The sequence below is a fragment of the Scatophagus argus genome, chromosome 20, assembly GCF_020382885.2.
Source record: "Scatophagus argus isolate fScaArg1 chromosome 20, fScaArg1.pri, whole genome shotgun sequence".
Lineage (NCBI taxonomy): Eukaryota > Metazoa > Chordata > Actinopteri > Scatophagidae > Scatophagus > Scatophagus argus.
Window position 1 is genome coordinate 19331776 of NC_058512.1, and position 62761 is coordinate 19394536.

The following is a 62761-nucleotide window of genomic DNA, read 5'->3' on the forward strand; positions in this document are numbered from 1 at the left end:
CACAAACTCAGGACGTCATGGACCCACAGTTTCTAGATGCTGCCTGTACAACATCCATTGCACGTCTGCCCGTCCTGGGTGAGGGATCCCTCCTCTGTTGCTCACCCTGAGGTTTCTTCCATTTTTTCCTGTTAAAGGTTTTTCTGGGAGTTTTTCCTTAGTCGATGTGAGGGTCGAAGGGCAGAGGATGTTGCTGATGTTATGTAAAGCCCTTTGAGACAAACTGCTTGTAAAAATGGGCTATACAAATAAAGTTGACTTGACTTGACTTGACTATTTTGACTCTACTGCATTTGTTGCACATTCACCTGTAGAAACCTAAGGCACATGCCAACATTTTATTTATTGACTTTTCATCTGCTTTTAACACTATCCAACCCTGTATTTTAGCAGATAGATCAGCTCCAACATTCTTATTAGAAACTGATCTGATTCTTTGAGATGTGTTTTACTCCCCTTAGTGTTGATTTTATATAACTTGTTGTTGTTCTGCGCACTTTCCCAAACAGGCATTTCATTAAGCAGGCTGACAATACAGCATTGGTGCGCCTCCTACAAGATGGGGCGGACAGACGTGGGCCAGTTTTGGACTTCTGTCTGAATTGGTGTGAGAGGTTGCCTTCTTCTAAACATCTCAAATCTTTTTAAAGAGATTAATGTCTTTTAATGTTAATACCAATGTGTTCACAATGTTTTAATGTGCTTTTGTCACAAGTATTTAAACATTCAGTATAATCTGCTGGTTTGACAATGCTACTGAACCACAGAAAAAGACCCTCAGGAGATCCTCAAGACCATAACAGTAAATTGATAGGAAGTAAATTCACAAGTATGGAAAGCATTTACAGAAGAGAACAACGAAAAAGGCTCATAGCATGTGTGCGTGTCCACAGGCATGCCAGCCACAGTTTCTCAGTGACACAGTTGTTGGGCTCTGCTCATGCAGCCTGTGTGGCCCTGGCATCGCTCTAAGCTGGTGGTAAGATGAAATATTGGTTTCAAACGAAAGTTGGCTGGTTGAAAACTAAATGTACATCATCGTGGCCTAGAGGTTGGAGAAGCGACTTGTGACCGGAGGGTCGCCGATTCGATTCAGCAATATGGTAAACGCTGATTAACACTGGTATTATCTATTTATCTATCTATCTATCTATTAGCCATCCAAAATTCCACAGACCTACTTCATTTAGTATACACACTGAACTGATAGTGGCATAATGCAGTTAGGACAAGCATGCATAATAGTAGCATGAATGCTCTAAGGAAGGCAGATACTCATATTTGAAAAGGCAGTAGCAAGATGATAGGCTAACAATGTATGTGTGTCGTTGTGCTATGTGATAGATACAACCAGCAGATAAGAACAAGTGATATCTCAGTTGACAGTCCCAGACAATGACAGCAGGAGAGAGCATGTGTGAGAGAATGACAAGGTGGTATGAGATATTACCTACAAGTCTATGCGTGCAAAAGAATAGTCTGCCTGACTGAACTTTCACTGGAGATTCATTTTGTAAAATGTCAGATCGGTGCCGATTAATCATCCAAACTGATAAATGATATGATATGATAAAACTGATGTTATCAACTGTTAAAAACTGTAAAACTCCAAACTACAAATTCTAGAAGAAATGTGCTTACTGTTCACACCTGTAAATAGTACATCATTACAAAGCAGACAGTCATTAACTACAGCAGGTAAAAAGACAGGATATAAAGAGCTTGTATATACTGCTGGACTAATGCATTAATGCACAACATCCGTTCAGGCAGTTGAGTGAATCAGAATATTAACTCACAGTGTCAAAAAATGTATCACCATGAAGCTGCTCTTGAACAGCTAGTAAACAAAAGAGATAAAACTGTACCTAGAGGAGAACTGAACAGTTACATTACTCCATTACATGCATGTTGGTAATTTTATGAATAAATGGTATTTGTTTTCTAATCACCCACCCTTTCATAAGATTATAGATAGAAAAGAATCTCAAAAATCATTTTACACTTTACAAGCTTTACAAAAACTAGTTAAAAATCAAATGCAAAATATTAATACTCATTCAGGTTGTGATGTGTACATTTGTAAAATTTGTGAATCTGTGAAATGTTGTGTTTGAAGTGTTTTGTTTGGTAACATATTGGGTTTTGAACCTCAGGGCCATTGTACCTTGGCCTCTGAATCACCTGTGAAATGTTTGCCAGTAACATTGAGACCAAACGTTGTTAGGCGGCAGGTTTCATCGTGCAGAAAGACACTGACATCTGTCTCGCTCCGTTTCTTCCACCTGACTGAACTCAAACCATGAGCTGTCTTTGTGCTGCTGCGTATATACAACACTTTTTTATGATCAATTGTTTGGCAAAGAGGTGGCTGTTTGTCTTTCATCCAGCAGCTTGACAGGGCGGAACAAAGTTATTCCACTCATGTTCACTCACAGCTCATACAAAGAGGAGGAAGGGATTTGTTGCATGATGGGTAAATATTATTGCCGTCTGTCAGTCATGAAACCAAGGGGAGAGGTGGACTACATGCACTGTTAGTGACCCAGATACAGTATGTGCTTCTACAAGGTATAGGCTCTAAAATACTCTACAGGGAATTTCTAATTCAACTGTGAGATATTAGTGCCTAACCTGTCTGTGTACTCAATTAGTTTTTCTAGAGTGTACCTCCATTCATAATTGTAGTATTGTCACAACATGTGAAACCATGTGATTTTATATACTAACAAAATGACTAGTATTAGTAGATATAAATGCAAAAAAAAACTTAAAATATAATTCTGGTTTATTTAAGCCAGATATATTTTTAATTTAGTGAATTGTTACGTTAGGGGTTGTTGTAACTTAGCACTCTTTGTATCTGCTGTAGACATTTTGTAAAATGAGAATTCATACAAAATATAGCATATATAGTAGCAAGCTGCATGAACCCCCTATAGCTCTTAAAATAAACATTTTTACATGAATCATTTCAAACATTTGTCTCTGTCTGACCCAAAGTAAACACAGAAATTAGCCACCTAAACACCATTATGGGTAATTTCACTGGGCTCTCCATGTTGATAAGATGCACTTTCTTTACAGTTGTGAGGCTGTGGATAGCATGTGTTCCTGCAAGACCAAAATATTGCTCAAAGATGTTACATTTTTTTAGTTTTTGGATATTGTGTTACCTGGTGTTAAATGTCCAATGCAATAACCTTTTCTCTCAGCAACCATTGTAATTTCCCATCATAATGCTTCCTTTTGTGAAGTTTGTTCATTTGTTGTAGTTAAACAGCTGGGATCACTCATTTGTGGAAATATCTATTTTCCAAGTCTGACATCAACAGATCCGACTCTTATCTGCATAAGTTTTAATCCCCAGACAGTTGTGGAGAGCACAAGTACAAGAACACCACCAGTTTCCAGGGGTAAGTTGTCCTTCTGCCCCTGCCTCCATTCTTTTTTTCTGCTCTTCCATTTGATGCTCCTCTTCCTGATGAAGCTGTGTAATGAATAACATACTGTGGTAATGAATAAATACAGTTGAACATCAAACTGAAATGACTCATGGTTGTCTTTATAATAGTCCATGGTATAATCCATCTTGTTTCGTCTTGTCTTCCTTGGCTTATCTGGGTCCGGGTCGCAGAGGCAGCAGTCTCAGGACGGAAGCCCAGGCTGTCCTCTCCCTGGCTACTTTCTTCAGCTCGTCAGTAGTCTCTTCTGTTCAGTGGCTAAGGGTGACAAATGGTAGCCCTAGCAGAGTCCAACCGCAACTGGGAACAAGTTTGACTTATTGGACTTAAACTTAGACATCACTTTATTGATCCCTTTGGGATGACTCCCTCATGGAAATTGAATTTCCAGCAGCTTATAAAATTAGGTATAGTAATAAGATAGACAAAGAGTCTTAGTGCCAAGTGCACCCTTGTGTTTGAACATGGTGTTCGTTATGGACAAATTGTGACTAGCACAGAAGTCCAATAACTAAACTCCACTCGGGTTCAAATCAGGCAGGGTGTCCCTCACAACCACACCCCTCCAGGTCACATTGTCATTGCCCATGTGAGCGTTGAAGTCCCCCAGCAGAACGATGGAGTCTCCAGTAGTGGCATCTTCCAGTACCTGTCCCAAGGACTCCAAAAAGGGTGGGTGCTCTGAACTGTCATTTGGTGCATATGCGCAAATAGTCAGGACCCATTCCCCACCTGCAGGCACAGGGATGCAACCCTTTCACCAGGGTAAACTCCAACATTTAGGCAGAGAGCCGAGTGGCTATACGTAACCCCACACCTGCCCTCCTTCTCACCCGGTGCAACTCCAGAAAAGAGAAGAGTCCAACCCCTGTCAAGAAGGTTGGTTCCAGAGTGCAAGCTGTGCGTAGAGGTGAGCACAACTATATATAGCCGGTATCTTTCAACCTCGCACACAAGCTGAGGCTTGGCCAGTGATATTTCATGTCCAAAAAGCTAGCTTCAACAACCAGGGATCAGACTGTCAAGGTCCCTGCCTTTCCACACTGCACCAGACCCCTCAAACTCCTCCACCACAATAAGGTGGCAGTTCATGGAGGCGCCAGGGTATAATTAATCACTGCATTTAGCTTTGTGAGATTTCTTAGAAGATAATCTAACTGCAGTGAATTCAACTTCAAACATCTAAACAAACTGGCATGTGCGGTTAAACATACAGGGTGTTTACCATATTTCAGCAAATGAAAGCCAGTGGTCAAATAAAAGCCAGGTCTTAAATAATGGCTCCCAGAGTGTTTTCTGACCACAAATATTAAAGTCCAGTAAAACATCCCTGAGCTGTTTTCAAAATGTGACTGTCCAGCCAGGGGAGGCTGATGCTGCCGGGAACAGCCAAGGGTGGGTTTCCTACAAGGTTTCCCTGCAGAACATTGCATTGTAAATAGATGTTTAATGTCAGTTCATCTGTCAGTGGTTGTGGCTGATCAATGTCTGTTAGCACTGTGAGTACTGTACACTCACTCCTTTCAGCTGGTTACAGCCTGATCCAGCTGATCCAGATTGGCTATGCGCAGGAAGTTTTTCTAAACCAACTCTGTGGATCCCTGAGTTCCCTGATGATGGATGAGGTGGTAACTACTGCTAGTCCATGTAATTTATGATACTTGTTGCAACAGTTTCTTGCTAACAACTACTTAGAACAAATGGAGTAGTTCTAATGGGGATATTGCCTGCACCCTTAATAACTCAAGTGACTCAGATCAGTATATTGAGTGATCCAGACAGACTTAAGTCTGTACATGGAACCAGATTTGTCATGACTTAATAGTAGTACTACCATTAAAATCTTTATAGTGGTCATCCCATTTCATGACATCTCACTAGTGGCAAAGGTGAGTTCAGGTTTCAAGTGATGCAGAATGAACATCTAATACAACATGCCTTCTCAGGCATTGTGCTGTGTGCGAAATAGAGGCACATTTCTTCAAGGTTTAATGATAACTTTTTTCCTCTCCAGCAATGAGTGGGGATGGAGCATTTGGAAGTGGAAGACACTTCCAAATGCTCCATCCCCACTCATTGCTGAGCAGTAGTTAGGTTCTGTGTTTCAGCTTCGTGAGAGGGGAATCATATATATGGCTATGGGGATGGCAATATCAGTTTGCTGGTTGCCCAGACAGTCAGTTGTTCCACCAGCTTAATCCAAACTGAAAATTCTTGTCAACTGATGAATTTATTAACTGCATCAATTGAATCCTACTGTCTTTGGTGATCTCTTGACTTCTCATGTAACATGAAAAAGGAGCTCTGAGTTTTGATTACTGGATGATTGTCATGAAATCTGAGACTGATTTGATGTCACTAGAGGATTTATCCTGAGAATGTTGGACTGACACATTAAATTAAGCTACTGAACACAGTAAACATTATTCTTGCAAAAATATCACCATTGCCACTGTGCTAGCATGTTAGCATGCTGATGTTAACAGTTCCCTCAAAATACACGCTCACAGAGTTATGGTATGTCATCAGTTTAGTTAGTCTTAGCTTGTTGGCCAATGTTGAAATACATTTTTGGTTAAATCTAATTTTATACAAATATTATTAAATAAATATTACAATATAGTTGTCCTGCCGATGTTTGCTGACTGTTTCTCATGCAATTCAACAGAAGAAGATGAGAATTCAAGAGGATACATTTTTTATTTGAAGTACCAACACTTTTTATAAGTTAGCAATTTCAAAATGTGCTACTGAGATTGTCCAGATGATCTCAGTGGAAATAATAAATAGCTAAGCGATATTAATTTACAAACTCATTAAAACAACACAAATACTATGACACATAGCTGAATCAACTAATCAGTCAATTAAGATGCTTTTTTTTCTTTTTGTCCGTTATGATAGAATCACACTGTCTTTTTAAATAGAAATTTAAAATTTATTGTATACCAGCACATTTGTGAGAATCAATTGCTCTCCATCCTAACATGCAAAACTGTATGTTTCTGAAGAACAGGAAGGAAGCGAGAATATATATTAGCAAAAGGTATCATTCAGTTCACAGACTATTCCTTTTTACACCAGTAAAGTTTGACTAAAATTACCATACCAAAACTATACTTGCTTAACTGTCCCAACATTATCAATGCATCTATTAAACTGTATTATGTACTGAGAACATGGAGCTTGATGTTTCTATTACACTGTTTGATGAATGTTTGAACAAAACTCTGACCTGAACTCTGACCTGAACATCCAACTGTTCTTACCCCTAAAGACACTTTCATGATGATATCTGTACAAATGCTAACAGCTATCCCTCCAACTAAATAAGCCCAGACAGTAGGCAGGAAACTCATGTGGAGGCATGTGAAATTTTTGTTTAGTTTTCCTTTTCCCCTCAGTTGGTGCAGGTCAGTCAGGTATATTTAGTGGATTTTGTCTTGCAAGAAAATCCTTTGGCCTTTGTGTTTTTTGTCTCCATTGTTGTGCTCACTGTTCATGGCCTGGGAGGCAATGTGGAAGGTGAGATTGTACCAGAAGTGATGTAAGGTCTCAGGAGGCAAAGTAGGAACTCTGCATGGAATACAGGCGGTCAATAGGGTTCCTGGCCTGTAAGGACCCTACATCTGGAGTGGCCATGAAGCAGTCACTTAAACTTGTCAGAGATGTGTCACTGTCAATATCATGGAAGATGGAGTCTGTACCTGGGAAAAGCAAAGAAATTATGGGGAAGTCAAACAACTGCTGTTGTATTTCAGTAGCTTCACTGCTCACATTCCAGAGACTATGCCTTGAAGCAGCTTTTGAGAAGTCTGTTTTAGTATGTGAATACTTAAAGCTGCATTGCTTGCTCAGGGCTGCATTAAGTGCTTAAACTCAACTGTACTAATGAGGCAAAAGTGAATAAAATTATTTCAACATTATACAAATACCAAGGCAAGGGATCATTGGGGAATCAATACTGTCTTTCTTAAAAAAACATAAAAAAAAACTACCTAGCCATCCCTATTATCTATAATGCAAATCAGACTTTGAAAGAGTTTCATATAAGTAATGAATTATGACTGTCAACAAAATTATGTATAATACGAGTGCCACAAGGCTGATGACACTTTCATACTTGTACACTCATGTGAGAGATGCTGAACAAGTCACTGCTAACTCATGTCTTATATTAAATGTAAAGAAAACAATGACAATGTATTTTGCTACTAGACAAAAACATACTGTGCACCCACAGTTTAGTGTCAGCAGAAAATCAATCAAAAATTAGATTAAATAATTAAGTGTGATTTTGGATTCCAATTTGACTTTGGAAGCCTTATTAAAAATATGTGTAAAAAAATTAATATAATATTAAATTTAGATATACAAGGAATTTGTTAACAATAGAAATGAAAGCAGCCCTGCATGCTTTGATTTGAAGATTGCTTTCAGTGCAACTTCTCTGCTTTTGAAGACCTTTTTTCAGCTCTTCTCTGAACAAATGAATAGAACCTCTTGTTTTGCTCAAAATTCAGGCTTAAACGTCCCCCTACAACAGGCTGCCCTTGCACTTTTTCATTTACGGCCATCAAATTTTGGAACATGCTTGAAGTTGAGCTAAAAATGTGTGCAGGTTTCCATTCTTTTGCCAGTGGTGCAAAGAAAGGATATTAAAAAAAAAACAGTCATGCCAACGTGTCATCACTATTCAGATTTTCTTCTTAATAAACTGTAATTTTTCAGTTTTATTGCATGGATGAGTGTGCTGATATGTCTATGCTGAAGTGTGTTTGTACCTGTATATATACTAGTGGGACAGAAACTATCTAACATTGTTTTATGTAAGTGGATGTTTTTAGTGTCTGGTGATTGTATCTAAATGAAGTAACAGCCAAATCTTTTCTCATTTTGAGATCAGTATTTTGTGCATGGTCCTTGCTCATTGAAGACATTAACTGAATGTTTGGATTCCAAATATTTTATTGTATGGATGCATAGTACAACTTTTCTTGGTGTTACTCGATCACAAATGATGACTTGAGGGTTTATTCATTTTCAGCTGTTGCATCTTATTGGTTAATTCTGAACACTGCCAATAAAATGGGACTAGGTGAGTGTACAGGCTGAATTAAATTTTCTGTGTTGGTTTGTCTATATGTCACTATACCTGGTTCTAGTGAAGCAGTAGCTTAGGGCTGCACTTCGATAAAGATGGGGATTCATAAGAGACAGATTCAAAAAGAGACCCAGCATGCATTGGTTGGTAGGTAGAAAACACTTTGGAAAGATTTCCAGCTGGAGACTGATAAGGACAAGAGTTGTGAGTCCACATCAATATGAGAATACAGAGAATGTATAAAAAAAGATCACAGGGCTACACACTGATTCATAGGTACAGTCTTTGTAAAGTGTGATTCTCACCATAGGGGTTCATGTGGTCACCAGGCATCTGTGGTGGGGTGAGGCCCTGCTGGAAGGGGTCATTATTATAGCTGTTGTGCTCCATGGTCACCAACTGCTGCTGCTGGTTGGGAGGCCCTGAGTAGGAGCTGAGGAGGCCCTCCATACAGCCTGATATTACCTCTATAACAGTCAATGACAACAGGTGAAAAACATTACAACTCTGAGCTGTAGTAGTCATTGTCTTCTACATTTGTGTTTGTGTGCTCCTTCTCTCGTTCTCCACGTCCACATCTCTCTCTCTCAACCCAACCAGTCAAGGCGGATGGATGCCCATCTTGAGCCGGGGTCTGCTCTGAGGTTTCTGCCTTCTAAAAGGCAGTTTTTCCTCGCCACTGTCGCCAAGTGCTTGTTCAAGGGGGAATGTTGAGCTCTCTGTATTACAATTTAATTAAAGAGTTTGGTCTAGACCTGCTCTAATTGAAAAGTGTCATGAGATAACTTTTGTTGTGAATTGGCGCTATATAAATAAACTGAATTGAACTGAATTGAATAGAATCCATATCCTTAATGAGAGTATCAGATAATGGCAAGATGCTAAAAAGGGAGTACATGGACTGAAGAAATAACATTATCTAGAGAAAGCTCTAATTTTAGTTTCAAATTCCAATAAATTTCAATTTATTTATACAGCTTCAAATCAAAACTCATGACATTTTCCAAATAGAACAGGTCTAGACCATACTCACTAATTTAGTCTTTAACTTGGAAAGACCAAACAAGCACTTGACAACAGCAGTGGGGAAAGAGGACAGAGAGAGGAGGGAGAGAGGGAGGCACACAGCTAGAGGTGCGTAGGCAATAGGCAATATTAATAATGATATGCACAGTAATTACAATAATAATAATAATGATATTAATAATAACAACAGGGCCGGCATTAAACGTAGAGAGGGTGTCTGCCTTGCGGACCGAAACCTGAAGATGGTTCCACAAGAGAGCTTCGTAACTAAAGGCCATTCTCCATTTGGAGATTCTGAGCACCACAAGAAACCCTGCATCTTGGGAGCGAAGAGTTCTAGTCAGATAATAGGGTATTATGAGCTCTTTAAGATATGTTGGTTCCTGACCATCAGGATTTTGTGTGTGAGGAGAAGAATTTCAAATTCTATTCTGGATTTTATAGGCAGCCAGTGTAGATAATCCAGTACGGGAGAAATATGATCTCTTAAACTACTTCTTGTGAGCACACATGCAGCAGCATTTTGAATCAACTGAGAGACTTTAGAGTAGCTTGATAATACAGAATTGCAATAATCCACCCTGGAAGTAACACATTTTTTTCTGCATCTTTCACATACAAAATGTGCCTAATTTTTGCAATGATACATGGGTGAAAGAAGGCAGTCCTTGAAAGTTATCTTATGTGTGAATTAAATCCTGCTGAAAGATAACTCCCAGACTCCTGGAGGCCAAAGTAGTGTCATCCTGGATTGCTATATGATTGGATAGTTTATTTCTAGGATGTTTAAGACCCAGCACAGTAACTTCAGTTTTGTCTGTGTTTAGTAGCAGAAAGTTGCTGGTCATCCAGGTTTTTTATGTCTTTCAGACATGCCTGAAGTTTAATTAACTGACTGGTTTCATCTGGTTTAAATATAACAGCATATCATCTGCACAACAACAGAAATTTATGGAGTGTTTCAGAATAATATTACCTAAAGGAAGCATATCATCTTAAGCTGTATTAGTAACTGATTTAATATCAGATTATAATATAGATTTATTTTGTCTCACTGAAATCCACTCCCCCCAGTCATATTAATACTCACATTTCTCAAAACACCAGCCAAGGGAGTAGAATTGCAGTCATTTTTGACTCAAGCCTAGCAATCAATCCAAAGCCTAAATTCAGTTATAATTTATTCGAGAGCCTCATTCCTAGTCTTTCACACCCAGCCTGGTAAACAGTACAGGCAGTTTTAATTATTATATAGTACTGGGTTCCTGGTCCAGAAGTTTTATCAGAATTCTCAGAGATCTTATCAAATTGAGTCCTTGAAACAGATTCGTTGTTATGAGTGATTTAAATATTCATGAGGACACTGACATAGACTTTGTACAGCATTTATCTCTTTAGTAGACTCGGCAAATCCACAAATTGAAGCACAACTCACAAAAACTTGATAGGAAATGGCGATCCATGAAACTCAAAGAATCTTGCTTGGTTTGGCAGGATAGTCTTAAATCATAGAGGAAGGACCTACGGAATGCCAGAGCAGTTCATTAATCAGTATCAATTGAGGAAAATAAGAACAACCCCTTCCTTTAAACTTTTCAGCACTGTAGTCAGGCTGACAAACAGCCTTGTATTCTTATAGCATAACTCTTCTCTAGAGGTTAGAGAAGCGACTTGTGACCGGAAGGTCACCGGTTCCCCCCCAGACCGGCGGGAAACAGCTTGGGTGGGAGAGTGGAATGATTAATCAACATTCTCCTTCTCCATTAGTAATGGCTGAGGTGCCCTTGACCAATGCACCTAACCACCTAACCTCGCTCCCCAGGCACCTAACATGGCAGCCCACTGTTGCATGTGTGTGTTCAATCAGTGGTGGGTTAAGTGCTGTATTGGTGTATGTAAAAATATAATGACAATAAATTTTGAAGCTTTAGTTTTCAAGTTTAAAACAGCTGTAGGATTGAATAATTATCTAGACTGCGTTTTTGCTATTGTCCTTCACCAACTAAACTCAATAATCTTTTCATATTAAACCAGCAACAGAGGTTTTCAGCAACTACAGACTCATCTTGTCTTAACATTTTCTTTTTCTCTAAGATCCTTGATAAAGCAGTCACCAAGGAGCTATGTGACTTTCTACATCATAAGAGTTTATTTGAGGATTTCCATTCTGGTTTTGGAGCTCATCATAGCACAGAGACAGCACAGCAAGGAACAGCATTAAGATGCTTTCAGTTCTATTAATCAGATCAGTTTTAATTTGTTCATGTTAATGATGAATCCTCCATACATGCAACAGTTAGTCACAAGGTTTATGTGCCTGGTCCAGTGCTATTCACCTTCACCAAAAAAAAAAAAAAAAAAAAAAAAAATTGTGGGTGTTGTGGTTAATTTTAATTAGGTTTTTATGTAAAACTCTCCCTTTTGCCTTGGATTTGGTTCATTTAGGTGGTTGGGGACAGACACAGTCTCTGTGGGCTTTTGGGTGGGTAACAGCTGTTGTGGAAGCGCAGAGAGGCGTGTAGGACTCTGCCTCCTGGTCTCAACTTAGGGTTGGCATAGTTTTGGTTTATTAACAAATTGCCAGATTTCTAGATATGAGAGCTCCTCCATCCAAAGTGGGATGAATGCCGACTCCTAATCAGACCGGGTCATCCCCAGAAAGTCTGTCAATTATCTATAAAGCCCACATTATTTGCACCACCTTGACAGCCAGTGGTTGAATGATGACATGCATCTAAACACGTCATCACTGGTCAGATTTGACAGGGGCCCAGAAGAAAAAACTATGAAGTCTGACATTGTCTTTGCAAACGAACACACTGGCTCAACATGAGTTAGAGTGACCTCCGACTGTCGTACAGTTTACATATCAAGAAGTTGTTTTTTTGTTTTTTTTTACATTACAACACAAGCTTCTTGAAAGTTGAAAATGAAAGCAATATAAAATATACCAGTATTGAAATAACTGAATGCACCTCACTTATGGTAATTCTTATAAGCATATATATCATATAATGAAATATTAGCTGTTATTAGCTGTTAAAAGTTAAGTGGTGTAACATTTCTGCTCAGTGCAGTGCAATTACAATTTTGCCTGAGCACATCCACAGTGAAAACAAGAATTATGAAGGCTTATGCGTGTATGGCAGTGAGTGGGGGAAATGCTTGTGTGCAAGATAAAGTTGTGTGAAAGCATGTGAACTAAGCATTACACCAGTGATGTTCAAAGTTTGACTCAGGGGCCAGTCATGGTACAAGGTCAGATTTTATACACCCTACAGTTTTGCTCTTATAATGTATTATTTATGGCCCTCCAGCACTGTCAAACAGAATTAATAAATCATACAGGTTTAAAATGCAACTTTTTTATTCACACCAGGGTGGCCGCACAACTCTGTTGCTCTGTCTGGCTATGTGACCCATGATGTGACTGCTTCCAGCTAATTTCTGCCTTGGTGATGTAGATACAACACAAAAAAAATGATAGTGATGGCGAGAAATAGAGATAGCAATAATTTTCCATTGCGTTTTTAATTGTGTTTGCCTAATTTGCCGTGAGACTGTTGCCGTGGATAAGGAATTCAACATAAAGAGACACTACCAGACAAAACATGATAAAGCATGTGACAAGCCATAGTGTGAGTCAAATGAAAATAACCAAAACAAGCTACAAAGTGATCATGTTAATCAAACCTTTCGCAGAGAGTGAGTTTATTAAAGACTGTGTCATGAAATTGTGGAGAGTATTTGCCCCAAACAGCAGCAAGAGTTTGCTCAAGTTTGCCTGGCTCAATAGCTCAGAGAACTGAAGATGTATCATCATATATTAAGAGACAACTGGCAGACAGGAGAGCGGATTTGTTTTTTTCGTTAGCCTGCAATGAAAGCACAGATAAGATAAGATGAACTTTATTGATCCCGCAGTGGGGGAATTCACTTGTCGTGGCAGCTCACAAAAAGCAAAAGTGTGCAAAAACAGTGACAAAAAAATATAGAGGTAATAAATTAACAAGCACAGTAAACACGGTACAATATACAGCTACATACAAGTCCTCATAAGGGAGGAAAAGAGGACTAGACCATTGAATTATGCAGTCTAACCACAGTGGGAATGAACGACCTGCTGTAGCTCCTTCCTACACTGAGGGTGTAGCAGTCTGCCGCTGAAGGAGCTGCTCAGAGCCTCAACTGTCTGATGCAGAGGGTGAGAGGTGTTGTCCATGATGGATGTCAGCTTGGCTAACATCCTCCTCTCACCCACCTCATCCCTTGAATTTCCCTCGGGATCAATAAAGTATCTATCTATCTCTATCTATCCTCCATGGAGTCCAGTGGGCAGCCCAGGACAGAGCTGACCCTCCTGACCAGCTTATTTAGTCTCTTCCTGTCCCGGTCCGTGCTGCCCGGTCCCCAACAGACCACAGCGTAGTAAATGGCTACCATAGAGTCATAAAAAGTCCTTAGGAGGGGCCTGCACACTCCAAAGGACCTCAGTCTCCGCAGAAGGTGGAGGCGACTTTGGCCCTTCTTGTTCAGGGCATCAGTGTTATGAGATCCACTGGATACTGCACAGTTACTGATGTTTTTGAGAGGAGCTGATGATGACATGAATGTAGTGGAAGAACTGATTTATTCATTTCTGTTTGTTCAGCTGTTGATGATATGAAGCTACCATGCAATCATCCAGCCATCAGTCTGGATTATCCATACCGATCTGTAACAAAGTCAGTGAGGAAGGAGGCAACACTATTAAAATCCAGTGAAAATTCACCAGCAAGTTCTCTGCGTGAAACATCTCAAATTTTATCATGTTATGAAACCAGTGGTAGAGACAATTAATTTCATTTTGCTCTCACAATGTGAGGCGTCTCTGTCGGGGGACAACTGATGCAAAAACTGTCAAATGTTGTTTTTGCTGACATAACAAAGCATCTGTATGTGGTGGACTTCAGCCTTCATGAGCAAGATGCATTGGTGAGCTAGCTACTGTATATCCACACATCAAGCATCTCACTTTTCTCAACACTGCATGAGGTCATTGACGGTTTAAAACAGGACAATATTTGTGCGCAAACGAGGAGGTATGCAACAGCCATCGCATCTCTTACCGTAGAATTTAACAACTTTGCAACTATTGAAAATACCTTCTCTGTGGACCTTGATATTGCTTTGCATCGACTGCAGCTGGAGTTCATTGAGTTGCAGTGTGACAACAAGTGGCACAGCTGCAACCAGCAGCTTTTCTCTTTCTTCCAGAAATATAAACATTTGCAAAGAAAATGCTGAGCTTGTCTGGGTCCACATATTTATGTGAGCAAACCTTTATGAACCACATATTATCAAGACTAAGTGAATTCCAGACCTGGCCTGTGCACTGCAATCCAGATCTCAGTATTACCCTTCTCATGAGTGCCAGTAAGTGACCTGTTTGTTTGTCATGTGACAAAGTGTTTTGAATTTGTGTCAGAAAGACATGCTGTGTAAGCTTTTGAAATGGTGACATCTGTCTTTCGAATAAGATTTGCTTATAACTGTTAGTGTTGTATACCAGCAGATGTACCACAAAACATTGCTTTCTGAATGATCTGTAGTGTGAAAGACTACAATTTCACCCATATTAAGTTATGTTTAGTATGAACATGGGGTTCATAGGAAGGTAGAATTATTTTGTTGAGCTGTTCACACTTGAGCGACTTCCATTTGGCCACATTGCATTTGAAGAAATGACAATTGCTGTTTCATTGATAATAAAATTGTTCTGGAACAGTGCATTTGTATGTAACGTTTATGTTTCGAAAAATATAAGATTACATTATCAGATCTGGCCCCCTTTAAAAAAAAATTCAGACACCCTGCATTACACTGATGTGGTACTCAAAATATTTTTCCAAGTTTGGCAGGTCTGCAAGGAAAATATAAGGACAGAGACCCAGCATTGAACAAAATATTCAACATGCCTGTTCTTCTGAGCCTTCATTTTAAAGTAAAATTAAATATAATATGATGTGTGGGACAATTCGTTATCGCCTACAGCTGTATTCTATGATTTCTGTTGGATGAGCAACTTCATGACAACTTACAGCATATATTTACTTTAAATTCAGTTGTCAGTGTGATATAATGTGACAGGAATGTACGGATGTGAGTATGTTTCAGACCATGTTACAAGGTGGTTTTGAGCAGCTGGATCATAATCCCCTTCTAATCATTCAGATTGCACTTGTTATTAAATTGATATTGGTGTGTGTTTTTATGTACTTGTCTGTAGATGTGTATTGGTGTGCTTGCTTGTGTAATTGTATGATTATAATATGTAATTACTAATAAAGCATTGAAACAATAGGATTTTTTCTTTCTCTGGAGCACTGAGCACCAAACATAACTATAGATGTGAAAGCAGACACTATTTCCATGTTGTTACTAAAGACTATAAATGCTATAAAACAAACAGCTTCTTCAAAGCACAGACTATAAATGCATTGTCTAAACTGACTGGTTGTTTGATCTTGAGGATATCTCAGCAGTTATCCAGAAAGCTTCATCTCATTCATCACATCACCACATCAAATTCAAACAACCCACATTTGCTGGTTTGCCTAGCTCATTTGGTTAACAGCAGCAGCTTCCACTATAATAAATCCTGCTGCTATGCCAATATTGACATGCTGTAAGTCCCTGAACAGATAGAGGCAGTAGTTGCCAAAGCACTGAGACACTTATCTAAACTGTCTGCTCATATCCGCTGTAAGACTACAGTGGCAATAAGCCTGCTAACTATGAGAAACTACTGTGCTGCAGTGAGACTTGTGGCTGTGGACAACACTTTATAGCCCTGCCGTCAGAAAACTGAGAAGCGCTGTCACTGACTTCAGAGTATGAGACTCATTCTAAAGCCTACAAAATGAAAAGTGTTTGTTCGGTGACTCTACTCTGTTTAATGTTCCTATAATAAATTTAATATTTTAAATATTTTATTTTCTCCAAAACAATTCATAAATCACCTAGCTCTCAGTAATCTCTGTCAATACATTTATGGTGGACAGTCCCTGTAGATGGACATCAATTGCTTCTTTTTGTAACATCAGAGAAAGCAGTTAATGAGCTACCCAACACAGTGTGTATACACAGGATAAATCCTCACCTTGGCCTAGCCTTTGGCTGTTGTGTTGCTCCTGCTGTTGTTGTTGTCTGCGGGCTAACTTCTTCATCTGTAAATAAATAAACAAACACAGGAAAAGTCTTAGTATGTGGCTAATGGGCATTGACTGAGGAGACACTGACAGATTCAGAGCTCACTTTTCAACCTCCTCTAAATTATATATTTGAAATGTCAAATTAAATGAAAAAAAATTATTTCAGTGTGCATTTTCAACAATAATATAAAATGACATAACTCAAAAAAGACAATCATAAAGGACTGGTTACTAGGAATGACCTGTATTCCATTAGTGCCTGATCTGTGCCAGAAGCCTGATCTGTTCAGTGCATGTGGTGATTGGGAATGGGTAAGATTAAAAATTAATCATTGGTCAGGCATTAGCCCTAGACCTATGCACAGTAACATTTACCAACAAGGGGTAGGTAGCAGTGTGTCAGACCATGTGTTTACAACAATCATTACCACTCAGGGATCAAAGAATCAAGGTAATTTCCTTGTCATTGTACAACACTGCGTTGCACAGCAAAATTAAAAGTTGTAGTCCCCCTCTTGCTACATACATGGAACATACACCGATAAGTCACAACATTAAAACCACTGACAGGTGAAGTGAATAACATTAATCATCTGTATACAATGCATTCCAATACCGGTGATCACAAAATACCCCCAAGAGATCCTGTGTCAGAGCTGTTTTGGCAGCACAAGGGGGACAATATCATATTTAATACGTTTCAGTCCGGGAGGCGGACACCCTCTCTATATTTAAGAGTAGACTAAAAACTTTCCTCTTTGATAAAGCTTATAGTTAGGGCTGGCCTAGGCCGGCCCCTAGTTATGCTGCTATAGGCTTAGACTGCCGGGGGCCCTCCCATGACGCACTGAGCTCTTTCTTCCTCTCCCTCTCCTTCTGCACACATTCATGTCCCATTAATGCATATTACTAACTCAACTTCTTCCCTGGAGTCCTTGTGCTTTCTTCTTCAGATTCCTATCGATCATGACTGGACCTCCTGCTGCGGTCCTGCTGTCGTCCTGCTCAAAACCTACTGCAATTACTACTGTTCAGTCATAATCTGATTTAATTCTGTTACGACTCAGTACAGCTACTACCATTATTGTTACTACCGTTGTCTTCAAAATCACCATAATACCTCCTGTATACTTCATTGTCATTATCATTATCTACATTTTGGACAACACTGGCCAGTCTTTGCTCCCTATGTACATCGGTGAGCCATGGCCACCCATTATCCAGTTCCGAGGTTTTCCTCCCTTGGCCAACTTTTGTTGACCTGACCACCGCAGACAGAGAGCATCCCACAAGAGCTGCAGTTTTGAAGATGTTCTGGCCCAATCATTTAGCCATCACCATTTGGCCCCTGTCAAAGTTGCTCAAATCCTTAGTCTTGAACATTTTTCTGCTTCCAACACATCACCTTAAAGGACAAACTGTTCACTTGCTTTGTCATACATCCCATCCACTGCCAGGTGCCATTGTAACTAGATAATCATTGTTATTCACTTCAGTGGTAATACTGTTAAGGCTAATCACTGTACAGTCATGGGTTGCTTATTTCTTGCCTCATATGTGTTCAGAAACAAATTTTGGAGGACTCCTCGGGAGAAAAAAATAAAAGTGTACTTAGCACTAGCCTACTTCATACAATGGAACCATGCTCATGCTCAAACCCACAGAGCATTGTGTCAGCATTGTATCATCGTGTGTTTGGTGTCCTGCTTTACTGACCTTTGCTCTCTGGTTCTGGAACCAGACCTGGACCACACGTACACTGAGTCCTGTATCTGCAGCCAGGGTCTCTCTTACCTGCAAGTCACATTAGCAATTTTTAGAAAATGATGCAAAATCGACCCATAAGTGCCTAAGTGCATGGGTAGTACCAAACAGTAAGCATCATTATCTGAGATCATATTGTTACCTCCTTGGTACCTTACTAGTAATCATTAGGGTTGGCCGATATATTAAAGCGTGTTGGGTTTGAAGTGTGTCGAGATGTTGTGTTTTGAGAAAATCCTTCTGAATTTCTTAGACAAGCCCGACACATAGGGAACAATGTTTTTCTGTCTAATCTGTTCATCACCAGTTGAAGTTTGGTGTTGTTTTCCGTGTCTCCTTGTTGATTTGACAAATGCCTAGTTTGGATAGCCACATATTTTTAAAGTTATCCTGATGTGTATGCATTCCATCTCTCTTTCCTCTTCCTTGGAAGGAAGACTCTGATGACGCCAAGTTTGTGTTCCAATGGATGGTGGGAGTCAAAAAGTAGGTACTGGTCTGTGTGTGTGGGTTTCTGGTAGACCTCAGTGTTCACGTTTCCATCATCCTCAGTGAGAACCATACAGTTCAGGAAAGGTAATTTCTTTCCCTTAGGGTCATCCCTGGTGAATTTAATGTTATGGTCCACTGAGTTGATATGTTCAGTGAAGGCCTCTACTTCTCCAGCTCTGATTTTGACCCAGGTGTCGTCCACATACCTAAACCAGTGGCTAGGTTTTGTTCTTCTGAAGGAGCTCAGTGCTTTGCTTTCAAATTCCTCCATGTAGAGGTTGGCCACCAGTGACACCAGTGAAGCCATGGTACATCTGTGCTTTTGTCTATAGAAACCTCTATTGTACTTGAAATAGGTGGCAGAGGTCCAGCAAGGTGCAGATCTGATCCGGGGTGAGTGGTGTGTAGGGAGTCGTCCTGCTGTAGTTGTTTTTTGACTGTTTCCACTGCCTTGGTTGTGGGTATGCAGATGAAAAGTGAAGTGACATCAAAAAATACCATGGTTTCGTCTGGGACCAGCCTGAGTTCCTGGACTTTGTTAGTGAAGTCTCTGGAATTACGAATGTGATGGGGAGTATTTCCCACAAGTGGACCTAAAATGATGGCAAGGCATTTAGTGATGTTGTAGGTGGCTAAGTTTTTGCTGCTATACACAAGGAAGGAGCCCCACTCAGACCTAGTGTTAGCAGTATAAAGTGTCAACGACCCTCAAGACCACCCCCAAGGTGACAACCCCACTATAGGATAAATATCTGGAATTCCCCATCAATCTTAGAACTGAAGAATGCTTTCAGATGAAAGGAGAAACGTCTTCAACAACCTAAAGACATCCCGTTGCACTTCTAGTGCTTCTGCTACCATGACCCAGATGACAGAGAACCTACATCGACTCACTAAAACAATATAATACTGTGTTTTGGACTAAATGTTTTACTGTGTTGGATCTACTGGACTACTGGATTGGATTTTCATCTGCATTTTCTGGACCAGTGAAGGACCTAGATGCTTCATCAGTCAGTTGCAAAAACCTCATGAAGGTTTGTTTGTGCTGTTTGTTGATTGCATCTGCTGTTGTGGTTGCATCTTTAACTTTTTTGCATGAAACGCAAGAATCTATGCCTTCTACAGGTGTATAGCATGGATACCCACTTAAACTAAGGAACTGTGTATGTTTCTTTAACTGTGGTTACTTTGTTGTGCGAATTGTTGAAGTACCCTGGGGGTGGGCCAATTTATAACATCAGAATGTGCATATCTTGAACATACAAAACATGCTAAAAATTTTAACTGGTTCTGAAATAGTCTCAATTTAATACTGACAAGTCTATATGACATACATAATTAAACATGACCATCATTTAGAAGATTGGCAGTTTAGTTGTTCTTAAAGTCTAAAGCATATGTTTACTTAATTTCAACGCTGTTATATTACAATGTTTAATTTCACACAGCTACAAATCAGTACATTACCTCATCACTATGAATTCTGCAAACAGCTGTGTTTAAAAAAAAAAAAAAAGAAGAAAAACAGGATTAAAAATATGCTGATTCCAAAATATCTTGCTTCCAAAACTGTGCTAGCCAGATCAAGATTTTTAGATATATGTGATAAAAACACCATTGCTTTTGTCCACAGAGTCCACCAGAATCAATGAGAAAAAAGAGAGTTCCTTATAGCTGCTTGAAGGAACTTATGGGACTATCTAGTGATCGTGTAATGTTGAAATACTTTTATTCAGAACTATTTTTCTCTGATTTCCTGATTCAACAAATGAAATGACAGAACAGAAACAACAGCGTAATAGTTACAATCTGGCAACCAAATAATTTCAATAAAATAACTCACTATACTCAATCCTGTTTGCTCACCTTTCTGCAGGGTTTGGAGGAGACCTCAAACGAGGCCTTGAAGGCTCTTCTCTGCTGGGTGGTGAGGATGGTACGTGGCCGTTTGGGCCGCCGAACGTCCTTACTGTCATTGTTGCCTGCAGGGATCTTTGCTGACTTCACATCCAAATCCTCATCCTCACTCTTATCTGTGACCAGATTATCATATTACAACAGACATGACCAATTTTGTTTTTGGTTTTTTTTTGGAAAAGTTCATGTGAATCTCTTTTATTGCATTAAAACCAAGGTGAAATTCAACTGGACTGATGCTACGAATCGATTGATGAGAACCAATATAGTGCGTAAAGTCCTTATTTGGAATTGTTACCTGAGTCCGAGTTGTCTAGACTGACTGTGCTGAGCAGGTCATTCTCTCTCTCAAAGTCATTCTTGCAGAGTAGCTGACCTTCTTTCAGAACAAATTCATCTCCCTTGCACAACTGCCGCTCACAGACACAGCAGCAGAAGCAGCTGAGGTGGTAAACACTCTCCAGAGCTCGCATTACAAACTCTGTAGGTGCAATCTTCTCCAGACAGCCGCTACACTTTGTGGCAAACAGCCTGAGGACGACAGGAGACAGAGCAATGTTATCAGTATAGAACGTATGTGAAAAAATGTTAAATAGCCACACTGCAGGCCAAAGAGAATTAATTGAGATATTATAATTGAGTTACACAAGGAAATGAATTTTCATCTTTGAAAAAGTCAAGATGTCTGAGATGCTCAGTTTGTCTACCTCCCACCTTCCCTGACATTCATGACAGACTATTCTACACATGGTATCATGATAAAAGCTGAACAATTTAATTGACAGAGTGCCACAGTGCTATTGAGCCTTGTGTCCCTGTAACCCTCAGCACCAGTGACTTTATAACCTTTTTTAATGACAAGATTTTAAACATTAGAGACAAAATTCAACACCTACTGACCTCAGCTGGTATCGATCGACATCCAAACACTGGAACCTTAGAAACAACAGTAGAAACAGATAATCATCTTGACTGATTTTCTCCTATTGACCCTCATCAGCTATATTCACTTATATATTCATCCAAGCCAACAACATGCCTCTTAGATCCCATCCCTACTAAGCTACTCAAAGAAGCTTTACCCTTACTTAGCACCTGTCTATTAGACATGATCAGTCTGTCCCTAATAACAGGCTATGTACCCCAGTCCTTTAAAGTAGCTGTAGTCAAACCTCTCTTTAAAAAACACACACTTGACCCAGAGGTTTTAAGCAACTACAGACCAATATCTAACCTTTTATTTCTTTCCAAGATCCTTGAAAGAACAGTTGCCAATCAGCTATGTGACTTTCTTCAAAATAATAATTTACTTGAGAATTTTCAATCTGGCTTTAGAGCTCATCATAGCACAGAAACAGCATTGGTCAAAGTCACAAATGACCTCCTCCTGGCATCAGACAAGGGATTTATCCCTGTCCTTGTACTGTTAGACCTTAGTGCTGCATTTGACACCATTGACCATTCCATCCATTGCACAGATTGGAACACCTAATTGGCATCAAAGGAACTGCATTGAGCTGGTTTCAGTCTTATTCATCAGATCAATCTCAGTTTGTTCATGTTAATGATACATTCTCCACACTCACAAAGGTTAGTCATGGAGTTCCCCAAGTTTCTGTCCTTGGGCCAATATTATTCACCCTTTATATGCTCCCCATCGGTGATATTATTAGGAAACACTCCATACATTTTCATTGTTATGCAGATGACACAAAATTGTACTTGTCAATGAAACCAAAAGAAACAATTCAGGTAGTCAAACTTCAGGCATGTCTTAAAGACATAAAAACCTGGATGACCTGCAATTTCCTACTTCCAAATTCAGACAAAACTGAAGTTATTGTTCTGGGCAATGAACACCTTCACTGGGCAGTGAAACAAATTATCTAGTGATATAGCAATGCTAGATGGCTTAGCCGTGGCCTCAAGCTCCACTGTAAGGAATTTAGGAGTTATCTTTGACCAGGACATGTCCTTTAACCCTCACATATCGAATATTTCAAAGACTACATTCTGCAATATTGCAAAAATTAGGCCCATTCTGAGTCAGAAAGATGTAGAAAAATTATTCCATACATTCATTACCTTCAGACTGGATTATTGTAACTCCCTTCTATCAGGCTGCCCCAATAAATCTATAAAGACTCCCAGCTAATCCAGAACGCTGCAGCAAGATTACTCACAAGAACCAGCATGAGAGATCATATTTCTCCTGTACTGGCTTCTCTACATTGGCATCTAATTTGAGATAGTCAATCTATACTGCTGCTGGATTGCACAGATATTAGGCCAGCGTTTCAGTCCACATTATTGGTGGATTGTTGTTATAACACCTTTTTATTGCATCTTTATTATTCTAGCCACTTAAAACCCTACTTGTCTCTGCTTAGTCTCTAACAGCACTGGGCAGCTCCTTCAGTGGCAGGCTGCTTCAGCCCAAGTGTGTGAACTAGTGTTATTGCAGGTCCTCCCTGCTGCTGTGAGACTCTATAACCAGTTCTGCAGATCACATGCACTCCACCACAGACTGAACTTCAATAAATCATTGTGGAATAACCCCCCATCTCCTAGTGCAATAATAATAAATTGCTAGCAATTTAAAAAGCATGAAATACTCCAAATATCATGTGTGTTTTTCTGTATGTAATATTTAAAGTGTAAATATTCCTGTACTTTTACTTTGTGTATTTTTACTCGACTTATCTGGACTTTTATTTTGCTATCCTTGTGTTGCTGTGACAATGAGAATTTCCCCACTGAGGGACTAATGAAGGCCTGTCTTATCTTACTCATTACAGTCCCCTGAACCTTGACTGGAACATCCTCATCAAAAAGGTAAAGAAACGTGTCAATACAACTTATAAGGGGAACGAATGGGAAAGAACATTTAATTCCCCCAAGCGAAAGAGAAAATAAAGAAAAAGCAGACTGAGTATACTGCATACACTGTGCACTGTGTCATTACTGTACACGTATGTGCTGTAACTTCATCTCTACACAGCAAAACCAGAAACCAAAATGAAGCCAGATGTTCAAGATAAATGAATGAGCAATTACTTAGCACTCATTTTAACCCTTTCAAGCTCTCTGTGTATGTGAAAAGCTTTTTGATGTTGTAATGGTCCCACAGGAGACTTACTCAAGGGTCTGATTCATATGGAAAGAATAGGGACAATTTTCCAACCGCTCCCCACAACTACCTAATGAGGCAATATGTGATTGTGGGTGCTATTAGATGAGTGAATAGTACTGAAATTATATGTTTTGAGGCTGGTCCACACAAATTCAAGATGTCTGATTTATTTGATTTCTCTCCAACTTATTGCTTGCAGCACTGTGATTAGCTCTATCACCTCACAACAGAAGGTTTCTGGGTTTGAACCCACTGGCTGAGACCTATCTGTCTGAAGCCTGCACATTTTCTCAGCCCTGTAACTGACTGGTGTCCTGTCCAGGATGTATCTTGCCTCTTGCCTAATGTCAGCTCCACCAAGTTGATGGGTTTTTAGCTTTAATAGGTTTTTCCACCCCTTGACTCCACCTTTTTATAGGTTTTTAAAATGTCTCTGGCTCCACAAGTTGTAAAACCTTCACCAGGATTAGCCACACAACTAATTTCACTCCTGTTGTATCCAAATTCAATTTACTTAGGTTGATACAGATAAATCCTAACTCAAAAAATGATCCTATTGCCTGAAAAGAATGTGGATATTAGAAAATTATGTATAAACACTGCATAAAATTCATTCACTCAAACATTTTTAAACATTCATTGTCATCGTGTTAAAAATGATTTCCTACTACTATTATGTATATACCATGGATGCACATATTATTATTAATAATAACAATAACAACTATATTTATATATCACTTTGCAAAAAAACAGGTTCCCAAGGTGCTTATCAACCAGTTAATGTAGAAAGTAAACATAGAAAATTAATTGACATTGAATGTAGGAAATTGAAAATTTAAAACAAATAAGAATAAAGGATTGTAAAAAGACGACATCACATATAAGAGATTTAAGAGATTTAAGACAGGTGCAGGTCCAGAAGGACCCCACCCAAGGATCTCAGGCTGCAGGTTGGCTCGTATGGGGTCAACAACGGCTATGTTTGTTGGGGCGAGACCTAGACATGCTTTGAAAGTGATCAGTAAAATCTTAAAATCAGTTCTAAAATGGACAGGCCGCCAGTGAAGGGAGGACGAGGAAAGGGGTGAAATGATGACGTCCATTAAAACCAGTGAGAAGACTGGCTGCTGCGTTCTAATCTAGCTGGATGCATGAGAGGAACTTATGGGAGATGCTGCACAGAAGAGACTTGCAGTAGTCTAACCTGGAGAAGATGAAGGTGTGGACGACTTTTTTCAGGGCAGACTGTGAAAGGTGATTTGACTCTAGATATTGTTTGCAGTTGGATGAAGTATGATTGGACGATTTTTCTTTTTTTTGACATGTGGGTTAAAACTGAGATTAAAGTAAAGTAATAACACTGGCTGGGCTAAGTCTCTCTGTCAAGGTATTCTTGGTGGTGCACTCAGTTGTACATATAAAAGGTGATCAAAGTAGTTATGCAGTTATGTTGCCGTTCACTTTTTATGCATGAAAAAAGAGCTTGAGAAATATTCAAATCTTTTTTACCTGAATACCTCCACAAACCTGTCGATTCACAAATTTTCTCTCTCAGAAAAGATAGTGATTGCCTAAATGCAAATTTGCACTGGACTGGTGCAAGAACGTGGACACTATTTACAGAAAGGACCAGAGCCGCCTCTATTTTCTGAGACGACTGAGGTCCTTCAGCGTCTGCAGGACGATGCTGAGGATGTTCTATGAGTTGGTTGTGTCCAGTTGCCTGCTGGGGCAGCTGCCTGAGGGTGAGGGACACTAACAGACTCGATAGAATCATTAAAAAGTCTAGCCATGTTGTGGGAGAGGAACTGGACTCTCTGACAGTGGTGTCTGAGAGAAGAACGTTGTCCAAAATAAGAACTATACTGACTGGACTTGTTCAGTCAGTATAGTAGCTTGTTCAGTAACAGACTCTTACTGCCACGATGCAATTCAATTTCAATTTTCAATGTATTTATATAGCACCTTATACAATCAAAATTGTCTCTAGATGCTTTACAGAGACCCAGAGCCTGAACCCCTGAGCAAGCAGACAGTGGCAAGGAAAAACTCCCTTTTAACAGGAAGAAACCTTGAGCAGGACCCAGCTTGCAAGGGAGAACCATCCTGCTGATAGTCGGATAGAAGAACGACAGGCACCACAGTGCGACACAGGAAATCATTCCTGCCTGTCACCATCAAACTACTGAACGCTGTACTGTAACGGACACATGGACATTGTACATTACCCTGGAGATGTGTATATATATTAGGGCCGGGACCACGTTAACGCAATAATTAATTAACAGCGACAATTATTTTATTAATCAGTTGTTTTTATTATAATATTTATTTTTAAAAATCCGTTGCTCACTAGCTATGTAACCGTTGCTCACTTGCTCACTAAAAAAACTGCATTATTGCGCGATGAAATAAAAAATAATAATTGTCGTGCTTGTCTGTGGGTGATGTGTCTATAGGTATAATGACCCCAAGCTGAAGAGGAACCACACTGGAGTCAAGACAAAGTCATAGTCACAGCCAGCACCGATTTCTTTGGAAATATTCTTCTTCCTGACAGTTAAAAGTGAAAGTGAGAAAAAGTGGCAAGAGAGAGAGATTAGACAAGCCAGAGAGAGAGAGAGAGAGAAAGGATATGCAGGGAACAAAAGATGATAGAGGGTGGAGGGTCTTTTTAGAAATGTTTAACTGGAGTGGGGGGTGTTTGCGTGCATGTGTGTGTGTATTGGGTTGGATTACAGCTGTATGAAGTGAAGGGATCCTTTCTTTTCTAAACCCCCTTGCCCTGGCTTGGATGTTAGTAAAATGTCATGCACTGTGACTTATTGGAACTGACATCACCAACTCTTTATTCTTACAATTATGTTCATAACTAATACATATCTGTAAATGCATTTTGGAGGAAATGTAATACTTTCCCTAGAACATTTGAACATCCTCCAAAATAAACAATAACATATGATATTTGTAACCACCCTTTTCAACACTTTTAACACTTGGTAGCTTAGATAAGTTTAAAGAAAAATGAATGTCTGTTTTGGGCCTTTGTCATCATATTTACAATTTAAAAAACAAACAAAAAAAACTACAGCAAACTGGAGAGGCAACCAGACTGAGTGGTGCATCAAGGAGGGCAGGACAGAGGGACGGTCGCTGTAAGGCAGGTACAGAAGGGCTCAGTATTTGGACAGCTGCACTCCTCCTCCTCCTCCTCCTCCTCCTCCTCCTCCTCCTCTCTGAGTGTGACTACCCTCTTCTATTCAACAGTTCTTTCTTCCTGCTGTCCAACTCCCTCAGTTCCTCTTTTTGAACCTCAGTCTCTATGCCTGTGTGTTGAGAAGCTGACAGTCACTCAGTGACAATCACCTGTTCATCTTACAGAGTTAAAACACATGTAATCTACAGCTAATGCTCATTGTAAACACTGATACAAGTTAGGTATAGATAGAAGTTTAGGTCGATCCTTAGCGGTTTTGTTGTATCAGAGTGCAGAAAATACAGAAAATGCAGAAAATGTCTTATGTCAGAAGGTTTTATGGTGAGGTGCTTAGGCTATGATTGTTGTTAGGTTATTTTAGTCATGTATTCTACAAAAAAAAATTCAGTTCAATTCAAATTATTAACTTTGACACTGACATTTTTGCAAGTTCAACCAACTGCCTAAGATGTCTACAGCCAAGTAGTTAAGCATATACGGAGAATAAAGTTACCAATAACAAAGAGTAATGACTGATTATTTGTTCAATTTTTTTAAAAAATCATCAGGAAATCAAAAAATGAAGCTCTATCCTTCTCAGTCAACTGACTGTCAGCATTTACACTTTCAATTTAACAAACCACGCTTTGCAACAATTTCAATCAACCATTCATGCCGCTATCAAACTTCAATTCTGTTCACACCTCTGCGGCTATCAGCTGTCATTCCAATGCAAAACTGTTGCAGGTTACAGTTTGTCACTATTTCTGAACCAGTCCAACAGTTTTTGTGTTTTCATGTTCTTCTTAATAAACTCACTTCTCAGTTTTTAAGACATTTCTATTGGATAGACAATTTTGTGCCATCACGTCAACTCTCTGTCTGTGATTGGTTACATAATCCAACAGTAACTTTTTGCATGGGTTAGCTGCATGGTTTTTATAATGATGAAAATGGCTTTGATGCAAGAAGTTCAAAAACCCATGGCTGACATACAGGCATACAGAACTTACAATGTAGATAAGCAAATTACAGCATAATGCCAAGCTGTTGTTGTATTATATCTAGTTAAAGTCTAACTTCAGAAATCATCCATCTGCTCTGTTCTCTAATTGACATGGGGAGTGCAGAAATATGAAAAGAAAAACTACAAAAACCACCATGCACAATCATGACAATCTAACCCAGCATCTTTGACTGAAGAATGGAACAAAATACAGGACACACTAGAAATATTTCATCAGTGCTAAACAAAATATACTTGCAATGTAACTAATGCTAAATATGTGTGCTTCATCTAGAAACTGTGCTAAATAATCCTAAATGCATGACAGAATTGTGTTGGCTCTTTGATTTCTCTCTCTCTCTTTCATCCTCTTTGTCCTGTCTACCTCTTCTTCCCCTCCTTCACTCAGCCGACTATCAGCAGGATAGTTCTCCCTTGCAAGCCGGGTCCTGCTCAAGGTTTCTTCCTGTTAAAAGAAAGTTTTTCCTTGCCACTGTCTGCTTGCTTGGGGGTTCAGGCTCTGGGTTTCTGTAAAGCATCTAGAGACAATTTTGATGCTATATAAATAAATTGAATTGAAATTGAAATTGTAAAGAAACCTGTAACTAAACATGAATAAAAGTAAAAAGGTAAAATTTAAGTGAAACTGAGGGTCATTGGTAATAATATTACCAAATGTTTGTCTACTGGTGTGAACACGAACTTTCATAAGATTTAATTATTTTCGTGGTGCACTGAGATGATTTTATTTTTCAGTTACACATTTAAACTCCAGATTCATTCAGACAATGACATTAACACAAGTGCTTTCTCCCTGTGTCAAATGTTAATTATGCACATACCTCATAATCCATTTTCACGAATTTTACTGGGCACATTTATGCACATGGGAAGATAAACATCTTGATTTTAAGTGTACCATGATGTGTTCTCACGACAAACTTTATATGTTTTGTTCTACAACTGCTCAAGCACAATAGCAAAATCAGTATTCTGCTGTTGGTTCTGTCCAACATATGTGCAGTCCACTGAACACTGCAGCTTCAATGAGCAGCAAGTGAAGCTTTAGACTTTTAGTCTTGTTTTTGTTTTAAAATCTTGTTTGGTGCAGCTTTCAATGTGACTGAATGTGAGTTTGTTCCAACAGGGGATTCATGAAAAGTCCTCAGTGGTTCATTTCAACAAGGACCTGGACCACCACTGCTAGGGGCCACCTCTTTGGAGAAGCCTCCTTGACCCTTTGGCCCTGCACCCTATGCTGCCATACTGCTCCAGCGGCTTAACAAGCATAAAGAGGTACAGGATTAAAGGGGATAAGAGAAGTGGAGAAAGGATGAAGCAGCAAAAACAGACTGTGTGTGTTTGTTCGCTGTTCTCTTGTTTGTTCTTGCTCCTCAGGGAGCTGGGTGGCGCAAAAGAGGAGGCTGAGCAGTTGGGTGGCAGCTTCGGGTGGCAGCTTGTTGGAGTTTTAATTAGTAGGAGGACTCAAAAGATGATTGTGAAGGAGGCAGGGGGAAATAAAAGCAGATTCAGAGAGTGGGGATGTGCTGTTTGCTCAGCCAAAGCTCAAGAAGTCAGAGTAAGGCCTTAGAGTTCTCTAGGGACTCACTTCAACATGCTTATTAGCAGGGAAACAATGTTAGAAATCAATCAAATGCAATCATTTATTCACCTTCTGGAAGTTACTCTGAAGCGCCAGAGGTAGCGGAATTGAAAATTGAGGGGAAAAGGAGAAGTATATTGAACTGAAGGTGAGACAAACTTATCCTTGTGGGCAAAAAAATACAGTATTTGATGATGATGATGATGATGATATTTGAAAAGAGTATCAAATTGAGTTGAACTGAATTCAGCACACCAAATGTTCTCTTGTTCATTTATCTACACGATATCCATCTTTACATATATTAATGAATAAGGAGGATAATATTTTGAGAACGCGGTGGTTAATATGTTAAAAAACATTCCATTTATAGTTATTTCTTTTTACTACTTTGCACAGTATGTGCATTTTAGAAAACAGTCAACTGCTTAATTAGAAGGACTATCACTGTAGCCTGGTTTCACCCATTTATTACCACTTAAAGCTCAGTGATTCATTGATTGGTGTGCAGGATTAAGAACAGGGGCGTAATCTTCCTTAGCTAGAGCCATAATCAACTCCAAACAAAGTCGATGGGATAAGAATTTTGTTATAGCAACTTACAGTTTAAAAATGATTAATAAAACTAAATTCTTAGTTAAGTGGTCTGTAGAAACTGAGCTGAACATTCAGCTGTGCCACCCAGACTTCATCAGGAAGAAACAGTGCAGGAAGCCAGACGGGTGGGCCATCATAGTGTGTGTGTGTGTGTGTGTGTGTGTGTACTAACTGAAACCCAAAGTACTGTCTAGACATTGCACCACAAAGTAGAAAAAAACATCCTTGAAGCAAACCACAGGAAAGAGGAGCCTCAAAGAAGAAAAGCTCTGTGGATCCTGTTTCAACATGCAGCAAATCTGATACTCTGATATTTATGTTTATCTCTATCTGGGGGATTTTATTTAGCCCCTTCTCTGTATGTGTGTTTGTGTGTATGCATGCTGTGGTGGAGGTGATAAACCAAGAGCCTCGGGTGATTGACAATTATATGTGCTATTCTTCATGTGCAATCTCTTTCTCCATCTTAGTTTCTTTATGAAGCAGGAATATGCAGGTGTACCAAGCAAGTGAAGTTTTGCACATGGAAACTTGTGCTTGCTGCTTGTGTTGCTTGATCTGCTCAACTTTCTTTTATAGTCAGTCACCATGTACCCAGAGTACAGTATGATGTCAGAAATGATGAACTAAATTACATAAACAAGACCCAAGGGGGCAGCCTAGAGGTTGGAGAAGCGGCTTGTGATCGAAGGGTCACTGGTTCGATTCCCCGACCGGACGAGCAGGAAAGATTTGGGTGTGGTGGAGTGATTAGTGCTGGTTGATGTGCCCTTGAGCAAGGCATTTCTGGAGTGGTTTCAGTAGAAACAGAGTGCCACTTTGTGAGTTCAGTAAATTCCATTAAAAACGAGTTAATTCAGAGAGACACTAAGAGAGACACTCAGAGACTACTAGACATGCCGCCATCTTGGATTCATGTCGCCATCTTGCATGTGTGTTCAACTAAGGATGGGTTAAATGCAGAAGACAAATTCAGTGTGTGTATGTAAAAATATATATACTGTCAATAAAGTGATTGTTCTTAAATTGTATTAAAACACAATTACCCTGATTCCCATTTAATATCACCAAAACATTGATAATTTAATAACACACTAACTAAGGTCTTACAGACGTATACTAATATGTTTTCTTTGAATGATGTAAGACTATAATCTCCAGTGTTTTTATTGACAAGGAAATCAGTAGAACTAAGACTATATCTAAAAATAGCTGAACTGAATACTAATGTGGTATACGTATGTCTTTCGCTTGTCACTAGATTATCTGCTCCTGCTGACCAGTCAAGGTTGTCAGCTCTCCAAAGGACTAGGAGAAAGAAAAGCAAAATTAAAATCTCCATACATGCCCATTAACAGTTTTGAAACTGTTGCATTTCATAGAGGTGGTAATAAATGCCAATAGTATGGGCTATGAAGCAGTCATCAGAATCAGAAATTCTTTATTGATCCCTGGAGGAAATTCTGTTTGTTACAGTTACTCCAACCAAGGTTAGAAGTCTACAGGCCAAAGAATTATACAGTATACATGCGGTAGCTTTTATTTCAGCTTGCTTAAAATGAGCAAACTCCCCCGCTGATGAAGAGATGCAGTTTAAAGCTGCAGAAAAAGATGATAAGTAAAAATTATTATGTGAAACTGGGGACATGGAGTTGTGCAACAAAGGAAAAAAAATATAATGCAGTAATTTATGATGTTTATTGCATGTACTGTATGTCTCTCTCTCTTTCATCCTCTCTGTCCTGTCTACCTCTTCTTCCCTCCTTCACTCAGCTGACTATCAGCAGGATGGTTCTCCCTTGTGAGCCGGGTCCTGCTCAAGGTTTCTTCCTGTTAAAAGGGAGTTTTTCCTTTCCACTGTCTGCTTGCTCTGGGGTTCAGGCTCTGGGTCTCTGTAAAGCATCTAGAGACAATTTTGATTGTATAAGGTGCTATATAAATAAACTGAAAATGAAATTGAAATAACTTTGAATAAGATTTAATGAGAGTGTATGTGAGTGAATTGGTTAATTCTGGTTTTGCAGAAGCACAAAGACAAAGAAGTGAGTACAGATGAATAGTCCACAGAAGATGCACTGTAAGTTATGTCACAGTATTTTAAGAGAGATTTTCCTCACATTCTCATGGAAGATGGTAACGAGGACTTCTAGTGGCTGTAGAGGCTGCTCCACATTATAATGAAAACAACTTTGCTAAGTTGCAGCCCACACGCCTGGGTGGTGCTGTCTTTAGTTACAGGGATAGCTTAACTGAGGCAACAAAATCTGATTATACTACAGTGAAAGAAAAACTGAGAGCTGTTTGGGGACAGACTGCATATCTGTCTACATTTCAAACTTCTGTTACTAACAGGGACTTTAATGACATGACAGTTTTGCAGCAGTAACAGCTCAACTCTTCTGAGAAGGCTTTCCATAATATTTTGAAAAATTTCTTTGGGAATTTTTGCCCCGTCATGCAGTAGAGCATTTGTGAGATCAGGTACTGATGTTGGATTAAAGGGCCTGGATTGCAATCTCAGTTCCAGTTCATCCCAACAGTGTTTGATGGGGTTGAGGTCAGGGCTCTCTGTGACCAGTCAAGTTATTCCACACCAAATTCATCCAATCATGTCTTTATGGACCGTTATGGAAGCATAACATTGACCAAAATGTCTTGATATGCAGAAGCACTAAGAGAGGCGGGGTACACCCTGGACTGGTCGCCAGTCAATCACAGGGCTGACACACAAAGACAGACAACCACACACTCTCACACTCACACCTAGGGGCAATGTAGAGTAGCCAATTAACCTAATGTGCATGTTTTTGGTATTGTGGGAGGAAGCCGGAGAACCCGGAGAAAACCCACACAGGCACAGGGAGAACATGCAAACTCCACATAGAAGGGCCCAGACCGGGATTCGAACCTGGAACCCTCTTGCTATGAGGCGACAGTGCTAACCACCTCAGGTGACCAGGAGGCCCCAGAGTGCACACCAAAGCCAATTAAAACTGTTTACTAAGACACAGATCACTCTGAGAACAAACATGATCCTACTGATCAACCACAGTCCCTTTTTTATCTGTCACTCATAGAAATCAATGAGATATTTTTCTCTATTTGTTCTGGGACAGACATAAATATACAGCATGATTAACTTGACATAGGATGTTCACAACAAATACACTCATATTATATGCATAATGAAAATGCTGCAGGCACAAATACAAAGTGTTGGCACAGAAGTACATGTCTAGGAAAATTCAAATTAAGTTTAAATAATTCATCTGGTGATATTCTTCATTTTTCTTACTGTCAACAAATCTCAGTAAGGTAAGTATTTCTTACTCATCTGTGTCACAGAGTTCTATTGTGGTCCAAAAAGCATTAAACACTGAACCCTAAAGTTTCACTTATGACACATTTGGTGACAAATTCTTTCATTTCCATGAACACACACTTTAGATATTTTTCCATCTAATTGTCAAGGAAATTTGAAGTGAACCAGAAGTAGACATTACAAACTGGGAACAAAAGCACATGTAAGCCATATACAAGGAAAAGTGGAAATAAATGAAAGAATATGAATCTTATGATAACATAAGGGAAGATGCTGACAGCACACACCGCTGCTTCTTCTCTCAGAGCAGAAATAGCTAATCAGTCACGTGAGTTAATGTTTGAATTTATTCAGCAAAGGTGTCTCCATCTCCCGTTAAGTGCATCAGCTCTTCAAAAAGGCAGAAATCACCTCTAGTAAGCAGAAAAACTTCACTTCAAAAAAAAAAAATCACTCCAGGTCCTTTCATGTTATGTGTTGACTGTAACAAAAACATAAACTGCTGTCAGGCTCATTTTTAACAGCACCTTATTTGACATTTAATATCACTTTGAAGTGGTGAAGTTGTTTAAACAAGATACAAATGAAAGGATGCATTTTTTTCTCCTTAGTTATCTAGCTATCTAGCTTTATAGCTGTAAACATTCTCAAAAATGCACACACCTGTCTGCCAGGTGAGGCCCTCCCTGTGTTTGCCGCTGAAATATGCAGGCTGGTCAAGGAAGCTTTTCCCACATACAGACAAAATGCTAAAGGTGGAGAAAAATTCCGACCCTTCATTGCTGGACTTGAGCCATATCTTCAGCTGTGTTGTCATGAACAATGAGTAAAAACAAAACTGGATTCTGCTCTTCAGTTGGCACTACAGTTTGAAACTTTGTCTTCACCTCCAAATACTCTACAGTGTTATCCACAAGCATCTCTCTCACCTGCTGTCCCTGCTATGACACCCAGCTGTTTTTCTACATCCTCCACTTCTCTCAGTGTTCCCTCAGCCACCTCAGATGATCTCAGAAAAATGCAGGAAACACTGAAGCTCCTGTCAGAAAAGGTTGGAAACTTACAGCAATGCCAACGACCAGACACACAACTCATCACACTACAGAAAGCATCAGTGGGGCCCCAACCCCGATAGAGTCAGAGGCTGCAGTCATCGGTATTCATCAGACAGGAACACCTATAGAGACTCTTCCTTTGCCTGACACTCATCTCATGACGGCTTCTACAGACCTTCAAGGTCTGAAAGAGATGACAGAGGGGATTCCTACCCTCATTCTGGATCAACTGAGCACCACACCCATAGCAACAGTCCATCAGCCAGAGAGTACCCACAGCATGGACACTCTCCTTAGCACCACAGGGATAGATAGCGCTCCAGTTCCAACAATGTAAACTACAGGTACTTGACAATGAGGGCCAACATCAACTGATAATTCAACCCAGGCCCATAAAGACATTAATGCTTCGCCCAAAGACTCTACCAGAGACTGCTGGTCTAAGGGTAAAAGATATGTTAGAGTTGTGACTGAGGACTCTGTTGATCATCCTTTTGTTGATACTAGGGCCAACATTTCAGTTGTAAGTGAAGATTTTAGGATGTCTACAGCTGTTCTTCACAAAAAGCCCATAGGAGAGCAGTTTGTTCCTCATGCTGGAGTCACAGGTGACCCTCTTGGTCAACTGGCTCAATCTCAGTTTAAGTATTGCTCACAAACCAACGACACATGCACTTCAAGTTATCAGAAATAGTACAAAACCACTGATTTTAGGGTGGGACTTACTAGTTGTTAATGCCATCATTGTGAACACCTGACTGACCTGACTCTCATACTGGATTCCAAAGTAGTTCCACCCATGTCAGAGATGGCCATTACAGCTAAACTTGATGTGCCACTTAAAGGTCTGACACCTCGCAGTTATGCATGTGTTTGAGCTGCACATCACTGATCAGTCCGCTCCCAGGTTTGCATAGACTGGAACAAAAGCTAACCAAGGTTCCATCATCAATGTAAAAGTTGCTAGTCCTTCAAGTGAGGATGTCATGTTTCATCGTGGTACTCAGATAGGGACTTTTCATGTTTAATTTGACAGTGACAAAGATGATTGCACTGTGATAGAAGATTATCTCTGTAATGTTATCATTCAGATGCCTGTGTTGTCCACCTCATCTGTAGTACCTGATGTTCCAAGTGCACCACAAACCAAACTGAAAGACACCTGGAGCTCATTTTCAAATGTGTTCAGTCAGCACGCACATGACTCTGGGAGAACACACCTGGTCACCCACAAGACATCAACCAATTGTGATACTCCCATCTCACAAGAGATCTGCTGTCAGGTGGAGGAACTTAAGGCACAGGATTTGACTGAGGACAGTACAAGTCCCTGGGGCAGCTCAGTGGTCATGGTAAAAAGAAAGATAGTACATACACTTTTTGTGTCAATTCCACACTGGTGCACATCCTCTTCAGAGAGTTGGTGACAGTTTGGATGCAAATTCTGGATCTCATTTTTTCTCTACCATGGGCAAGTGGATAGGCTCAAAATGGTAAATAATGTGTTATAGCATATGCAAATCACATTCTAACCTGCACAGAGAAAAAGTGGTCCACCTATGACAAAGTTGGCACAATGCTTTCAGACACATAACGTTCTCCTGGCATTCGCCAGACCCAGACTGCCAAACAGAGATCATGATTTGTCAGTCCACAGAACATGAACCCTGCTACAGAGTCCAGCAGCAGGATGCTTTATATAACTCCATCCAACACTTGGCATTGTACTTTGTGTGTAGTTTTTCAAGGCAGATGGCTATCCACCTAGATCCAGGGCCTGCTCCAAGGTTCTTGCCTTCTAAAAGGCAATTCTTCACCACTGTCACCAAGTACATACTAATGGGGGAATGTTGGATAATGTCTCTATCTTAAAGACTAAATTAAAGAGAACATTTGTGGGCATTTGGCACTATATAAATTAATTGAACTGAATGGAGCAACTTTACCAATGGGTGGCACAGTGGTGCAGTAGTTAGAGTATGCAAGTTCTCCCTGTGCCTGCATGGGTTTTCTCTGGGTACTCCAGCTTCCTCCCACTGTCCAAAAAACATGCACATTGGGTAAACTGGTAACTCTACATTGCTTTTAAGTGTGAATGTGTGAGCATGTGTGATTGTCTGTCTTTGTGTGTTGGCCCCGAAATTGACCGGTAATCAGTCCAGGGTTTACACCTCTCACCATATTGTCAGCTGGGATAGGCTGCACTGATAAGCAGTAAAGAAAATGGATGGATGTATTGTGCATTCAGATGATGTACACCTTAAACAGACACATAGACCTGCAGCTCTTTATAAATCCAAGACCAGCAATATAAACTGCTCACTCTTACACAATTTTAGCCTACAGTCCAACCTCACACCCTACACACAAGCAACTCTAATGCTGTTTAAATATATCCAGGTTTAGATGGTGGCAGTAGGTTGCAGATTTGCATGTAGAAGAGTGAAATATTGGTCTTGGCAGAGTGCCCTTGTAGTTTCCACTTGTGGCAGTTTTCAGTGAAGTCTTAGGTGTCTTGTGCAAGGCTGTTTTAACAGTGATTTATAGCAGCGATGGTATACAGGTACAAGAACCCTATCATCAGTGTTGAAACACAATTTTTCGCTGAGTGTATCAACAATCACTGGCCTTTTGCGTGTGAGAGAATAATAGACACACGCGCAGATGACTGATGCCCAGCTGCAAACTGAAAGGTGGTGATAAGCCAATGTTCAGTTTGACCAGCACAGTGCCAGCACCAGCACACCTACATTAATTCATCATAGGCCTTTCTTCAGTTCATAAAGATCTCTATATTTGGGGGTAAAAAAAACAGCACTGTAAGTGTAAATGTAAGAATTTTATTTCTGATTTGCTGGTAGCTGCTTCTCTCTGCATCCAGGGATCATAGCCATACCATAGTCAGATAGTCTGGTGATATGCTGCCCCTTATAATTTTGAAGCTACCTTAGAATTACCTACCTACCTTAGAACTCGCTCCTTTAATTTCCAATTCAATCCAATTCAATTTATTTATTATTTTATTATTTATTTATTTATAGCACCAAATCACAACAACAGTTGCCTCATGACACTTTCCAATTAGAGCGGGTCTAGACCAAACTCTTTAATTTGATAACAGCATTTAATAGCATTCATTTTACACAAATGTTCAGAATATTTTCACTTTCTTGATCTGCGTTACTTGCAACCAGAAGCGTGGTTGCAGACCAAAGCCCCATATGTAGCCTCCAATTTCAATTTTTAAGATCCGTCCTTGATCTTGCTGTTAACAGGCCTTGTTGATAATGCAGAGTAAAATGCACAAACGTATTCCAGTGTTCTAGTTGTTCTGGGGACATGCCTGACACATTTCCATCGAATGAGTTTTGTGTTGGTTCATGCAGCCAACAACACAGCAGTTGGCATAATTGGTCCATACTGACCATATCCTTTTGCATGGCTCCAGCTGTAGTGCACACACAGCATTTCTTCTGGCTTATACCCAACTAAATGGGGCTAAATATCAATGTAAAAATATGATGTAAAAATAAAATGTATCCTTGTCCATAACGTCTGCTGCTCTAACACTTTGCGTACTATTTTTTGCTGTTGGAAACACAGTCACTTTGCAAGCAAGGAGATTAAGTTTTATTTTCAGGGGCAGCACAATCCCTGTCTACCAGAGAACACTAAAAAGTCAACCAAAATAGCCTTTAGTTCTTGAACTACATCACTGAAGAAGAGCAGATTTTTCCTTTCTCTCTCATTTTCAGGATAAGTGTCAAAAAGGAGCGGCGTCGCAGAGAGCTGAACCCCGATGCAGAGTCAGAAAGGGCAGGCAGGCGGAGGTCCAAAATAATATTCTTTTATTTAAATCAAAGAGCTCTAAGACACTCTGAGACACAGGTGAAACACATAAGGGGAGGAGAAAGCAACACACAGGGGAAGTGACGCTTTCAAAATAAAACAGGACATGACAAAAACTTAGAACCATGGAAACACAATACATGGAAACACATGACAAGACACACATGAAACATGACACATGGACTAAAAACCAAAAGACAAAGCATAACTTAAACACAAGGCATGACATTAAGAGCTTTCTCAGTCAATACAGCAGGCACTGAAGAATTTATTGCTTCAATGCCTGCTTTATGAATGTTAACTGAACATAAAATGTGTCAAATTTTCCCTTCAAGACTGTGTTGGATTTAAAAGAAGTCACTCAGCATTGACTCATCATCCTTCAGGCCTGTTTTTCAGGCTGGCTCTCTCATCTACTGTTACTCACCCAGCTGCATTAGCATCCATATGACATCAAACCTGCACACGGTAACCACTGTGCTAATTGCCCAGGCATGCAAGAAGTTGAAAGAGAGCACACAGGGTACTTTTCTTGTTCCTGCACAGACAATTCCACAAATGGCTGTCTGGAAAACCTGTCAGTTAGTGTCCAGTATCAAAAATTGCTTCTGGCTGCTTTTATGTTTTTTTCTTATCATGTCCACAGAACTGATAAATGGTTTAAAAACAAAAAAAAGAAAAAAGTGAGTGGCATTAACAGCATTGACTAGTGTCAGATTGTAGTGATATATTACAGTCTGACATTTTTAAGTCTCTGTATAACTTTAATGTAACAGTCTGTGGAGTCAGATGCTGAAGGATTTATATTTATAACTGGACCAAAGATTATTTTTATTTTACATGACTGCATTAATAAACAATACAAACACGCATCTTAAATAAATTAAACTCTCCACTTATTCTCTATTTATTATCGCATTTGTCCTCTGGGCTTGTGATTACTGTAACACAAAGTATATAGTTTTACTTATGGAACCTGCATTTATCTTTGTAGGTTCAGGGTCTAATTTAGCTTGTGCCATATAATGTCCTTAAGCCAAATTTACAAAATTGTTCAGTAAATAAGATATAGAAATATTCTATACTTACACGAAATGAAAACTAGCCAAAGTAAATTATGTGATGGACATTTGGGATCACTACATCCAGGTGCTAATCTGAGCCACACACAGGCCTCAGACAGGTCCTACACACTCAGGCTTGCTTCCAATTTTGCCCAGTGGCCACCTGCAGAATTGCAGTGCCAACGACCCCTGTGGCCCAAAAAGCATTTTTCCCACAGACCACCAAAAGACATGTCTGTAAAACTGTTGACAACAGGACACATGAAACTGCAAACAAGGTCAACTGTGTCTCTTTCTATTATGAATTTTTGATCAGTGGAGGTTTTAAAAATGTGTTGTCACCACAATGTAAAAGTCTGTGAACAAAGTGGAAATTCACAGGCGGCCAAGAGGAGAAACACTAATACGCATATTCAGTGGGAGGCATAACCAGACAGTAAACCCAAAAGCTAGAAAGCGTTTTATGACAGTTCTCAATGGACTGGATAGGCTCCATCTTTACATCAGATATCTAGTTCTATTGATGTGTGTGATCTGTGGCACCAACAGTGACTTCATGGTGCATTCAAATACTCCTGGCAAACTCAAGAAAAATATATACTCAAATGGCCACAAGAGGCTTTTTTTTCCCTTATTTGTTCTTTGGTGAAATACATAGGCTTACATCTGCCGTTACTTTCTTGTTATTTCACTAAAGCATTCTTGATAATTAGATGCTAAAAGCCTGACAATATCCAGTTTGTTTTGTGTGTGATGTTCAAAGGGTGGTGGCTTGTTGAACTAAACCACTGTCTATCCTGCTGCCAAATTTTGTGTGATAGAAGAAGAACAGAAGTAGAAGAAGAACAGAAGTGATGGGCTTTCTGTCGTGACATGTAATTATGTGTTTATGAAGAGGTTATCCTGACATGAAACCCTTTTGATAGCAAAAGTTTAAAGTATATTTACTATGTCTGTTGCAAATTACTGTCAGGTTTTGAACATTTCAGTGTATTTAATGAGAGCGCAGATAAATGAATTCATTTAAAGTTAATAGTTCCTCAATTTTGCCAGATCTTCAAATTGTCATCTTGCATTTGTCATATATAAGGTTCTGCCGTGGCCTAGAGGGTGGAGAAGCGGCTTGTGATCGAAGGATCGGAGGGAAAAATTTGGGTGTGGTGGAGTGATTAATGAGATGCCTGCCCCCCCTTCACTGCATGTAATTTGCTGGGTGTCGTATGTGTGTTCAACCAAGGATGGGTTAAATGCAGAAGATGAATTATGTAAAATATGTAAAAATACATATATGGCCAATAAAGCTGATTCTTCATTCTAGATTCTTCTATATTGCACTTTATTTCCCAGAGGACCCCCCCCAGCCCAGACCTTTGTATGAGGAAGAATTCATCACTGCTGGCAATCGTCACCCTGGACAGATCGCTGACACCCGGCTGTGAGTGTGGCATACAGGGAGGCTATGACCTCCATCTACAGACGCTGTTGATGTTTGTTTGTTCTGCAGCCTGGTCACCACAATAAAATATCGATGCTGTATGTTCCTACAAACCATGGATTTGTTAGTTTTTCATGTTTCATCGCATCATATCAACACTTTAATACTAGTCATAGATTACATATGCTTACTTCTTTGCAAGGAGGTAAGACGTGAAGGCAGCCAAACAAGAGATCACTGTTCAAGACCACTGGGTCATTTCAGAAACAGTTTGGACATTTTGTTGCTGTCTTTATAGCACCAAAAGCAGATGTTTTGAACAACACCCCAGGAGACTTTCCAGCTGTTTGTGGTGACAATACCAGGCTTTTGATGGCAAAATGGTATTGACCTTAAACACAGGATCACTTAAAATGAAAAACTGAAATGAAAAGAAACATAAAGTTTCAATATATCAAACGCTTTAACATAAACTCTGGCTTGCAAAAAAATGCAATGAAATATCCGCAAACCAAGAATTGAGTCTGGTGGTTGGCTTGCAGTCAATTCTAACATGATTCTACAAACCAAATGTCCAAGTTTTGAATTCATCTCAGAAATAGAAAATAAAATTTGATTTTAATGAATGAATTTAATGTCAGAACTTTGCATGTATTTCAATTTTCAGACATCAAGTTTTAGTATATATATTTATATTAAATTGACATTTTTTTGTCAAACAATAATGTTTGGAGAAGTGGTTTGCTTAAAGAGTTTACTACTTATACAATGAACTCATGTAAGTCTTATTTATAACTTTCTGTGATGCATGTCATCAAGTCAATCTTTCAGTCTTTCACCTGTCATTTTGAAGTACAGCATAGAGTGGAGGGAAAAAATGAACGGTTTATTTAAATGGTAGAACTGTCAGGGGATTAGAAATGTATATTTTTCTAATTTGGTGTTCACCATGTTGCAGTGATATCCCTGTCCCCGTCAAAAACACTTTAACGCTTACATACACTCATAGTGAACATACATATACATATAAACATTAACAGTATGATGAATATTGTGAATGAATATATAACGAAAACAGAGAGAGAAAGGAGAGGCTCTTCATAGTGTTTCCATCACTGCTACAAGTTTTGCTCTCAGGCTCTGAGCCTCATAAACTACTGCTATAGTTTATACTCCCACATTGTTCCCATTGTCCCATTTTTGTCATTTAACTGCAATGTGTGCAGTTAGATGTAGTGAGTTGCACAGAAAATGCGCTAAATTGCAAAAAAAAAAAGGGAAAAAAAAGGCACTGTTGTAGAATATAGTTTGAGTAATAATAAATCAATTAGTTTAAAGGCTTATAAGACACAGAACACTGCAGAGAAGTTTACAATAAATGTTATGGATGAGATACAATGACACACACATGCACACACAAACACACACCTACAGTACGGCCTATTATCTTCAGCAAAGATGAAAACTTGCATCACCTACTGTCTTGTCTATGAGAATGAATGTTTTTATATGTCAGATCTATAAGCTATCAAAACACGTGAGTGGCTGAGTGAATGAGAAATAAATGAATTCATGGATTAATATGGTATTTCAAAAGTAGTTATGGGACTCTGCATTCCCATAAACAGCAATGCTTGTCTGAAACAATCATCTGCATTCTTTCTCCTGCAGGTGCTGTGCGTGCCCAGTAGGCTTGGTCTGAAGACGTCCATGCTGGTTCAACCTTATCAGATCAGATGATCTCTATAAATGCTAATACAAACTATAATTGCTTAATTGGGTAATGGCTTCTGCATGGCTACTGTATTATATTATTAAATAGGCAGCCTATAGTAGCCTATTTTCCAGTGCAGCAGACACTGACATGAAATAAATGGCAAGAAAAGAGAAACAAACTCTTCAATAATGACAAAGGTATCATAAAAAGGTATCTTGAATTTCCCTCAAGATCAATAAAGTATCTGTTTATCTATCTATCTATCTAAAATACCATAACAATAAACATAACTTGCCTAGTCCTAACTCTTACCTTAACCTAACCCTTACCCCCTAACTCTTAAGAGGAGAGGAAAATGTGCTGCCTTACAAGAGATTATCATGTTCAAGCCCAATAAAAAAAAATGCAGACAAGATGAGGATGTTGTGTGGAACTAAGACTTGTGGAGTTTCTTGTTGTTGAGATCTTTATTAAACGGCTGCTCATTGTGAGGGGGAGGTGAACCCAGGTTAAGATTAGAAAAACTTGAGTTATGGCTAAAATGTGCTCAGATTTAGCCAACTTAAAAATTCCTGACAGGCTGTCAGTCACAAAGATATATTTAATCCAGCCAGAGATGGCAGTTATGCAGCTAAGAAGCCACATTCAGGCAGGTGGAGGTGTTGTTTTTAGAAAGTAGATGGGTGCAAGAATTGAGCACATACAGTCTCCCAGGAAACGGCTACTCTTTTAGATTCCTGTTTTTATGTGTCCGTCAAACCACCGCAACTGCTGTGGAAGTGGATGAATGATTGAATCAGCTGCAGGAGAAGCAGAGATACAACATCACAGCATGTCGCTGTCGCTTTGCGGTAAGCGTGTTATCTTTGTCCTGTCTGTAAAGTGTCAAATGATACACCAATGATTGTTGATGATCAGTGGTGAGCTCAGTGTCTCCAGATTCTCAAAAAAAGATGAAGCATTGATAAACAAAGATGCCTTTGTTTGTGATGTATATTTGAATAGTTTGGAATTATCCCCATAAAGCTGCACATGGCAACTCTGGATTTCAGTGGCACCAAATGGCAGGAGGTGGTAACTGTTAGTATCGGAAATACTTTCAGTAAACTGAACACAGCATGGATATGTTTACCAAATCAAAGTATGTCAGAAAGGGAGGGGGAAGGCCACTAGTAGAATTTGAAATTTTTTACTTTGGTAGCTGGATGCGGTTTTTCATCCAGTACCTGGATCCAGCACATCCAGGTTGAGAAATTGATAGATAGATATATGTTTCATAAAAAAAATAAATAAATAAAATTAACTTGGCTCATCAGTAACAGTGGCTACAGGTAATAGACTCTGTGGTTACACTGTAGCTCCTGCAGAACTAAAAATCCCTCTTTATAAATCTACCAAACTGGTTCCATGAGTTGATTCACATGTAAGAATGGATTGTTACAGACATTTTTCAAGTAAAAATGTAAAGATCATAAAAAAAAACCAAAATCAGAACAGATGTTTTTGATCTTGTTGTGGAATAGGGGAGGAGGTAAATGACAGCTACGAGTGTACTGTAAGAACAATACTCATTAGATATACTGACAAACAATATCCTGCTCAAGTGTCAAACACTAAGACAGCCAGCTCTGTACAAGTCCAAGTCATGCTGATGAATGTGTGCTGGTTAACAGTTTGTAATGTGACTCCTGTAGTGACCAGTGAGTCACCTCAGTGCAGCATCAGTTCTCTTGTTCGTTTCTTCTTCTGTCATTTGTTGAAGTTAAATGGCTGCCAGTGCTCTGATTTACATGAGCTGATTCAGGAATAATAATAATAATGTGAGTGGTTGTCTGTCTTTGTGTGTTGGCCCTGCGATTGACTGGCGACCAGTCCAGGGTGTACCCCCTCAGAAATATATACAAATGGGTTTGTAATTATCAATTAATTATATTGGGAATTTTTAGTATTTGGGAGACATTTGCCATAATTGTTGCTGTACTTCATCAAAATATTCTTGATAGCTCTGAGCAGATGACATATTAAAATTCACCATGTCAGTTAGTCAGGCTGGTGTCACAGACCCTTACAGTAATGGCCAGAGAGAGGAGTTACAGAGTGACAGAGATCCCAGAAGCATACATAATGTATGTATGTAATGTTATGGAAATCTGTTTGTAATTAGGCAAGGACTACAACTGAAGTGATTACTGTTACCCTGGTGGTGGTGACGCTTTCTGACAACACACACACACACATCATCATTGTCTTTGTATAGGGAGAACCAGACGCTCAACACAGGAGAAAGTGAAGAGAAAAGAGCTTATGAAAAAGCACAGAGCAGAAAAGCAAACAACAGAGTGAAACAGAAAGAGAGAGAGAATCGTGAAAACAGAGCGAAGGAGTGTGTGTATGTGTTGCTGTGTGCCTTGTGCTGTGTGTGAATGACTGAGATCTCCTCTGAGAGAAGGAAGCTAATAATGAGGACTTCTTGGAGCATGCAGGTTTTGGATGTGCCCTTGGGGTCTTGAGTCGTCTCAGCCTGCTAAATGCCAGCCAGATTCTCAGGAGAGGCCCGAAGCGCTGATAAAATGATTAAACAGGAGAAAAGGGGAAAGCAGAGGCAGGGGAGAGGGAGAGAGGGAGAGAGAGAGAGAGGGAGAGAGGGAGAGGGAGAGAGGGAGAGGGAGAGAGAGAGAGAGAGAGACAACCAAACACAGACTGGAAAACATCTGTCAGAGCAAAGGCCTGCTGTGCTCTGAGCTAATACTATGAGAGAGGTTGGAATTTTAAAAGAAATCAAGAAAAAAAGGGCGCAGTCACCAACGTTTCTGGTAGCAAACGTTTGGCCAGAATACTCCTGATTATTTGTGTATTTGTCCATACAATGTTTTTATTGCTGACTGAATGGACTGAACAACGAAGATGAGCAGTCAGACAATCAGACGCATTAACTTGAAGAGAATTGTGGGGATACAAAGTGAAATACCGTTGAAATATCATTTTACCTTTCTAAATATTTTTTTAATAAAAATGACTTTAACAGTCTATGACCGTGGATGCATTATTGTGTTGTGTTTAAGTATGGAAAATGGTACATTTAATATATATGTGGTTTGTGGTTTTCTACCTCAGCATTCTGTTGTGACTGAGTGGAATAAAACTACAGAAAACAACATAAAAGAACATATATAGATACTTAAAATAGTCCAAAGTGAAATAAATAAAACAAGACTAGGTCCAACCTAGCATATGCCTAGACTGCATCTGGTTAGTTTGCAAAAATGTGTATTATGATAAAGGTCAGTGGTGTCTATAATGTGACTTCCTGCAGTTTTCAACATAAAAACTTGTTCTGCCAAAAGCGAAGCCAATAAATTTGCCTAACTGATCTGTTAGCTTACATGCAAATTTGCTGTTAAAAACCAGTAGCAATGTACATCATTTCTGAAATCATATGCCATGATAAAACACACTGGTTCTTTCTTATCTTATCTGTATCATCATTAGTTTCTTTCTTTGTTCTTATTATTATTGTATCATATATGGCAGAACAGAAATAACAAAGGTGTGCTTAAGTTTAGAAACAGTGTCTCCTTTACAAAATTTGCTCCCATCAAAAATAATTATGTAAAAAAAATGACTGAATGGTATAATACGTTTGGATATTTTGAATTTCTTGATATTGATATCCACCTCAGAAACTGCGTGGGGACCTTCTGGTCAAACTCAGTTTTCTTGCAGTTTTCTTCATTGTATCTAGCTTTCCATTAATGAAACTAAGCACAACCAATGCACAATGCAGAGTGCAATCTGCAAGAAATAATACCCCTGTCAGACATGACACACATCTACTTAATGAGTTTATGACCTGTGCAGTTCAAACATCTGGTACACTGACAAATCAGAGAATTACAATGAATTACATGAAATAACTCACTCACAATACTTTGGGCTGCATGTTTGTATAAAGGTGATACATAAGTTAGATTCAGTTGAGTCTTGATCACCCACACTTGCACAGGAGTAAGTAAATTACATTAGTGAATTATGTATCCATGTGGTAAATATATACACTGGTGTGTAATCTGTTTGAATCATTCAGATACACCAAAATGTCACCGTCTGTCTAAATGGAGACGAGTCATTAAGCACGACTTAATTTCACTGTGTCGCTAGTGTGACCAGGGTCACAGAAAGAAGGGAAATTAAGATGTGCGATGGTATGTTCAAGTTTTTCTGCCTTTACAAAAGTACACAAGTACATCGTGGTTGATGTATGTGACTTTCAGACAGGTGAACTATTGAAACCCCATAGAGCTCGAGTTGAAGTAACACAGGCAGACATACAAAGCAGACAGGGCTGGTGCAGCTTGCCCAACCAAAAACATGCAGGGTTGGCAAGCAAAAAAGTTTAACATGGCAAGTTCCACAACAGTGCAGCGTGACACCATCTGGCAAGGAGATAGCCAGACAAATATGTACAAGTGCACAGTCCTCTTCGATTACTTTCTAACATGAATGTTGTACATCTACAGTTACCTAGTGATTGAGGCTATATACGATAAACTGATTGACACAGTGAGAAATTTACAGATTATAAATCTTGTCTCATAGTGTTATAAACATCTGTATTACAAACATCCAGTCTTGTGGGTCTATTGCTAAGTGGCCTTCCTGGATCGTAGCATGGTAACAGTAGGCCTAGCCAGATATACTTGGTTTGATTTAATTATCTCACTGCTACATTTGGACAATGCTATGCTTCCAACTTTGAGGCAACAGTTTGGGGAAGGTCCTTTTCTATTCCAGCATGACTGTGCCCCAGTGCACAAAGCCCATAAAGACATGGTTGGATGAGTTTGGTTGACTGGCCTGCACAGAGCCCTGCACTAAACCCCATCAAACACCTTCAAGGATGAACCGAAACGGAGAATGCAAACCAGGCCTTTTCGTCCAACATTAGTGCCTGACCTCACTATTGCTCTACTGCATGTATGGACAAAGATTCCCACAGAAACACTCCAAAATCTTGTGGAAAGCCTTCAGCCAGAAAGCCAGAAGAGTGGAAGCTCTTGCAATGTCATATAAGGTGTCCCAGCACTTATATATGTCTATATAGTGTATAATATGATATTGTTTAATATCAACTTTCTTGTCTGTCATAGCTGGATGGAGTATTGCTTAGTGATAAGTGTCTTTGACACCAGAGACTCTGAGCTTCTGAATGTATTAAACCACACAGTAGCTGTGTGATACTGTTAAAAGCTCAAAAACAAACGAGACAATAGTCCTTTAGTGGAATTTCATTTGTCATTGTATCAATGTCATGTGTTCCCTGTTCTCAACAATTACCTGGGGGAGTACAGTATTACTCTTCATTAAAGATATTAACTTAACTGAACTTATCCCGAGTTTATATTTAATTGGTGGAAATGTGACTGAAAACCCATGTGTGACTTGAAGAATGTTGGCTGTAAGTACAAAAATAGACTATGTGCTGTTGTTGGAAGTGAACCTAAAACAATAAACCAATCAGTTGTCTGGCCAAGCCGTGAGTAAGGACATGACATAGTGGGGGATATATAAAACAGCGTCCACACTATGACGTCTGTCTGTCTCAGCTATTATAAACTATTGTTGTGAGGATCTGGTTCTTATTTTCTCTTTGGTTTGTCACTGGTACTAAAAACAATTAATTCAAAAAATTACTCGGGCATGCTGTTCCACCCCATCATGCTCTATAAATCAGACTGTTATGTTCCACAAAACAAAATAGCCTTGGCTCCCCACCACCCCACTTCCTGGTAGCGGTTTGGCTCTTCTGTTGTGGCCCACTCTTTGATCCCCAGACCCATTGTGAATCTACTGCATAAAGTGCTTCATATCAGAGACATGTTTAGAGCTGCAGCTAGACATGGATAAAGTACAGAAGTGGTGCCGGGGCGGAAAAGGTAAATGCAAAACCATGAGCGGTAAGAATGTGACATGTATGCTAAAAAGTTAAAACCCACAGACCAGACACCGTTTATTGGCTACTGACTTTCACTCAGGCATAAACCATACAAAGGCGAGGGAAGTACACATAATCCTTAAAAACAGCCACAAGATTGTTCTTGTGGTAGAATTGCTGTCATCTCACAAACATCTGGCTAGTAACTTTTTAAACCTGCATCATGACAACTCTCTTAAATTCATACATAATTTGAGAAAAAGAGGTACAATTTCAACATATATATGGACACCAAAATCCAACTGCCACAATATTATTAAGTATTATATTACTACTAAAATAATACAAAATAATATTAAACCATGGTATCTCAACAGCAACATCTCTTTCCACAAACACTGACATGTCCGTGTCAGTGTCCATGTCACTGCCACCCTGCATCGGTACTGCTGCCTGTTTCAGCATCTGATTCCACCACGATGCTCCACGGAGCGCCACAGGAAGTCATTCCTGCATGTTGGCCATCAGATTTTACAGATCCTCCCTCAGAGTATCACCAGACTGTGAGACTGGTTTTGCAATTTTCACTGTATTTGTTGTTTTTGCAGTTTTTGCACTATTAATTTAAATTCACCACATACTTACACGATACCGTTTATACCTGCACACATACCTGTATATTTATTTTTTTATTCTACATCTTATGTCTATTTTTATTATAAATCTTTAGCCTGAGGACCTTTTATCTTGATTGGAGCAACTGTAACAAACCCAATTTCCCCCAGGTATCAATACAGCATTCTGATTCTGATATCTCAGCCCCACCACCACTCCAGCATCCACATGCAGGTTCCAGCTCCAGCCTAGATGCCAAACTCCAACATGTTTCAGGCAAATAGCATGAGTAGTCTGACTGAAATGTGAAATATAGTTGCAATCTCTCCTTCTGTTCCTGAGTTCTGGTGATTTTTGGGTTATGGCCAAAAACATGTTTTGTGATGCTAGTGACCTCTAACCTTAACCAGAAAGAAAAAGCATGCTAAAAAACAAATACATACAATACATAGTTTTCAGAATTCCAATTAAAACAACCTGTCATGTTTGTCTATATTGTCTTTGTTTTGTGCTATATAAATAACTTGAAATTGAAATTGAAATTAAAAACACAAAAACATAATGCATCTGGGTTTATGTGAACAACAGTTGGTGCACTAACTCTGTGACCAGTCACTGCTCCCCAGACTTGGAGTATATGACTGTGTACAGCCCACCTGATGCTAATGCTAGCTTGGCTCTCGAACACTTGAATGACACCATCAGCAGTCAACAGAGCATGAATCCTGGCGCTCTTCACATCATAGCAGGGTCTTAAACCATGCTGATTTAAAAGCAGTGCTCCCTGAATTTTATCAGCGCATCAATGGTGCTACCAGAGGAGCAAATACGCTGGACAAGGTAAACTCCAACAGGGCTACAGGACTAAACCACTACCACACCTGGGCCAGTGTGACCACATATCCCTGCTCATACAAGCATACACACCAGTTAGGAAAAGTGCTCTCACCACAATAGAAAACTGTTAAATCATGGCCTGAAGGTGCCTGTAATCAGCTGCAGGACTGCTTCAAAAGAAAATACATGCACAGACACTGTCACTGTGGACAAGAGCATCTAGATCTATCCCAACCAGAAGCCCTGGATGACAAGTGAGGTCCAGAGCTTTTTGGGAGACAGAAGCACTGCTTTCAGGTCTGGTGATGAGGCAAAGTACAGCACTACTAGAGCCAACCTGAAGAGAGGTGTCAGAAAGGCAAAGAAAGCATGCAAGGAGAAAATAGAAGACCACTTCAACAGCAACAACTCAAGACAGGTGTGGGTCCATCACCAGCTACAAATCCAGCACCTTCTCAGCTGCTGATGGCAATACTTAACTGGCAGATGAGCTGAACCTCTTCTTTGCATGCTTTGGAGCAGGAAGTGAGGCACACACTGAGGCAAACCTGAGGAAAGCTGTAAGACCTGATGGCATGATGATGCTGAAAGACTGTGCAAACCAACTGGTTGGGGTCTTCGCCAAGATCTTCAACCAGTCTCTATCCCAGTCCACCATTCCACCTTGCCTGAAGTCCTCCATAGTAGTCCTACTGCCAAAAAAGTCCACCATCTGCAGCCTGAACAACTACTGTGCAATGGCACTTACATCTGTTGTGATGAAATTTTTTGAGAAACTGGTCCAGAGTCACATCATCTCAAGCCCCTCACTCACATTGGACACACACCAGTTTGCCTACAGAGCTAGCTCTGACCCATCTAGAGCTGTAAGGGAGCTACATTCAATACTAACCTCTCCCACAGACTGGTGGCCAAAATGGCAGAACTTGGACTATCACAATCCATCTGCCTCTTCATTAAAGACTTCCTGTCAGATCACTTCCAGAGGGTAAGAGTAGGCCCCCACATGTCTACAGCTCTTGGCCTCATCAACAGCTCCCCACGGGGCTGTGTGGGGCGCAACTCTACACCCTCTACACCCATGACTGCACCGCCACCCACTCCAGCTACATCACTGCCAAGTTTGCTGACGACGGGTTGGGGATCATCACTGCGGGGGATGAGTCCGCATACCGGGATGAGGTGAAGAGGTTGTTGGAGCACAGACAACAGCCTGCTCCTCAACACTACCAGGACAAAAAAACGGCTTTCAACCTAAATACACTACTGTGTGGAGAGGCTTTCTGACTTCTGGCTTATGGGGGTCCAGAAGTACTAGAAGTATCAGAAGTACTACTTCCTGAGGCTAAAAATTGTTTCTATGCAAAAGCCAAAACAGCACTAAATGCTCCTAAGAACTGTTTTTGAACAGATGCAATAATATCTCTTTTGTGCAATATGCATTATGTGCAATATTAGAGACACTGAAAGCAGAGTGTGGAATCTATGTGTGTGTTGTTTTTGTGTTTCATTTTCTTTATCAGTCTCAGTTATTTATTTTATAGTTTATATTATTTTCTTTTTACAGAGTATTTCAAAGTTTTATTATTTTCTTTTATATAGTTGTATTCACTTTTGGCACATTAAGGATTGTATTCCTTTTTCATAGTACATGCACAATAAAGACCATTCTATTTCAGTTTATTTCTGTAGCAATTTATTAATTTGTTGTTTTTTTGTGTTCTAGCCAGTTTTTCTCCATGTGCTTTAGGATCACCTCATCACCACATCTGGTCTAGGCGTCTGTGTGCCAGATTACAGTTTTTCCCAGTGGCCAATCACGGTGTTGCAGTCAAAAATTCCAGTGCATGTCTAAAACATTCTTCCTATAGACCACCATTATAAAAGAGATGTCTATAAAACTGTTGACATTACATTTCAAACTGTAAACAAGGTCAGTTATGACTCTTTATATTATGAATGTTTGATCTGTGGAGGTTTTATATTTGTAAAATGTTCATTGAGTTGAGAAAAGCGATTAAAAATCTGTGACATAACGACAATGTATAATCTGTTGGCTGGATAGGAACTCACAGGTTGGACCACCAGTGGGCCACATACCCAGGAGGTAACACTGTGCATATACACCAGCTGAGTTCTCACTGGACTGAATAGGTGGCATCTACAGTGCATCTGGAAAGTATTCACACCGCTTTGCTTTTTCCACATTTTGTTGTGTTAGGGTCTCATTCCAAAATGGCTCCCTCAAAATTCTGCACAAAATACCTCATAATGACAAAGTGAAACAAGTTTGCTTGAATTGTTTTTGCAAATTTATTAACAAAAAATGTAACATGTACATAAGTATTCACACCCTTTGCCATGACACTCAAAATTGAGCTCAGGTGCCTCCTGTTTCCATTGATGATCCTTCAGAGGTTTCTACAATTTGAGTTGAGTCCACCTGTGGTAAATTCAGTTGATTGGGCATGATTTGGAAAGGCACACACCTGTCTATATAAGCCCTCAGACAGACAGGATTGTGTCAAGGCACAGATATGGGGAAGAGTACAGAAAGATTTCTGCCGCATTAAAGGTCCCAAAGAACACAGTGGCCTCCATAATCCATAAGTGGAGGAAGTTTGGAACCACCAGGACTCTTCCTAGAGCTGGCTGCCCAACTAAACTGAGTGATCGGGGTAGAAGGGCCTTAGTCAGGGAGGTGACCAAGAACTCAATGGTCACTCTGACAGAGCTCCAGTGGAGAGGGGAGAACCTTCAAGAAGGACAACCATGTCTGCAGAACTCCACCAATCAGGCCTGTATGGCAGAGTGGCCACACAGAAGCCACTCCTCAGTAAATTGCATATGAAAGCCCCTTTGGAGTTTGCCTAAAGGCACCTGAAGGACTCTCAGACCACAAGAAACAAAATTCTCTGGTCTGATGAAACAAAGATTGAACTCTTTGGCATGAATGACAAGCGTCATGTCTGGAGGAAACCAGGTACTGCTCATCACCCGGCCAATACCATTCCTCCTGTGAAGCATGGTGGTGGTAGCATCATGCTGTGGGGATGTTCTGCGGCAGCAGGAACTGGGAGACTAGTGAGGGTCAAGGGAAAGATGACTGCAGCAATGTACAGAGACATCCTGCTGACAACCTGCTCCAGAGAGCACTGGACCTCAGATTGGGGTGAAGGTTTATCTTTCAACAGGACAACAACCCTAAGCATACAGCCAACATCACAAAGGAGTGGCTTCAGGACAACACTGTGAATGTTGAGTGGCCCAGCCAGAGCCCAGACTTGAATCCTATTGAGCATCTCTGCAGAGATGGATATGCACCAACACTCCCCATCCGACCTGATGGAGCTTGAGAGGTTCTGCATTGAAGAGTGGGAGAAACTGCCCAAAAATAAGTGTCTTACAAAAATAAGGGGTTTCAACAAAGTATTGATCACAGGGTGTGAATACTTATGTACATGTTATATTTTTGGGTTTTTTTTTTATTTTTAATAAATTTGCAAAAAAAAAAAAACCAAGCAAACTTGTTTCACATTATGAGGTATTTTGTGTAGAATTTTGAGAGGAAAAAAAATGAATTTAATCCATTTTGGAATGAGCCTGTAACATAACAAAATGTGCAAAAAGCAAAGCGGTTCATACTTTCCGGATGCACTGCATGCATCTGGAATAGTTCTATTTATACATCTATGACATAAACCCATGGGGTGATTGACTGGGTGAAATGAATGTTCAGAGGCAGATTTATCTTCACCCAGCATTCATCAAACAGTGCTTGCAGCTCCTTAATGATTTATGGATTTGTCAACTTTTAGAGTCTGTCCCAATGTGGTGGAGGAATGTCAAGCCAGTCTGTGGTAACACCTAACCTTGCATAATAAAGCAGGAAGCTGTGTGTAAAGGGACAGCAATGTCAAATGCGTGTTTTGCAGTAGCAATGAAATTTGATCCCTGCAGTGTCCAAGAAACTCACCACTCTTCATGACATAACTGATGCAACCTTTATAGTTAAAAGCTTAAGTTGATTACATTTTTTACATATCATCTAAAGGTCAACATACGGACAAGATTTTATGTAAATTTAAGATAAGATAAGATTCTTTATTGTGCAAAACATGCAACTAAATTCAGGTGCACTCCACAACCAGGCTCAATGTATAAAATGCTGTAAACTTGTTATAAAATATATACTGAGCCTGGTTCTCAAGTGCATCTGAATTTTCATTTGTTTCGTTTGTTTTACATTCATCCTCAAAAACCAGAGAACATCTGTTTAAAAGTGATATCATATTGATATCTGTATAACTCAAACACAAACTGGATGCTAATCTATAAAGTCATTTCCTTTTGTTATTTTAGTGACCATTACTTTTCAGAAAGTTAAAGCTACAGACTTGAAACAAGTGTAATATCCAATAATTTTAACTGTGAATTTTGCCCACGGCTGTGATATAAAAAAATAGACTTCCAATACATTTTTTCAGATATGAACAGGCAATGCATTCTGAGCAGACATAAACAGCATAATCCCCCACCCTCTGACACAGTTTGTGACAGAAATCACATCATCATTCTTCTTCTTAGTCACAGCTCAACCATATATATATATATATATATATATATACATATATATATAGACATATATGTGGTCATCATTCACAACTTGCTACAATTTGTGCATTTCACTCTTTACATTGGTGTCTTGGATTTTTATTGAGGATAAATGTGCACAAATCCATTCAGGATTAAGCAAATAAAATTTTGCTCTTTATAATTCCATTATTAATTCATGATCATCATCATTGGGATTTTTTTCTTCTGAATATTGAATCTACAGTATAAATAGGACCTGCTAGTTAAAGCAGTGTGCATAATACAGATGTACTAACATGTAAACAGAATTTAATTTTTAATTTTTAAAACCATCCAGGACACTCTCTCTCTCTCACACACACACACACACACACACACACACACACACATACATAAAACAACTAAACCTATACATATGAGGACTACAAATGTCAGTTGATGATCACATAAAATGACTAGCCTAAAATGACTAGCCTAAAATGTATTTGCATCCTTTGGAAAATGGAACCTGAAAAGCATACGTTTTCCTGAGATGGTAGCTGTACCCTGACACTCTGAGCTGAAAACTTTCTCTCCACAGCTCCCTGTACACCATGTCCACCAACTGTTTCATATTGCCTCTGTTTGAAGTCAAGGTGGGGTCAGAGGACCAGTGGCATAAATCATTGGAGTTAGTTGATGTTGGAGACTGTGGGAGGAGGACAACCTGTGGCTGCTGGGGCAGGAGTCTAGAGAGGCGATGAAATCCAATCTGCAAAGGTTTCATGAAGGCTTGTTTTTCTACAGCTTAGCTCAGTCGTTGGTCAGCTACGGTATTCAAACAGAACAGGGCTTTAAGGAGCTCCTGCTGGTTCCTGTGTTGTTTCTTAGGGTTGACTTTGTACACCCCCCACCCCACTGCCTTCCTTTGCTCCTTGCTCCCAAGGGGGGTGGAGCATATTTAGAGCCCTGGACTGCCTGCTGCGTCTACCCCCAGGATTTACTCCTGAATCCTAACTTCCAAGGCTATCAGCTTTGATTAATGCTGAAGACACCAAATCTTCAGGTTTGTGATAAAATATTAAGCCACTCACTTTTATAACGACAAATCCCATATACTTCCTTTGTTTGAAGAATAATAAAGAAGGACTTGCACTATAGGGCAAGGAGCAATTGAAGTTAGAAAGACTAAAGCTGAAACGGTTAATAAAATGGTTAAAGATTTAATTATAAAGCACAGTGAAATTTCCTAAAGTACTTTTAAATTTTAAACTGTTAGATTACAGTGCAGCAGAAAAAAACCTCCACTGTAAATACTGCCAAGAATCAAACAAATGCAACAACAGCCTGTTAGAAACAGGCAGGCATGCAGCGTGGGTTTGTTTTGTTTTGCTAAAAACAATGGCGGAAGGCGGCGATGCTGCCTTCTAATTGGATTACGTCTGAAGTGTGGTCGTATTTTGGTTTTTATTAGAGTGCCAGCTCATATCTGCAGAACATGCAGGAAGAAAAATGCTGAGAAATTCACAAGTTTTATGAGTCACTGTTCTGAGCACCACTCACTATTTTATAGAGAACGCAAAGGTAAGTTAATTTAGCTCATGAGGTCGTGGCTTCAAAGGAAAATGTCATGGTTTGTCTGTCTAACTTGCTAATAACTTTTCAATAGCATGAAGCTTGTCGTATTATCTGCTCTTGTAAAAACACTACACAACGTATCCACTGATTCTATTTGTTCATTTTACACAGTAACGCCTTGTGTAGTTTATCCAACCGGTTCACCCAATGAAAACATTATGTGCACTAAAATCCAACAGTAATCACACTGATTTTGAAGGTTTTTGATAGGAGAAAAGTGTGTATTTCTGGCTGTTAAATGTTCATATACAATTTTCAGTCATAGTCATATTTTCCTTAAAGTGTACTTAAGTATCAGATCACATTACATGATTAAGCAAATGGTATAAATGCAGTTGCAGATGCAATATTTTTCAAATATCATATGTAATATTTCAATACTAAATTTAAATAAAATTAAATTGCTATGTCTGACTATTTGAAAAGCTGATATTTATGTAAACCTATATTTCACATCAGTTCTATGTCCTTTTGTGGTATTATTTTGATGACAGTCTTAATTTTGATGATCACAGCATTCACAACATCTATTTTATCTGCAAAGCAGGAAATTGTCAACCAGGCCTTTGTTTCATTCTATTTAGATCTTAGGCGACTGATAATTCTGGATCTCTGTTACAGGTGATGAGGCCAATCCACACATGGAAAGCTGACACCACGATGTCTCTGTAATGTAATGTTATGGAAGATGCTCGTCGTCCATTGTGGGCCAGCGCGCCTCCAGCGTGCGGCAGTGACGCATGGCAGTGACTGTTTTATAGCTTTAGGACTGGACAAAGCTCTTTATTAACAAGCAGGCTCACAGATGAAGCCATCAGAGGCCTGATCTGTCAGCATGCTGTCTGACCGTAAGACCACCCAGCTACAGAGCACCGCTTCCAGCAGCAGCAGCAGCAGCGCTCATTTCACACAGGACTGTTAAACCATAACCACATCAGATGCATCAGTGTGCAAGCTACAAAAGATTTCTGGTTAGTGTGATTGTGAGCAGCCCACTCATCTTGTCTCGCTCACATCTTACTATTATTCTTCTTACTATATAGTTCTGTGTCTTTTTTGCTGATCTGGAAATAAAAAAGCGTGCTGTCCCTATAACGATAAGAGCGTTATATTATGGGGTTTCTTGCATTTTCATTAAATTTGCATTATTTATTTATTCTTTTGTTTTTGAGTTTTGAAAGATCCTTCAGATATCTTTTTTGAATAAACATCTCCTCCTGCAGTTGTTGTGGCTGTTTTAACCTAACATGCTTTACATATAACAAAAAGTCACTTTCAACAAATGTCATCCAGTTGTACTTTTCCATTTAAAATAACAGGCAGTCCAGGGTCAAAAAGGAATCATAGCCACAGAGAAACAGCCATGGCTGCCTTTTGTTTTTACTGGAGTCCTTAAAGGGAAGAGTGAATTGTGACCACGTCGTCCGTGGCATAAGCCACAAAATACATACTTTTCAATTGAATTCGATTTAATCGTGATTTTCGGGTCTGTCTCGTTTTAACTGTTTTTGCTATCGAAAAATATGAAGGGTTTTGAAATTGGTTTTCAGTGTAGGAGGGGGAAAAAAAGCAGGTCAAGTAAGCTTCTTCTTTTGAGACATTACGTCCCCAACCCGAAACAAGACGTAGGATACGTGTGTTTTAAAATAAACGGTGAGTGCTGAATAAATGAACTGCTTAACAAACCAGCCTTAAAACGTGAACTAAACTTGCTGCTAAAAATGTCATTGCTGGACGGCGAATACATTCAGTTCAAACACATCCACAAGTGAAGGCCCCACTGACCCATGTGACGAGGTGTAAAGAAGGAAAACGGCGTCTTACCGCTGGTAGTCAGCCTTGCAGTACAGTTTGGTGTCTCTGCAGTAGCAGGTGGCAGTGAGCGGCTGCTGGCACGCGGCGCACTGCAGGCACTCCTCGTGCCAGGATGCGTTGTTGACCCGCATCAGGAAGCGGTCTGAAATGATCCGCGTGCAGCCTTCGCACACGGCCTGCTGAGGGGAGTCGGCGCCTGAAAGACAGTTGACGGGGTGAGTCGGTACTGTACATTACAGGGCGACAATTTGTCAATATAAACTTTCAAATCGTGAAGAAACGATTTGATTGATTGGCGGGATTAATCGACTTGTATATTGTTCGTTATACAGTATTTTCTATTCTACAACTGTTATGTCTCCCAAATGACAGGCCTGAGAAAAAGGCTGTTTTGTCGCATATCCGTATCTGAGAGAATGACTTGGGACTAGGCTATTTGTTCCTTAGAAAGTATAGCCCACCAATGAAAATGATTTATACTGAGGTGTGCGGATTATCCACAATATGGATGGATGGATTCTGTAAAGACAGTTTTCTGTAGGAAAACTGAAAAATATTTTTTTTACACTGTAAGCAGAACAAAATGAGGCACAAATTTCAGAGCCAGATCACCAATAATATACAACACTTTTATTCATTCATTCATTTATTGAGGAGGCGGTGATCAAATCAATTTTGTGTGTTTCATAGAGTCTTAAGGTAGGGAAGGAATTTCTATGCACATTTCGTCTTAATTTTTAACAGAATTTTTAAATGTACAACTACTAATATGTTATATGAGTAGATAGAGGCTGTAAAACATTAGAAACCTCACATCTGCATCCGCGTAGCCTTTATGTCGTGCCACAACCGCTGGGCGAGTAGAAGCGTCCTATAAGCAGTCGCCATGGTGACATCAAACGTCAGTTATATTTTAATATAGCCCTAAGTATTTATTTAAACCTCAGAAAACTAGCATGAAATTCCTTTATTTCCATTTTGTAATTAGGAATTAACATTAGGCTTTATAATGTGCAGCCTATAGTAAAAACAGACTTTAGTTGGAATTATCCATGTTTGCATTCAAACAGACGTGGATAATTCCAATAATAAAAAAAAAATGAAATAAAGTCACGCAAAACATAATAGTAAACAAATGGTTACAACAAACAAAAGCTTACTGGATTGAGATTGATCTGATAATAGATCGAATATTGTTCGATCTCTATAAATGCCTAGTTGTGAGGAAAAAACATCCATAAATTGCATAAACACAGAAAGACTGATTAGTAATACAACAGCTGTAATAAAATAAAATGTTATTAAGGAGGTAAATAAAAATAAGATTTATTAACTCCAATTTTTCCTGCAATGGAAGGCAGAGTTAATCAAAACAAAAAAGGAATTCATTTAATTAATAAAGCAACTCCAGGAAAAAAAAAGAAAAAGAAAAAAACAACAGCTGTCAGTTTTAAATCAAGTCCACGTGTTCCCAAAGCTGAAAACAGTTCACCTCTGTAGTGCCAATCGACTCACCGATTAAAACATCCAGGGAGCTCGCGTCGGTCAACAGGCGATCTTCTATTTTAATGTCGTTTAGCATTTTCAAAGACGTAGCAGAGGGACGCTTGCTGGCCGACACGCGCCTCGAGATCCAGGCCAGTGATTCGCCTCTGAATCCCTTAGAGCGCGTGGCGACGAAACGAGCACAATGACGTCAAATTAAAACCTTCACGAGTTTTCAGCCTTTAAGAAAGATCGGCAGAGGAGAAAGCCGTCTGCTGATGGAAATCCAGCGATGTGAACTGAAAACGATCCCGGATTCGATATGCCATCCTGAGCCTCTCTCACGGAGGTTCACAGCGGAGACAGAAACCCTCCCACCCCTCCTCTGTCCTCCTCCGAGACTTTCCTCCAGCGCTCTGCAGTTGTATTGGTGCCCGTGGTCTCAATGGATCCGCCTCCAGGAATAGCTTGCAGTCAGACCACCAAGCCCGCCGAGCGCCGCGCTGTTTGAAATCAAAGAAAATACAGTATCGTCCATACGCTCCAGCGTCGTGGGACGAGACTGCGCTGGATTCAACGCAGATAACATCCCATTACACGTAAAAGATGCTGCTTTCACAACATTAAATTCTTATTGCAGGGCCGCATCTTCTTTTAATGACAGTGAGGTCGGGGGGGTGGGGGGGGCTCAGTCTAGTATTTTTTATTTCCAGGTATGTTTCGATTTGACTATTAAAAAAATACAAAAGATTAACCATTTTTCCATCAGTTCATTTCTGATAACATTTATACTAGTCCGGACCCCTGCTTGGGTAAGATTTATTTAGACGTATGACTTGGGAATTAGCATTTATTTAACATTAGCTCAATTTTTAATATGAAAACATCAAAATCTTTTTTTTTGTTTTGTTTTGTTTTTTTTTTTAAAATGTGGATAGTTTTGAAATATAATCAGAGAGGGAGCAGGGGGTCTCCTGAGGGAAATGGGAATCATCACTTTCAAACACTGCTGGATGTACGTGTGTGTGTTGCATCTTCTCCTAACATTTAACTGAGGGTAACTTACGTGTTGAATTATTAAGAACATTTTATGGTGGCACCTTTTTCAGTCTTTTGAATCATTTTGTCAGTTCCTTCCGGTTGCACATAGCCTGTGTTATGTCTTTGAACGCTTCGCTGATGGTGTCTGCAGTGTAAAACACCTACGTTGCTGTGGGTTTGAACAATATAAGCTATGAGCTCACTGGTGGAGCCGCCATTAAATCTGTGCACGTGCGGCCTAACTTTGAATTTGAATAATAATAAGGGCGTCTTTAGGCCTATTCTAGTCTGCTTTCACAATACAGATTTACGTTTCACTGTTGAATATTACTGATAAATAACATCACATCATTTTACACGAGCAGCCAGGAAACGGAGACGAAATAAAACGCCGCAGACTGGTCATTTCTCCACCGCAGGCCTCACAGAAATATCAGCTACCTGAAAACAGTAAGACGCAAAATTCATCATTTGTTCGCGCCGTACTCGCTCACCTTGTAGAAAGGGATGATACGTACGAGGAGCAGAAGGTTATGGGAAATGAAATTTGACTTATAGAAAGATGCGCGCGGGTCAGGTTCTGATCACGAGGAGCGGGTTAATCGGAAGTGATCTATTCTATAGTCTTGTCCTCTGGTCATTATTACAAAAATACGGAAGTTGTTGAGTTTATTATTGTTTATCACACAAGAGACGTGAGATTTTCATGCCGTTTAACCGCCATTTCAGGGAGAAATTGCAATAGTGTGTACCACACGTGTCTGATTGAATGAAAACAAAAACAAAAACACGAAACACACACCTCATGAACAGTAAATTGGAATTTTTTTTACTTATTTTTGTGGCAAAAATTGAAAAAAATTGATGAAGGCGTAGTTGTCAAAAAAAGTGTTATTTTGTCATGGGATGATCCATGCAATGCCATTGCATTTACTGTCAGGCAGCTAGACATACAAACTTCCAGACTTCCAACCTACCCTTATAGGGACAAAACATTAATTATGTTTTTTGTATTATTATTATTATTAAAAAATCATTTAAAAAAATCATTTTTATATTTTTACATTGTGAAAATCTGTAAAGTAATTAAATGTGTGTGGAGAGGGATGTTATGTCACTTTAATTACCATGTTAATTTTAGAATGATTTATGCTGTGAGTTAATTAATGTATGCTCAAAAATACTGACAGTTATATTTTTTTTTTAAAGCAAAGCTGCTTTTAAGAAATCAAGTCAGGATGCAAACCGCATCCATTTTAAGTAGCGTGCAATTATTCAAATGCTTTTCATACCATTCAGTTATTTTGAACAAGGTTTATGTGTATGTGCATATATCAAATATAAACCAATTCTTGTTTTCTTTTTTTTTTTTTAAGTAGATTGGGTCCATCTCCATATAGTGGCCAATCCTGACGCCTTGTGGTCAAAGCTGAAACTCACCAAAATAAAACACTGTAGATCAGACTGCAAAGGTGGTACAAGGAAGAGAGAAACAGGTAGGCCTAAAGAAAGTTAGGTACAAATTATGTACGTATTGGACATCATATCTTATATATCTGTGTTTAAGAATAAGATATGCTTTAGTTAGCTAAAGGGCAACTGACATCTGCATTTTTTATTAGCTATGTGCACAAGACTGTGTGGAAAAAATATTTTAATTGTATGCCCACAAACACTTAAATATTGGACTGTAATTCCAATATTTGCTCTTTTAGCTCAAGTTTGGTTTCCACATGCACTCACAGGCATCATGTGTACCATGTGTTTTAAGTTTAGAATAAATAATAAACACGACTGAACTTCCAACCAACCTTACTGTATCTAAATATTCATCTGTAGAGTCACGGGGTGGGGGAGGGGCAGAACCGAGGCTTGCCCGC

The 62761-nt window shown here is 39.5% G+C and overlaps 1 protein-coding gene across 1 annotated transcript; it reads right to left on the reverse strand.

Moving 5' to 3' along the window:
• Positions 1 to 6691: 6691 nt before the first annotated feature.
• On the reverse strand, positions 6692 to 60418 carry LOC124052015 (LIM/homeobox protein LMX-1.2-like). Its single transcript, XM_046375865.1, has 8 exons — positions 59871 to 60418; positions 58365 to 58551; positions 21262 to 21494; positions 20913 to 21079; positions 18504 to 18581; positions 16736 to 16802; positions 8874 to 9035; positions 6692 to 7171 (listed from the first exon to the last, which is right to left on the reverse strand). The coding sequence occupies exons 1-8, from the start codon at positions 59935 to 59937 to the stop codon at positions 7020 to 7022; spliced, it is 1113 nt and encodes a 370-aa protein (XP_046231821.1). The 5' UTR covers positions 59938 to 60418; the 3' UTR covers positions 6692 to 7019.
• Between the last annotated feature and the right edge of the window lie 2343 nt (positions 60419 to 62761).

What these genes read in the sequence shown, in the direction of transcription:
- LOC124052015 (XM_046375865.1), bottom strand. Translation starts at nt 59,937, where the DNA reads ATGCTAAACGACATTAAAATAGAAGATCGCCTGTTGACCGACGCGAGC. An exon ending in TCTAGACAACTCGGACTCAG is followed by an intron (nt 21,080 to 21,261) that starts GTAACAATTCCA and finishes ATCTGGTCACAG; the next exon opens with ATAAGAGTGAGGATGAGGAT. An exon ending in CCTCCAAACCCTGCAGAAAG is followed by an intron (nt 18,582 to 20,912) that starts GTGAGCAAACAG and finishes TGTGACTTGCAG; the next exon opens with GTAAGAGAGACCCTGGCTGC.